We start from the raw sequence: 72089 nt of genomic DNA on the forward strand, positions 1-72089 counted from the left end.
AGCAATGGAAATTTGCATTGATTTTGAGATATAGAATCTGTATTACGTGTTCATCAAGAACAATATGTCATGATGCGCTGCAAAGATTAGCATTAAGAATAACATAGTGAAACCAATGGATTTCTTTTTGAACTTACCTAATAGTGATTCATTGGTCATTGCCCTTCTTGACAACCTTTTGCACTTGTGATGTTCCAGTGGCTTTCTTGGTTATTGCGCCTGTCTTATAAACAGAAGTTCATGAGTTCTAATTCTCAGAGAGTTTTTTCATTTACTTACTAATAAGCTTCCAATAGAGCCAATGGAAATTTGCATTGATTTTGGGCTTGAGATAGTGCAATTGTGAGATATAGAATCTGTATTACGTGTTCATCAAGAACAATACGTCATGATGCGCTGCAAAGATTGGCATTAAGAATAACATAGTGAAACCAATGGATTTCTTTTTGAACTTACCTAATAGTGATTCATTGGTCATTGCCCTTCTTGACAACCTTTTGCACTTGTGATGTTCCAGTGGCTTACTGGGTCAATGCGCTTGTCTTATAAACAGGAGTTCATGAGTTCTAATTCTCAGAGAGTTTTTTCATTTACTTACTAATAAGCTTCCTATAGAGCCAATGGAAATTTGCATTGATTTTGTGCTTGAGATAGTGCAATTGTGAGATATAGAATCTGTATTACGTGTTCATCAAGAACAATACGTCATGATGCGCTGCAAAGATTGGCATTAAGAATAACATAGTGAAACCAATGGATTTCTTTTTGAACTTACCTAATAGTGATTCATTGTTCACTGCCCTTCTTGACATCACTTTACACCTGTGATGTTCCTGTGGCTTACTGGGTTAATGCACCTGTCTTGTAAAAAGGATTTCATGAGTTCTAATCCTTGGAGAGTCTTTTTCATTTATTTACTAATAAGCTTCCTATGGAGCCAATGTAAATTTGCATTGATTTTGGGATTGAGATAGTGCAATTGTGAGATATAGCATCTGTATTACGTGTTCATCAAGAACAATATGTCATGATGCGCTGCAAAGATTAGCATTAAGAAAAACATAGTGAAACCAATGGATTTCTTTTTGAACTTACCTAATAGTGATTCATTGTTCACTGCCCTTCTTGACATGACTTTGCGCTTGTGATGTTCCAATGGCTTAGTGGGTTAATGTCCCTGTCTTATAAAAAGGAGTTCGTGAGTTCTAGTCCTCAGAGAGCTTTTTTTCATTTCCTTACCAATAAGTTTCCTATAGAGCCAATGGAAATTTGCATTAATTTTGGGATTGAGATAGTGCAATTGTGAGATAGAATCTGTACTAAGTGTTCATAAAGAACAATATGTCATTACAAGCTGTTTAGATTGGAATTAAGAATAACATAGTAAAACCAATGGATTTCTTTTTGAACTTACCAAATAGTGATTCATTGTTCACTGCCCTTCTTGACATAAATTTGCTCCTGTGATGTTCCAGTGGCTTACTGGGTTTATGCACCTGTCTTGTAAACAGGAGTTCATGAGTTCTAATCCATGGATAGTCTTTTTCATTTACTTACTAATAAGCTTCCTATAGAGCAATGGAAATTTGCATTGATTTTGAGATATAGAATCTGTATTACGTGTTCATCAAGAACAATATGTCATGATGCGTTGCAAAGATTGGCATTAAGAATAACATAGTGAAACCAATGGATTTCTTTTTGAACTTACCTAATAGTGATTCATTGTTCACTGCCCTTCTTGACATAGCTTTGCACCCGTGATGTTCTAGTGGCTTACAGGGTTAATGCACCTGTCTTGTAAAAAGGATTTCATGAGTTCTAATCCTTGGAGAGCTTTTTTCATTTACTTACTAATAAGCTTCCTATGGAGCCAATTGAAATTTGCATTGATTTTGGGATTGAGATAGTGCAATTGTGAGATAGAATCTGTACTAAGTGTTCATAAAGAACAATATGTCATTACAAGCTGTTTAGATTGGCATTAAGAATAACATAGTAAAACCAATGGATTTCTTTTTGAACTTACCTAATAGTGATTCATTGGTCACTGCCCTTCTTGACATAAATGTGCACCTGTGATGTTGCTGTGGCTTACTTGGTTAATGCACCTGTCTTGTAAAAAGGATTTCATGAGTTCTAATACTTGGAGAATGTTTTTCATTTACTTTCTAATAAGCTTCCTATGGAGCCCATGGAAATTTGCATTGATTTTGGGCTTGAGATAGTGCAATTGTGAGATGTAGAATCTGTATTACGTGTTCATCAAGAACAATACGTCATGATGCGCTGCAAAGATTGGCATTAAGAATAACATAGTGAAACCAATGGATTTCTTTTTGAACTTACCTAATAGTGATTCATTGTTCACTGCCCTTCTTGACATCATTTTGCACTTGTGATGTTCCTGTGGCTTACTGGGTTAATGCACCTGTCTTGTAAAGAGGATTTTATGAGTTCTAATCCTTGGAGAGTCTTTTTCATTTACTTTCTAATAAGCTTCCTATGGAGCCAATGGAAATTTGCATTGATTTTGGGCTTGAGATAGTGCAATTGTGATATATAGAATCTGTATTACGTGTTCATCAAGAACAATACGTTATGATGCGCTGCAAAGATTGGCATTAAGAATAACATAGTGAAACCAATGGATTTCTTTTTGAACTTACCTAATAGTGATTCAAAGTTCACTGCCCTTCTTGACATCACTTTGCACTTGTGATGTTCCAGTGGCTTAGTGGGTTAATGTCCCTGTCTTTTAAACAGGAGTTTGTGAGTTCTAGTCCTCAGAGAGCTTTTTTTTGTTTACTTACCAATAAGTTTCCTATAGATCCAATGGAAATTTGCATTGATTTTGGGACTGAGATAGTGCAATTGTGAGATAGAATCATTACTAAGTGTTCATAAAGAACAATATGTCATTACAAGCTGTTTAGATTGGCATTAAGAATAACATAGTAAAACCAATGGATTTCTTTTTGAACTTACCAAATAGTGATTCATTGTTCACTGCCCTTCTTGACATAAATTTGCACCTGTGATGTTCCAGTGGTTTACTGGGTTTATGCACCTGTCTTGTAAACATGAGTTCTAATCCTTGGAGTGTCATTTTCATTTACTTACTAATAAGCTTCCTATGGAGCAATGGAAATTTGCATTGATTTTGAGATATAGAATCTGTATTACGTGTTCATCAAGAACAATACGTCATGATGCGCTGCAAAGATTGGCATTAAGAATAACATAGTGAAACCAATGGATTTCTTTTTGAACTTACCTAATAGTGATTCATTGGTCATTGCCCTTCTTGACAACCTTTTGCACTTGTGATGTTCCAGTGGCTTACTTGGTTATTGCGCCTGTCTTATAAACAGGAGTTCATAAGTTCTAATTCTCAGAGAGTTTTTTCATTTACTTACTAATAAGCTTCCTATAGAGCCAATGGAAATTTGCATTGATTTTGGGATTGAGATAGTGCAACTGTGAGATATAGAATATGTATTACGTGTTCATCAAGAACAATACGTCATGATGCGTTGCAAAGATTGGCATTAAGAATAACATAGTGAAACCAATGGATTTCTTTTTGAACTTACCTAATAGTGATTCAATGTTCACTGCCCTTCTTGACATGACTTGCACTTGTGATGTTCCAGTGGCTTAGTGGATTAATGTCCCTGTCTTTTAAACAGGAGTTTGTGAGTTCTAGTCCTCAGAGAACTTTTATTTGTTTACTTACCAATTAGTTTCCTATAGAGCCAATGGAAATTTGCATTGATTTTGGGACTGAGATAGTGCAATTGTGAGATAGAATCGGTACTAAGTGTTCATAAAGAACAATATGTCATTACAAGCTGTTTAGATTGGCATTAAGAATAACATAGTAAAACCAATGGATTTCTTTTTGAACTTACCAAATAGTGATTCATTGTTCACTGACCTTCTTGACATAAATTTGCACCTGTGATGTTCCAGTGGCTTACTGGGTTTATGCACCTGACTTGTAAAAAGGATTTCATGAGTTCTAATCCTTGGAGAGTCTTTTTCATTTACTTACTAATAAGCTTCCTATGGAGCAATGGAAATTTGCATTGATTTTGAGATATAGAATCTGTATTACGTGTTCATCAAGAACAATACGTCATGATGCGCTGCAAAGATTGGCATTAAGAATAACATAGTGAAACCAATGGATTTATTTTTGAACTTACCTAATAGTGATTCATTGGTCATTGCCCTTCTTGACAACCTTTTGCATTTGTGATGTTCCAGTGGCTTACTTGGTTAGTGCGCCTGTCTTATAAACAGGAGTTCATGAGTTCTAATTCTCAGAGAGTTTTTTCATTTACTTACTAATAAACTTCCTATAGAGCCAATGTAAATTTGCATTGATTTTGGGATTGAGATAGTGCAATTGTGAGATATAGAATCTGTATTACGTGTTCATCAAGAACAATATGTCATGATGCGCTGCAATTATTAGCATTAGAAATAACATAGTGAAACCAATGGATTTCTTTTTGAACTTACCTAATAGTGATTCATTGTTCACTGCCCTTCTTGACATCACTTTGTACTTGTGATGTTCCAATGGCTTAGTGGGTTAATGTCCCGGTCTTTTAAACAGGAGTTTGTGAGATCTAGTCCTCAGAGAACTTTTTTTCAATTACTTACCATTAAGTTTCCTATAGAGCCAATGGAAATTTGCATTGATTTTGGGATTGAGATAGTGCAATTGTGAGATAGAATCTGTACTAAGTGTTCATAAAGAACAATATGTCATTACAAGCTGTTTAGATTGGCATTAAGAATAACATAGTAAATCCAATGGATTTCTATTTGAACTTACCTAATAGTGATTCATTGGTCACTGCCCTTCTTGACATAAATTTGCATTTGTGATGTTGCTGTGGCTTACTGGGTTAATGCACCTGTCTTGTCAACAGGAGTTCATGAATTCTAATCCTTGGAGAGTCTTTTTCATTTACTTACTAATAAGCTTCCTTAGGAGCAATGGAAATTTGCATTGATTTTGAGATATAGAATCTGTATTACGTGTTCATCAAGAACAATACATCATGATGCGCTGCAAAGATTGGCATTAAGAATAACATAGTGAAACCAATGGATTTCTTTTTGAACTTACCTAATAGTGATTCAATGGTCATTGCCCTTCTTGACAACCTTTTGCACTTGTGATGTTCCAGTGGCTTACTTGGTTATTGCGCCTGTCTTATAAACAAGAGTTCATAAGTTCTAATTCTCAGAGAATTTTTTCATTTACTTACTAATAAGCTTCCTATAGAGCCAATGGAAATTTGCATTGATTTTGGGCTTGAGATAGTGCAATTGTGAGATATAGAATCTGTATTACGTGTTCATCAAGAACAATATGTCATGATGCGCTGCAAATATTAGCATTAAGAATAACATAGTGAAACCAATGGATTTCTTTTTGAACTTACCTAATAGTGATTCATTGGTCATTGCCCTTCTTGACAACCTTTAGCACTTATGATCTTCCTGTGGCTTACTGGGTTAATGTGCTTGTCTTATAAGCAGGAGTTCATGAGTTCTAATTCTCAGAGATTTTTTTCATTTACTTACTAATAAGCTTCCTATAGAGCCAATGGAAATTTGCATTGATTTTGTGCTTGAGATAGTGCAATTGTGAGATATAGAATCTGTATTACGTGTTCATCAAGAACAATACGTCATGATGCGCTGCAAAGATTGGCATTAAGAATAACATAGTGAAACCAATGGATTTCTTTTTGAACTTACCTAATAGTGATTCAATGTTCACTGCCCTTCTTGACATCACTTAGCACTTGTGATGTTCCAATGGCTTAGTGGGTTAATGCCCCTGTCTTTTAAACAGGAGTTCATGAGTTCTAGTCCTCAGAGAGCTCTTTTTCATTTACTTACCAATAAGTTTCCTATAGAGCCAATGGAAATTTGCATTGATTTTGGGATTGAGATAGTGCAATTGTGAGATAGAATCTGTAGTAAGTGTTCATAAAGAACAATATGTCATCACAATCTGTTTAGATTGGCTTTAAGAATAACATAGTAAAACCAATGGATTTCTTTTTGAACTTACCTAATAGTGATTCATTGTTCACTGCCCTTCTTGACATCATTTTGCACCTGTGATGTTCCTGTGGCTTACTGGGTTAATTCATCTGTCTTGTAAAGAGGATTTCATGAGTTCTAATCCTTGGAGAGTCTTTTTCATTTACTTTCTAATAAGCTTCCTATGGAGCCAATGGAAATTTGCATTGATTTTGGGCTTGAGATAGTGCAATTGTGATATATAGAATCTGTATTACGTGTTCATCAAGAACAATACGTTATGATGCGCTGCAAAGATTGGCATTAAGAATAACATAGTGAAACCAATGGATTTCTTTTTGAACTTACCTAATAGTGATTCAATGTTCACTGCCCTTCTTGACATCACTTAGCACTTGTGATGTTCCAATGGCTTAGTGGGTTAATGCCCCTGTCTTTTAAACAGGAGTTCATGAGTTCTAGTCCTCAGAGAGCTCTTTTTCATTTACTTACCAATAAGTTTCCTATAGAGCCAATGGAAATTTGCATTGATTTTGGGATTGAGATAGTGCAATTGTGAGATAGAATCTGTAGTAAGTGTTCATAAAGAACAATATGTCATCACAATCTGTTTAGATTGGCTTTAAGAATAACATAGTAAAACCAATGGATTTCTTTTTGAACTTACCTAATAGTGATTCATTGTTCACTGCCCTTCTTGACATCATTTTGCACCTGTGATGTTCCTGTGGCTTACTGGGTTAATTCATCTGTCTTGTAAAGAGGATTTCATGAGTTCTAATCCTTGGAGAGTCTTTTTCATTTACTTTCTAATAAGCTTCCTATGGAGCCAATGGAAATTTGCATTGATTTTGGGCTTGAGATAGTGCAATTGTGATATATAGAATCTGTATTACGTGTTCATCAAGAACAATACGTTATGATGCGCTGCAAAGATTGGCATTAAGAATAACATAGTGAAACCAATGGATTTCTTTTTGAACTTACCTAATAGTGATTCAATGTTCACTGCCCTTCTTGACATCACTTTGCACTTGTGATGTTCCAATGGCTTAGTGGGTTAATGTCCCTGTCTTTTAAACAGGAGTTCGTGAGTTCTAGTCCTCAGAGAGCTTTTTTTCATTTACTTACCAATAAGTTTCCTATAGAGCCAATGGAAATTTGCATTGATTTTGGGACTGAGATAGTGCAATTGTGAGATAGAATCTGTACTAAGTGTTCATAAAGAACAATATGTCATTAAAAGCTGTTTAGATTGGCATTAAGAATAACATAGTAAAACCAATGGATTTCTTTTTGAATTTACCAAATAGTGATTCATTTTTCACTGCCCTTCTTGACATAAATTTGCACCTGTGATGTTCCAGTGGCTTACTGGGTTTATGCACCTGTCTTGTAAACAGGAGTTCATGAGTTCTAATCCATAGAGAGCCTTTTTCATGTACTTACTAATAAGCTTCCTATGGAGCCAATGGAAATTTGCATTGATTTTGGGCTTGAGATAGTGCAATTGTGAGATATAGAATCTGTATAACGTGGTCATCAAGAACAATATGTCATGATGCGCTGCAAAGATTAGCATTAAGAATAACATAGTCAAACCAATGGATTTCTTTTTGAACTTACCTAATAGTGATTCATTGTTCACTGCCCTTCTTGACGTCACTTTGCACTTGTGATGTTCCCATGGCTTAGTGGGTTAATGTCCCTGTCTATTAATCAGGAGTTCATGAGTTCTAGTCCTCATAGAGCTTTTTTTCATTTACTTATCAATAAGTTTCCTATAGAGACAATGGAAATTTGCATTGATTTTGGGATTGAGATAGTGCTATTGTGAGATAGAATCTGTACTAAGTGTTCATAAAGAACAATATGTCATTACAAGCTGTTTAGATTGGCATTAAGAATAACATAGTAAAACCAATGGATTTCTTTTTGAACTTACCTAATAGTGATTCATTGGTCACTGCCCTTCTTGACATCACTTTGCACTTGTGATGTTCCAATGGATTAGTGGGTTAATGCCAATGTCTTTTAAACAGGAGTTCATGAGTTCTAGTCCTCAGAGAAATTTTTTTCGTTTACTTACCAATAAGTTTCCTATAGAGCCAATGGAAATTTGCATTGATTTTGGTACTGAGATAGTGCAATTGTGAGATAGAATCTGTACTAAGTGTTCATAAAGAACAATATGTCATTACAAGCTGTTTAGATTGGCATTAAGAATAACATAGTAAATCCAATGGATTTCTATTTGAACTTACCTAATAGTGATTCATTGGTCACTGCCCTTCTTGACATAAATTTGCATTTGTGATGTTGCTGTGGCTTACTGGGTTAATGCACCTGTCTTGTCAACAGGAGTTCATGAATTCTAATCCTTGGAGAGTCTTTTTCATTTACTTACTAATAAGCTTCCTTAGGAGCAATGGAAATTTGCATTGATTTTGAGATATAGAATCTGTATTACGTGTTCATCAAGAACAATACATCATGATGCGCTGCAAAGATTGGCATTAAGAATAACATAGTGAAACCAATGGATTTCTTTTTGAACTTACCTAATAGTGATTCAATGGTCATTGCCCTTCTTGACAACCTTTTGCACTTGTGATGTTCCAGTGGCTTACTTGGTTATTGCGCCTGTCTTATAAACAAGAGTTCATAAGTTCTAATTCTCAGAGAATTTTTTCATTTACTTACTAATAAGCTTCCTATAGAGCCAATGGAAATTTGCATTGATTTTGGGCTTGAGATAGTGCAATTGTGAGATATAGAATCTGTATTACGTGTTCATCAAGAACAATATGTCATGATGAGCTGCAAATATTAGCATTAAGAATAACATAGTGAAACCAATGGATTTCTTTTTGAACTTACCTAATAGTGATTCATTGGTCATTGCCCTTCTTGACAACCTTTTGCACTTATGATCTTCCTGTGGCTTACTGGGTTAATGTGCTTGTCTTATAAGCAGGAGTTCATGAGTTCTAATTCTCAGAGATTTTTTTCATTTACTTACTAATAAGCTTCCTATAGAGCCAATGGAAATTTGCATTGATTTTGTGCTTGAGATAGTGCAATTGTGAGATATAGAATCTGTATTACGTGTTCATCAAGAACAATACGTCATGATGCGCTGCAAAGATTGGCATTAAGAATAACATAGTGAAACCAATGGATTTCTTTTTGAACTTACCTAATAGTGATTCAATGTTCACTGCCCTTCTTGACATCACTTAGCACTTGTGATGTTCCAATGGCTTAGTGGGTTAATGCCCCTGTCTTTTAAACAGGAGTTCATGAGTTCTAGTCCTCATAGAGCTCTTTTTCATTTACTTACCAATAAGTTTCCTATAGAGCCAATGGAAATTTGCATTGATTTTGGGATTGAGATAGTGCAATTGTGAGATAGAATCTGTAGTAAGTGTTCATAAAGAACAATATGTCATCACAATCTGTTTAGATTGGCTTTAAGAATAACATAGTAAAACCAATGGATTTCTTTTTGAACTTACCTAATAGTGATTCATTGTTCACTGCCCTTCTTGACATCATTTTGCACCTGTGATGTTCCTGTGGCTTACTGGGTTAATGCATCTGTCTTGTAAAGAGGATTTCATGAGTTCTAATCCTTGGAGAGGCTTTTTCATTTACTTTCTAATAAGCTTCCTATGGAGCCAATGGAAATTTGCATTGATTTTGGGCTTGAGATAGTGCAATTGTGATATATAGAATCTGTATTACGTGTTCATCAAGAACAATACGTTATGATGCGCTGCAAAGATTGGCATTAAGAATAACATAGTGAAACCAATGGATTTCTTTTTGAACTTACCTAATAGTGATTCAATGTTCACTGCCCTTCTTGACATCACTTTGCACTTGTGATGTTCCAATGGCTTAGTGGGTTAATGTCCCTGTCTTTTAAACAGGAGTTCGTGAGTTCTAGTCCTCAGAGAGCTTTTTTTCATTTACTTACCAATAAGTTTCCTATAGAGCCAATGGAAATTTGCATTGATTTTGGGACTGAGATAGTGCAATTGTGAGATAGAATCTGTACTAAGTGTTCATAAAGAACAATATGTCATTAAAAGCTGTTTAGATTGGCATTAAGAATAACATAGTAAAACCAATGGATTTCTTTTTGAATTTACCAAATAGTGATTCATTTTTCACTGCCCTTCTTGACATAAATTTGCACCTGTGATGTTCCAGTGGCTTACTGGGTTTATGCACCTGTCTTGTAAACAGGAGTTCATGAGTTCTAATCCATAGAGAGCCTTTTTCATGTACTTACTAATAAGCTTCCTATGGAGCCAATGGAAATTTGCATTGATTTTGGGCTTGAGATAGTGCAATTGTGAGATATAGAATCTGTATAACGTGGTCATCAAGAACAATATGTCATGATGCGCTGCAAAGATTAGCATTAAGAATAACATAGTCAAACCAATGGATTTCTTTTTGAACTTACCTAATAGTGATTCATTGTTCACTGCCCTTCTTGACATCACTTTGCACTTGTGATGTTCCCATGGCTTAGTGGGTTAATGTCCCTGTCTATTAATCAGGAGTTCATGAGTTCTAGTCCTCATAGAGCTTTTTTTCATTTACTTATCAATAAGTTTCCTATAGAGACAATGGAAATTTGCATTGATTTTGGGATTGAGATAGTGCTATTGTGAGATAGAATCTGTACTAAGTGTTCATAAAGAACAATATGTCATTACAAGCTGTTTAGATTGGCATTAAGAATAACATAGTAAAACCAATGGATTTCTTTTTGAACTTACCTAATAGTGATTCATTGGTCACTGCCCTTCTTGACATCACTTTGCACTTGTGATGTTCCAATGGATTAGTGGGTTAATGCCAATGTCTTTTAAACAGGAGTTCATGAGTTCTAGTCCTCAGAGAAATTTTTTTCGTTTACTTACCAATAAGTTTCCTATAGAGCCAATGGAAATTTGCATTGATTTTGGTACTGAGATAGTGCAATTGTGAGATAGAATCTGTACTAAGTGTTCATAAAGAACAATATGTCATTACAAGCTGTTTAGATTGGCATTAAGAATAACATAGTAAAACCAATGGATTTCTATTTGAACTTACCAAATAGTGATTCATTGGTCACTGCCCTTCTTGACATTAATTTGCACACGTGATGTTGCTGTGGTTTACTGGGTTAATGCACCTGTCTTGTAAAAAGGATTTCATGAGTTCTAATCCTTGGAGAGTCTTTTTCATTTACTTACTAATAGCTTCCTATGGAGCAATGGAAATTTGCATTGATTTTGAGATATAGAATCTGTATTACGTGTTCATCAAGAACAATATGTCATGATGCGCTGCAAAGATTAGCATTAAGAATAACATAGTGAAACCAATGGATTTCTTTTTGAACTTACCTAATAGTGATTCATTGGTCATTGCCCTTCTTGACAACCTTTTGCACTTGTGATGTTCCAGTGGCTTACTTGGTTATTGCGCCTGTCTTATAAACAGAAGTTCATGAGTTCTAATTCTCAAAGAGTTTTTTCATTTACTTACTAATAAGCTTCCAATAGAGCCAATGGAAATTTGCATTGATTTTGGGCTTGAGATAGTGCAATTGTGAGATATAGAATCTGTATTACGTGTTCATCAAGAACAATACGTCATGATGCGCTGCAAAGATTGGCATTAAGAATAACATAGTGAAACCAATGGATTTCTTTTTGAACTTACCTAATAGTGATTCATTGGTCATTGCCCTTCTTGACAACCTTTTGCACTTGTGATGTTCCAGTGGCTTACTGGTCAATGCGCTTGTCTTATAAACAGGAGTTCATGAGTTCTAAATCTCAGAGAGTTTTTTCATTTACTTACTAATAAGCTTCCTATAGAGCCAATGGAAATTTGCATTGATTTTGTGCTTGAGATAGTGCAATTGTGAGATATAGAATCTGTATTACGTGTTCATCAAGAACAATACGTCATGATGCGCTGCAAAGATTGGCATTAAGAATAACATAGTGAATCCAATGGATTTCTTTTTGAACTTACCTAATAGTGATTCAATGTTCACTGCCCTTCTTGACATCACTTTGCACTTGTGATGTTCCAATGGCTTAGTGGGTTAATGCCCCTGTCTTTTAAACAGGAGTTCATGAGTTCTAGTCCTCAGAGAGCTCTTTTTCATTTACTTACTAATAAGTTTCCTATAGAGCCAATGGAAATTTGCATTGATTTTGGGATAGAGATAGTGCAATTGTGAGATAGAATCTGTAGTAAGTGTTCATAAAGAACAATATGTCATTAAAAGCTGTTTAGATTGGCATTAAGAATAACATAGTAAAACCAATGGATTTCTTTTTGAATTTACCAAATAGTGATTCATTTTTCACTGCCCTTCTTGACATAAATTTGCACCTGTGATGTTCCAGTGGCTTACTGGGTTTATTCACCTGTCTTGTAAACAGGAGTTCATGAGTTCTAATCCATAGAGAGCCTTTTTCATGTACTTACTAATAAGCTTCCTATGGAGCCAATGGAAATTTGCATTGATTTTGGGCTTGAGATAGTGCAATTGTGAGATATAGAATCTGTATAACGTGGTCATCAAGAACAATATGTCATGATGCGCTGCAAAGATTAGCATTAAGAATAACATAGTCAAACCAATGGATTTCTTTTTGAACTTACCTAATAGTGATTCATTGTTCACTGCCCTTCTTGACGTCACTTTGCACTTGTGATGTTCCCATGGCTTAGTGGGTTAATGTCCCTGTCTATTAATCAGGAGTTCATGAGTTCTAGTCCTCATAGAGCTTTTTTTCATTTACTTATCAATAAGTTTCCTATAGAGACAATGGAAATTTGCATTGATTTTGGGATTGAGATAGTGCTATTGTGAGATAGAATCTGTACTAAGTGTTCATAAAGAACAATATGTCATTACAAGCTGTTTAGATTGGCATTAAGAATAACATAGTAAAACCAATGGATTTCTTTTTGAACTTACCTAATAGTGATTCATTGGTCACTGCCCTTCTTGACATCACTTTGCACTTGTGATGTTCCAATGGATTAGTGGGTTAATGCCAATGTCTTTTAAACAGGAGTTCATGAGTTCTAGTCCTCAGAGAAATTTTTTTCGTTTACTTACCAATAAGTTTCCTATAGAGCCAATGGAAATTTGCATTGATTTTGGTACTGAGATAGTGCAATTGTGAGATAGAATCTGTACTAAGTGTTCATAAAGAACAATATGTCATTACAAGCTGTTTAGATTGGCATTAAGAATAACATAGTAAATCCAATGGATTTCTATTTGAACTTACCTAATAGTGATTCATTGGTCACTGCCCTTCTTGACATAAATTTGCATTTGTGATGTTGCTGTGGCTTACTGGGTTAATGCACCTGTCTTGTCAACAGGAGTTCATGAATTCTAATCCTTGGAGAGTCTTTTTCATTTACTTACTAATAAGCTTCCTTAGGAGCAATGGAAATTTGCATTGATTTTGAGATATAGAATCTGTATTACGTGTTCATCAAGAACAATACATCATGATGCGCTGCAAAGATTGGCATTAAGAATAACATAGTGAAACCAATGGATTTCTTTTTGAACTTACCTAATAGTGATTCAATGGTCATTGCCCTTCTTGACAACCTTTTGCACTTGTGATGTTCCAGTGGCTTACTTGTTTATTGCGCCTGTCTTATAAACAAGAGTTCATAAGTTCTAATTCTCAGAGAATTTTTTCATTTACTTACTAATAAGCTTCCTATAGAGCCAATGGAAATTTGCATTGATTTTGGGCTTGAGATAGTGCAATTGTGAGATATAGAATCTGTATTACGTGTTCATCAAGAACAATATGTCATGATGAGCTGCAAATATTAGCATTAAGAATAACATAGTGAAACCAATGGATTTCTTTTTGAACTTACCTAATAGTGATTCATTGGTCATTGCCCTTCTTGACAACCTTTTGCACTTATGATCTTCCTGTGGCTTACTGGGTTAATGTGCTTGTCTTATAAGCAGGAGTTCATGAGTTCTAATTCTCAGAGATTTTTTTCATTTACTTACTAATAAGCTTCCTATAGAGCCAATGGAAATTTGCATTGATTTTGTGCTTGAGATAGTGCAATTGTGAGATATAGAATCTGTATTACGTGTTCATCAAGAACAATACGTCATGATGCGCTGCAAAGATTGGCATTAAGAATAACATAGTGAAACCAATGGATTTCTTTTTGAACTTACCTAATAGTGATTCAATGTTCACTGCCCTTCTTGACATCACTTAGCACTTGTGATGTTCCAATGGCTTAGTGGGTTAATGCCCCTGTCTTTTAAACAGGAGTTCATGAGTTCTAGTCCTCATAGAGCTCTTTTTCATTTACTTACCAATAAGTTTCCTATAGAGCCAATGGAAATTTGCATTGATTTTGGGATTGAGATAGTGCAATTGTGAGATAGAATCTGTAGTAAGTGTTCATAAAGAACAATATGTCATCACAATCTGTTTAGATTGGCTTTAAGAATAACATAGTAAAACCAATGGATTTCTTTTTGAACTTACTTAATAGTGATTCATTGTTCACTGCCCTTCTTGACATCATTTTGCACCTGTGATGTTCCTGTGGCTTACTGGGTTAATGCATCTGTCTTGTAAAGAGGATTTCATGAGTTCTAATCCTTGGAGAGGCTTTTTCATTTACTTTCTAATAAGCTTCCTATGGAGCCAATGGAAATTTGCATTGATTTTGGGCTTGAGATAGTGCAATTGTGATATATAGAATCTGTATTACGTGTTCATCAAGAACAATACGTTATGATGCGCTGCAAAGATTGGCATTAAGAATAACATAGTGAAACCAATGGATTTCTTTTTGAACTTACCTAATAGTGATTCAATGTTCACTGCCCTTCTTGACATCACTTTGCACTTGTGATGTTCCAATGGCTTAGTGGGTTAATGTCCCTGTCTTTTAAACAGGAGTTCGTGAGTTCTAGTCCTCAGAGAGCTTTTTTTCATTTACTTACCAATAAGTTTCCTATAGAGCCAATGGAAATTTGCATTGATTTTGGGACTGAGATAGTGCAATTGTGAGATAGAATCTGTACTAAGTGTTCATAAAGAACAATATGTCATTAAAAGCTGTTTAGATTGGCATTAAGAATAACATAGTAAAACCAATGGATTTCTTTTTGAATTTACCAAATAGTGATTCATTTTTCACTGCCCTTCTTGACATAAATTTGCACCTGTGATGTTCCAGTGGCTTACTGGGTTTATGCACCTGTCTTGTAAACAGGAGTTCATGAGTTCTAATCCATAGAGAGCCTTTTTCATGTACTTACTAATAAGCTTCCTATGGAGCCAATGGAAATTTGCATTGATTTTGGGCTTGAGATAGTGCAATTGTGAGATATAGAATCTGTATAACGTGGTCATCAAGAACAATATGTCATGATGCGCTGCAAAGATTAGCATTAAGAATAACATAGTCAAACCAATGGATTTCTTTTTGAACTTACCTAATAGTGATTCATTGTTCACTGCCCTTCTTGACATCACTTTGCACTTGTGATGTTCCCATGGCTTAGTGGGTTAATGTCCCTGTCTATTAATCAGGAGTTCATGAGTTCTAGTCCTCATAGAGCTTTTTTTCATTTACTTATCAATAAGTTTCCTATAGAGACAATGGAAATTTGCATTGATTTTGGGATTGAGATAGTGCTATTGTGAGATAGAATCTGTACTAAGTGTTCATAAAGAACAATATGTCATTACAAGCTGTTTAGATTGGCATTAAGAATAACATAGTAAAACCAATGGATTTCTTTTTGAACTTACCTAATAGTGATTCATTGGTCACTGCCCTTCTTGACATCACTTTGCACTTGTGATGTTCCAATGGATTAGTGGGTTAATGCCAATGTCTTTTAAACAGGAGTTCATGAGTTCTAGTCCTCAGAGAAATTTTTTTCGTTTACTTACCAATAAGTTTCCTATAGAGCCAATGGAAATTTGCATTGATTTTGGTACTGAGATAGTGCAATTGTGAGATAGAATCTGTACTAAGTGTTCATAAAGAACAATATGTCATTACAAGCTGTTTAGATTGGCATTAAGAATAACATAGTAAAACCAATGGATTTCTATTTGAACTTACCAAATAGTGATTCATTGGTCACTGCCCTTCTTGACATTAATTTGCACACGTGATGTTGCTGTGGTTTACTGGGTTAATGCACCTGTCTTGTAAAAAGGATTTCATGAGTTCTAATCCTTGGAGAGTCTTTTTCATTTACTTACTAATAGCTTCCTATGGAGCAATGGAAATTTGCATTGATTTTGAGATATAGAATCTGTATTACGTGTTCATCAAGAACAATATGTCATGATGCGCTGCAAAGATTAGCATTAAGAATAACATAGTGAAACCAATGGATTTCTTTTTGAACTTACCTAATAGTGATTCATTGGTCATTGCCCTTCTTGACAACCTTTTGCACTTGTGATGTTCCAGTGGCTTACTTGGTTATTGCGCCTGTCTTATAAACAGAAGTTCATGAGTTCTAATTCTCAAAGAGTTTTTTCATTTACTTACTAATAAGCTTCCAATAGAGCCAATGGAAATTTGCATTGATTTTGGGCTTGAGATAGTGCAATTGTGAGATATAGAATCTGTATTACGTGTTCATCAAGAACAATACGTCATGATGCGCTGCAAAGATTGGCATTAAGAATAACATAGTGAAACCAATGGATTTCTTTTTGAACTTACCTAATAGTGATTCATTGGTCATTGCCCTTCTTGACAACCTTTTGCACTTGTGATGTTCCAGTGGCTTACTGGTCAATGCGCTTGTCTTATAAACAGGAGTTCATGAGTTCTAAATCTCAGAGAGTTTTTTCATTTACTTACTAATAAGCTTCCTATAGAGCCAATGGAAATTTGCATTGATTTTGTGCTTGAGATAGTGCAATTGTGAGATATAGAATCTGTATTACGTGTTCATCAAGAACAATACGTCATGATGCGCTGCAAAGATTGGCATTAAGAATAACATAGTGAATCCAATGGATTTCTTTTTGAACTTACCTAATAGTGATTCAATGTTCACTGCCCTTCTTGACATCACTTTGCACTTGTGATGTTCCAATGGCTTAGTGGGTTAATGCCCCTGTCTTTTAAACAGGAGTTCATGAGTTCTAGTCCTCAGAGAGCTCTTTTTCATTTACTTACTAATAAGTTTCCTATAGAGCCAATGGAAATTTGCATTGATTTTGGGATAGAGATAGTGCAATTGTGAGATAGAATCTGTAGTAAGTGTTCATAAAGAACAATATGTCATCACAATCTGTTTAGATTGGCATTAAGAATAACATAGTAAAACCAATGGATTTCTTTTTGAACTTACCAAATAGTGATTCATTGTTCACTGCCCTTCTTGACACAAATTTTCACCTGTGATGTTCCAGTGGCTTACTGGGTTTATGCACCTGTCTTGTCAACAGAAGTTCATGAGTTCTATCCATGGAGAGTTTTTTTCATTTACTTACTAATAAGCTTCCTATGGAGCAATGGAAATTTGCATTGATTTTGAGATATAGAATCTGTATTACGTGTTCATGAAGAACAATACGTCATGATGAGCTGCAAAGATTGGCATTAAGAATAACATAGTGAAACCAATGGATTTCTTTTTGAACTTACCTAATAGTGATTCATTGTTCACTGCCCTTCTTGACATCACTTTGCACCTGTGATGTTCCTGTGGCTTACTGGGTTAATGCACCTGTCTTGTAAAAAGGATTTCATGAGTTCTAATCCTTGGAGAGTCTTTTTCATTTATTTACTAATAAGCTTCCTATGGAGCCAATGTAAATTTGCATTGATTTTGGGATTGAGATAGTGCTATTGTGAGATATAGCATCTGTATTAAGTGTTCATCAAGAACAATATGTCATGATGCGCTGCAAAGATTAGCATTAAGAAAAACATAGTGAAACCAATGGATTTCTTTTTGAACTTACCTAATAGTGATTCATTGTTCACTGCCCTTCTTGACATCACTTTGCACTTGTGATGTTCCCATGGCTTAGTGGGTTAATGTCCCTGTCTATTAATCAGGAGTTCATGAATTCTAGTCCTCATAGAGCTTTTTTTCATTTACTTATCAATAAGTTTCCTATAGAGACAATGGAAATTTGCATTGATTTTGGGATTGAGATAGTGCTATTGTGAGATAGAATCTGTACTAAGTGTTCATAAAGAACAATATGTCATTACAAGCTGTTTAGATTGGCATTAAGAATAACATAGTAAAACCAATGGATTTCTTTTTGAACTTACCTAATAGTGATTCATTGGTCACTGCCCTTCTTGACATCACTTTGCACTTGTGATGTTCCAATGGATTAGTGGGTTAATGCCAATGTCTTTTAAACAGGAGTTCATGAGTTCTAGTCCTCAGAGAAATTTTTTTCGTTTACTTACCAATAAGTTTCCTATAGAGCCAATGGAAATTTGCATTGATTTTGGTACTGAGATAGTGCAATTGTGAGATAGAATCTGTACTAAGTGTTTATAAAGAACAATATGTCATTACAAGCTGTTTAGATTGGCATTAAGAATAACATAGTAAAACCAATGGATTTCTATTTGAACTTACCAAATAGTGATTCATTGGTCACTGCCCTTCTTGACATTAATTTGCACACGTGATGTTGCTGTGGTTTACTGGGTTAATGCACCTGTCTTGTAAAAAGGATTTCATGAGTTCTAATCCTTGGAGAGTCTTTTTCATTTACTTACTAATAGCTTCCTATGGAGCAATGGAAATTTGCATTGATTTTGAGATATAGAATCTGTATTACGTGTTCATCAAGAACAATATGTCATGATGCGCTGCAAAGATTAGCATTAAGAATAACATAGTGAAACCAATGGATTTCTTTTTGAACTTACCTAATAGTGATTCATTGGTCATTGCCCTTCTTGACAACCTTTTGCACTTGTGATGTTCCAGTGGCTTACTGGGTCAATGCGCTTGTCTTATAAACAGGAGTTCATGAGTTCTAATTCTCAGAGAGTTTTTTCATTTACTTACTAATAAGCTTCCTATAGAGCCAATGGAAATTTGCATTGATTTTGTGCTTGAGATAGTGCAATTGTGAGATATAGAATCTGTATTACGTGTTCATCAAGAACAATACGTCATGATGCGCTGCAAAGATTGGCATTAAGAATAACATAGTGAAACCAATGGATTTCTTTTTGAACTTACCTAATAGTGATTCATTGTTCACTGCCCTTCTTGACATCACTTTACACCTGTGATGTTCCTGTGGCTTACTGGGTTAATGCACCTGTCTTGTAAAAAGGATTTCATGAGTTCTAATCCTTGGAGAGTCTTTTTCATTTATTTACTAATAAGCTTCCTATGGAGCCAATGTAAATTTGCATTGATTTTGGGATTGAGATAGTGCAATTGTGAGATATAGCATCTGTATTACGTGTTCATCAAGAACAATATGTCATGATGCGCTGCAAAGATTAGCATTAAGAAAAACATAGTGAAACCAATGGATTTCTTTTTGAACTTACCTAATAGTGATTCATTGTTCACTGCCCTTCTTGACATGACTTTGCGCTTGTGATGTTCCAATGGCTTAGTGGGTTAATGTCCCTGTCTTATAAAAAGGAGTCCGTGAGTTCTAGTCCTCAGAGAGCTTTTTTTCATTTCCTTACCAATAAGTTTCCTATAGAGCCAATGGAAATTTGCATTGATTTTGGGATTGAGATAGTGCAATTGTGAGATAGAATCTGTACTAAGTGTTCATAAAGAACAATATGTCATTACAAGCTGTTTAGATTGGAATTAAGAATAACATAGTAAAACCAATGGATTTCTTTTTGAACTTACCAAATAGTGATTCATTGTTCACTGCCCTTCTTGACATAAATTTGCTCCTGTGATGTTCCAGTGGCTTACTGGGTTTATGCACCTGTCTTGTAAACAGGAGTTCATGAGTTCTAATCCATGGATAGTCTTTTTCATTTACTTACTAATAAGCTTCCTATAGAGCAATGGAAATTTGCATTGATTTTGAGATATAGAATCTGTATTACGTGTTCATCAAGAACAATATGTCATGATGCGTTGCAAAGATTGGCATTAAGAATAACATAGTGAAACCAATGGATTTCTTTTTGAACTTACCTAATAGTGATTCATTGTTCACTGCCCTTCTTGACATAACTTTGCACCCGTGATGTTCTAGTGGCTTACAGGGTTAATGCACCTGTCTTGTAAAAAGGATTTCATGAGTTCTAATCCTTGGAGAGCTTTTTTCATTTACTTACTAATAAGCTTCCTATGGAGCCAATTGAAATTTGCATTGATTTTGGGATTGAGATAGTGCAATTGTGAGATAGAATCTGTACTAAGTGTTCATAAAGAACAATATGTCATTACAAGCTGTTTAGATTGGCATTAAGAATAACATAGTAAAACCAATGGATTTCTTTTTGAACTTACCTAATAGTGATTCATTGGTCACTGCCCTTCTTGACATAAATGTGCACCTGTGATGTTGCTGTGGCTTACTTGGTTAATGCACCTGTCTTGTAAAAAGGATTTCATGAGTTCTAATACTTGGAGAATGTTTTTCATTTACTTTCTAATAAGCTTCCTATGGAGCCCATGGAAATTTGCATTGATTTTGGGCTTGAGATAGTGCAATTGTGAGATGTAGAATCTGTATTACGTGTTCATCAAGAACAATACGTCATGATGCGCTGCAAAGATTGGCATTAAGAATAACATAGTGAAACCAATGGATTTCTTTTTGAACTTACCTAATAGTGATTCATTGTTCACTGCCCTTCTTGACATCATTTTGCACTTGTGATGTTCCTGTGGCTTACTGGGTTAATGCACCTGTCTTGTAAAGAGGATTTTATGAGTTCTAATCCTTGGAGAGTCTTTTTCATTTACTTTCTAATAAGCTTCCTATGGAGCCAATGGAAATTTGCATTGATTTTGGGCTTGAGATAGTGCAATTGTGAGATATAGAATCTGTATTACGTGTTCATCAAGAACAATACGTTATGATGCGCTGCAAAGATTGGCATTAAGAATAACATAGTGAAACCAATGGATTTCTTTTTGAACTTACCTAATAGTGATTCAAAGTTCACTGCCCTTCTTGACATCACTTTGCACTTGTGATGTTCCAGTGGCTTAGTGGGTTAATGTCCCTGTCTTTTAAACAGGAGTTTGTGAGTTCTAGTCCTCAGAGAGCTTTTTTTTGTTTACTTACCAATAAGTTTCCTATAGAGCCAATGGAAATTTGCATTGATTTTGGGACTGAGATAGTGCAATTGTGAGATAGAATCGGTACTAAGTGTTCATAAAGAACAATATGTCATTACAAGCTGTTTAGATTGGCATTAAGAATAACATAGTAAAACCAATGGATTTCTTTTTGAACTTACCAAATAGTGATTCATTGTTCACTGACCTTCTTGACATAAATTTGCACCTGTGATGTTCCAGTGGCTTACTGGGTTTATGCACCTGACTTGTAAAAAGGATTTCATGAGTTCTAATCCTTGGAGAGTCTTTTTCATTTACTTACTAATAAGCTTCCTATGGAGCAATGGAAATTTGCATTGATTTTGAGATATAGAATCTGTATTACGTGTTCATCAAGAACAATACGTCATGATGCGCTGCAAAGATTGGCATTAAGAATAACATAGTGAAACCAATGGATTTATTTTTGAACTTACCTAATAGTGATTCATTGGTCATTGCCCTTCTTGACAACCTTTTGCATTTGTGATGTTCCAGTGGCTTACTTGGTTAGTGCGCCTGTCTTATAAACAGGAGTTCATGAGTTCTAATTCTCAGAGAGTTTTTTCATTTACTTACTAATAAACTTCCTATAGAGCCAATGTAAATTTGCATTGATTTTGGGATTGAGATAGTGCAATTGTGAGATATAGAATCTGTATTACGTGTTCATCAAGAACAATATGTCATGATGCGCTGCAATTATTAGCATTAGAAATAACATAGTGAAACCAATGGATTTCTTTTTGAACTTACCTAATAGTGATTCATTGTTCACTGCCCTTCTTGACATCACTTTGTACTTGTGATGTTCCAATGGCTTAGTGGGTTAATGTCCCGGTCTTTTAAACAGGAGTTTGTGAGATCTAGTCCTCAGAGAACTTTTTTTCAATTACTTACCATTAAGTTTCCTATAGAGCCAATGGAAATTTGCATTGATTTTGGGATTGAGATAGTGCAATTGTGAGATAGAATCTGTACTAAGTGTTCATAAAGAACAATATGTCATTACAAGCTGTTTAGATTGGCATTAAGAATAACATAGTAAATCCAATGGATTTCTATTTGAACTTACCTAATAGTGATTCATTGGTCACTGCCCTTCTTGACATAAATTTGCATTTGTGATGTTGCTGTGGCTTACTGGGTTAATGCACCTGTCTTGTCAACAGGAGTTCATGAATTCTAATCCTTGGAGAGTCTTTTTCATTTACTTACTAATAAGCTTCCTTAGGAGCAATGGAAATTTGCATTGATTTTGAGATATAGAATCTGTATTACGTGTTCATCAAGAACAATACATCATGATGCGCTGCAAAGATTGGCATTAAGAATAACATAGTGAAACCAATGGATTTCTTTTTGAACTTACCTAATAGTGATTCAATGGTCATTGCCCTTCTTGACAACCTTTTGCACTTGTGATGTTCCAGTGGCTTACTTGGTTATTGCGCCTGTCTTATAAACAAGAGTTCATAAGTTATAATTCTCAGAGAATTTTTTCATTTACTTACTAATAAGCTTCCTATAGAGCCAATGGAAATTTGCATTGATTTTGGGCTTGAGATAGTGCAATTGTGAGATATAGAATCTGTATTACGTGTTCATCAAGAACAATATGTCATGATGCGCTGCAAATATTAGCATTAAGAATAACATAGTGAAACCAATGGATTTCTTTTTGAACTTACCTAATAGTGATTCATTGGTCATTGCCCTTCTTGACAACCTTTTGCACTTATGATCTTCCTGTGGCTTACTGGGTTAATGTGCTTGTCTTATAAGCAGGAGTTCATGAGTTCTAATTCTCAGAGATTTTTTTCATTTACTTACTAATAAGCTTCCTATAGAGCCAATGGAAATTTGCATTGATTTTGTGCTTGAGATAGTGCAATTGTGAGATATAGAATCTGTATTACGTGTTCATCAAGAACAATACGTCATGATGCGCTGCAAAGATTGGCATTAAGAATAACATAGTAAAACCAATGGATTTCTTTTTGAACTTACCTAATAGTGATTCATTGTTCACTGCCCTTCTTGACATCATTTTGCACCTGTGATGTTCCTGTGGCTTACTGGGTTAATTCATCTGTCTTGTAAAGAGGATTTCATGAGTTCTAATCCTTGGAGAGTCTTTTTCATTTACTTTCTAATAAGCTTCCTATGGAGCCAATGGAAATTTGCATTGATTTTGGGCTTGAGATAGTGCAATTGTGATATATAGAATCTGTATTACGTGTTCATCAAGAACAATACGTTATGATGCGCTGCAAAGATTGGCATTAAGAATAACATAGTGAAACCAATGGATTTCTTTTTGAACTTACCTAATAGTGATTCAATGTTCACTGCCCTTCTTGACATCACTTTGCACTTGTGATGTTCCAATGGCTTAGTGGGTTAATGTCCCTGTCTTTTAAACAGGAGTTCGTGAGTTCTAGTCCTCAGAGAGCTTTTTTTCATTTACTTACCAATAAGTTTCCTATAGAGCCAATGGAAATTTGCATTGATTTTGGGACTGAGATAGTGCAATTGTGAGATAGAATCTGTACTAAGTGTTCATAAAGAACAATATGTCATTAAAAGCTGTTTAGATTGGCATTAAGAATAACATAGTAAAACCAATGGATTTCTTTTTGAATTTACCAAATAGTGATTCATTTTTCACTGCCCTTCTTGACATAAATTTGCACCTGTGATGTTCCAGTGGCTTACTGGGTTTATGCACCTGTCTTGTAAACAGGAGTTCATGAGTTCTAATCCATAGAGAGCCTTTTTCATGTACTTACTAATAAGCTTCCTATGGAGCCATTGGAAATTTGCATTGATTTTGGGCTTGAGATAGTGCAATTGTGAGATATAGAATCTGTATAACGTGGTCATCAAGAACAATATGTCATGATGCGCTGCAAAGATTAGCATTAAGAATAACATAGTCAAACCAATGGATTTCTTTTTGAACTTACCTAATAGTGATTCATTGTTCACTGCCCTTCTTGACATCACTTTGCACTTGTGATGTTCCCATGGCTTAGTGGGTTAATGTCCCTGTCTATTAATCAGGAGTTCATGAGTTCTAGTCCTCATAGAGCTTTTTTTCATTTACTTATCAATAAGTTTCCTATAGAGACAATGGAAATTTGCATTGATTTTGGGATTGAGATAGTGCTATTGTGAGATAGAATCTGTACTAAGTGTTCATAAAGAACAATATGTCATTACAAGCTGTTTAGATTGGCATTAAGAATAACATAGTAAAACCAATGGATTTCTTTTTGAACTTACCTAATAGTGATTCATTGGTCACTGCCCTTCTTGACATCACTTTGCACTTGTGATGTTCCAATGGATTAGTGGGTTAATGCCAATGTCTTTTAAACAGGAGTTCATGAGTTCTAGTCCTCAGAGAAATTTTTTTCGTTTACTTACCAATAAGTTTCCTATAGAGCCAATGGAAATTTGCATTGATTTTGGTACTGAGATAGTGCAATTGTGAGATAGAATCTGTACTAAGTGTTCATAAAGAACAATATGTCATTACAAGCTGTTTAGATTGGCATTAAGAATAACATAGTAAATCCAATGGATTTCTATTTGAACTTACCTAATAGTGATTCATTGGTCACTGCCCTTCTTGACATAAATTTGCATTTGTGATGTTGCTGTGGCTTACTGGGTTAATGCACCTGTCTTGTCAACAGGAGTTCATGAATTCTAATCCTTGGAGAGTCTTTTTCATTTACTTACTAATAAGCTTCCTTAGGAGCAATGGAAATTTGCATTGATTTTGAGATATAGAATCTGTATTACGTGTTCATCAAGAACAATACATCATGATGCGCTGCAAAGATTGGCATTAAGAATAACATAGTGAAACCAATGGATTTCTTTTTGAACTTACCTAATAGTGATTCAATGGTCATTGCCCTTCTTGACAACCTTTTGCACTTGTGATGTTCCAGTGGCTTACTTGGTTATTGCGCCTGTCTTATAAACAAGAGTTCATAAGTTCTAATTCTCAGAGAATTTTTTCATTTACTTACTAATAAGCTTCCTATAGAGCCAATGGAAATTTGCATTGATTTTGGGCTTGAGATAGTGCAATTGTGAGATATAGAATCTGTATTACGTGTTCATCAAGAACAATATGTCATGATGAGCTGCAAATATTAGCATTAAGAATAACATAGTGAAACCAATGGATTTCTTTTTGAACTTACCTAATAGTGATTCATTGGTCATTGCCCTTCTTGACAACCTTTTGCACTTATGATCTTCCTGTGGCTTACTGGGTTAATGTGCTTGTCTTATAAGCAGGAGTTCATGAGTTCTAATTCTCAGAGATTTTTTTCATTTACTTACTAATAAGCTTCCTATAGAGCCAATGGAAATTTGCATTGATTTTGTGCTTGAGATAGTGCAATTGTGAGATATAGAATCTGTATTACGTGTTCATCAAGAACAATACGTAATGATGCGCTGCAAAGATTGGCATTAAGAATAACATAGTGAAACCAATGGATTTCTTTTTGAACTTACCTAATAGTGATTCAATGTTCACTGCCCTTCTTGACATCACTTAGCACTTGTGATGTTCCAATGGCTTAGTGGGTTAATGCCCCTGTCTTTTAAACAGGAGTTCATGAGTTCTAGTCCTCATAGAGCTCTTTTTCATTTACTTACCAATAAGTTTCCTATAGAGCCAATGGAAATTTGCATTGATTTTGGGATTGAGATAGTGCAATTGTGAGATAGAATCTGTAGTAAGTGTTCATAAAGAACAATATGTCATCACAATCTGTTTAGATTGGCTTTAAGAATAACATAGTAAAACCAATGGATTTCTTTTTGAACTTACCTAATAGTGATTCATTGTTCACTGCCCTTCTTGACATCATTTTGCACCTGTGATGTTCCTGTGGCTTACTGGGTTAATGCATCTGTCTTGTAAAGAGGATTTCATGAGTTCTAATCCTTGGAGAGTCTTTTTCATTTACTTTCTAATAAGCTTCCTATGGAGCCAATGGAAATTTGCATTGATTTTGGGCTTGAGATAGTGCAATTGTGATATATAGAATCTGTATTACGTGTTCATCAAGAACAATACGTTATGATGCGCTGCAAAGATTGGCATTAAGAATAACATAGTGAAACCAATGGATTTCTTTTTGAACTTACCTAATAGTGATTCAATGTTCACTGCCCTTCTTGACATCACTTTGCACTTGTGATGTTCCAATGGCTTAGTGGGTTAATGTCCCTGTCTTTTAAACAGGAGTTCGTGAGTTCTAGTCCTCAGAGAGCTTTTTTTCATTTACTTACCAATAAGTTTCCTATAGAGCCAATGGAAATTTGCATTGATTTTGGGACTGAGATAGTGCAATTGTGAGATAGAATCTGTACTAAGTGTTCATAAAGAACAATATGTCATTAAAAGCTGTTTAGATTGGCATTAAGAATAACATAGTAAAACCAATGGATTTCTTTTTGAATTTACCAAATAGTGATTCATTTTTCACTGCCCTTCTTGACATAAATTTGCACCTGTGATGTTCCAGTGGCTTACTGGGTTTATGCACCTGTCTTGTAAACAGGAGTTCATGAGTTCTAATCCATAGAGAGCCTTTTTCATGTACTTACTAATAAGCTTCCTATGGAGCCAATGGAAATTTGCATTGATTTTGGGCTTGAGATAGTGCAATTGTGAGATATAGAATCTGTATAACGTGGTCATCAAGAACAATATGTCATGATGCGCTGCAAAGATTAGCATTAAGAATAACATAGTCAAACCAATGGATTTCTTTTTGAACTTACCTAATAGTGATTCATTGTTCACTGCCCTTCTTGACATCACTTTGCACTTGTGATGTTCCCATGGCTTAGTGGGTTAATGTCCCTGTCTATTAATCAGGAGTTCATGAGTTCTAGTCCTCATAGAGCTTTTTTTCATTTACTTATCAATAAGTTTCCTATAGAGACAATGGAAATTTGCATTGATTTTGGGATTGAGATAGTGCTATTGTGAGATAGAATCTGTACTAAGTGTTCATAAAGAACAATATGTCATTACAAGCTGTTTAGATTGGCATTAAGAATAACATAGTAAAACCAATGGATTTCTTTTTGAACTTACCTAATAGTGATTCATTGGTCACTGCCCTTCTTGACATCACTTTGCACTTGTGATGTTCCAATGGATTAGTGGGTTAATGCCAATGTCTTTTAAACAGGAGTTCATGAGTTCTAGTCCTCAGAGAAATTTTTTTCGTTTACTTACCAATAAGTTTCCTATAGAGCCAATGGAAATTTGCATTGATTTTGGTACTGAGATAGTGCAATTGTGAGATAGAATCTGTACTAAGTGTTCATAAAGAACAATATGTCATTACAAGCTGTTTAGATTGGCATTAAGAATAACATAGTAAAACCAATGGATTTCTATTTGAACTTACCAAATAGTGATTCATTGGTCACTGCCCTTCTTGACATTAATTTGCACACGTGATGTTGCTGTGGTTTACTGGGTTAATGCACCTGTCTTGTAAAAAGGATTTCATGAGTTCTAATCCTTGGAGAGTCTTTTTCATTTACTTACTAATAGCTTCCTATGGAGCAATGGAAATTTGCATTGATTTTGAGATATAGAATCTGTATTACGTGTTCATCAAGAACAATATGTCATGATGCGCTGCAAAGATTAGCATTAAGAATAACATAGTGAAACCAATGGATTTCTTTTTGAACTTACCTAATAGTGATTCATTGGTCATTGCCCTTCTTGACAACCTTTTGCACTTGTGATGTTCCAGTGGCTTACTTGGTTATTGCGCCTGTCTTATAAACAGAAGTTCATGAGTTCTAATTCTCAAAGAGTTTTTTCATTTACTTACTAATAAGCTTCCAATAGAGCCAATGGAAATTTGCATTGATTTTGGGCTTGAGATAGTGCAATTGTGAGATATAGAATCTGTATTACGTGTTCATCAAGAACAATACGTCATGATGCGCTGCAAAGATTGGCATTAAGAATAACATAGTGAAACCAATGGATTTCTTTTTGAACTTACCTAATAGTGATTCATTGGTCATTGCCCTTCTTGACAACCTTTTGCACTTGTGATGTTCCAGTGGCTTACTGGTCAATGCGCTTGTCTTATAAACAGGAGTTCATGAGTTCTAAATCTCAGAGAGTTTTTTCATTTACTTACTAATAAGCTTCCTATAGAGCCAATGGAAATTTGCATTGATTTTGTGCTTGAGATAGTGCAATTGTGAGATATAGAATCTGTATTACGTGTTCATCAAGAACAATACGTCATGATGCGCTGCAAAGATTGGCATTAAGAATAACATAGTGAATCCAATGGATTTCTTTTTGAACTTACCTAATAGTGATTCAATGTTCACTGCCCTTCTTGACATCACTTTGCACTTGTGATGTTCCAATGGCTTAGTGGGTTAATGCCCCTGTCTTTTAAACAGGAGTTCATGAGTTCTAGTCCTCAGAGAGCTCTTTTTCATTTACTTACTAATAAGTTTCCTATAGAGCCAATGGAAATTTGCATTGATTTTGGGATAGAGATAGTGCAATTGTGAGATAGAATCTGTAGTAAGTGTTCATAAAGAACAATATGTCATCACAATCTGTTTAGATTGGCATTAAGAATAACATAGTAAAACCAATGGATTTCTTTTTGAACTTACCAAATAGTGATTCATTGTTCACTGCCCTTCTTGACACAAATTTTCACCTGTGATGTTCCAGTGGCTTACTGGGTTTATGCACCTGTCTTGTCAACAGAAGTTCATGAGTTCTATCCATGGAGAGTTTTTTTCATTTACTTACTAATAAGCTTCCTATGGAGCAATGGAAATTTGCATTGATTTTGAGATATAGAATCTGTATTACGTGTTCATGAAGAACAATACGTCATGATGAGCTGCAAAGATTGGCATTAAGAATAACATAGTGAAACCAATGGATTTCTTTTTGAACTTACCTAATAGTGATTCATTGTTCACTGCCCTTCTTGACATCACTTTGCACCTGTGATGTTCCTGTGGCTTACTGGGTTAATGCACCTGTCTTGTAAAAAGGATTTCATGAGTTCTAATCCTTGGAGAGTCTTTTTCATTTATTTACTAATAAGCTTCCTATGGAGCCAATGTAAATTTGCATTGATTTTGGGATTGAGATAGTGCAATTGTGAGATATAGCATCTGTATTAAGTGTTCATCAAGAACAATATGTCATGATGCGCTGCAAAGATTAGCATTAAGAAAAACATAGTGAAACCAATGGATTTCTTTTTGAACTTACCTAATAGTGATTCATTGTTCACTGCCCTTCTTGACATCACTTTGCACTTGTGATGTTCCCATGGCTTAGTGGGTTAATGTCCCTGTCTATTAATCAGGAGTTCATGAATTCTAGTCCTCATAGAGCTTTTTTTCATTTACTTATCAATAAGTTTCCTATAGAGACAATGGAAATTTGCATTGATTTTGGGATTGAGATAGTGCTATTGTGAGATAGAATCTGTACTAAGTGTTCATAAAGAACAATATGTCATTACAAGCTGTTTAGATTGGCATTAAGAATAACATAGTAAAACCAATGGATTTCTTTTTGAACTTACCTAATAGTGATTCATTGGTCACTGCCCTTCTTGACATCACTTTGCACTTGTGATGTTCCAATGGATTAGTGGGTTAATGCCAATGTCTTTTAAACAGGAGTTCATGAGTTCTAGTCCTCAGAGAAATTTTTTTCGTTTACTTACCAATAAGTTTCCTATAGAGCCAATGGAAATTTGCATTGATTTTGGTACTGAGATAGTGCAATTGTGAGATAGAATCTGTACTAAGTGTTTATAAAGAACAATATGTCATTACAAGCTGTTTAGATTGGCATTAAGAATAACATAGTAAAACCAATGGATTTCTATTTGAACTTACCAAATAGTGATTCATTGGTCACTGCCCTTCTTGACATTAATTTGCACACGTGATGTTGCTGTGGTTTACTGGGTTAATGCACCTGTCTTGTAAAAAGGATTTCATGAGTTCTAATCCTTGGAGAGTCTTTTTCATTTACTTACTAATAGCTTCCTATGGAGCAATGGAAATTTGCATTGATTTTGAGATATAGAATCTGTATTACGTGTTCATCAAGAACAATATGTCATGATGCGCTGCAAAGATTAGCATTAAGAATAACATAGTGAAACCAATGGATTTCTTTTTGAACTTACCTAATAGTGATTCATTGGTCATTGCCCTTCTTGACAACCTTTTGCACTTGTGATGTTCCATTGGCTTACTTGGTTATTGCGCCTGTCTTATAAACAGAAGTTCATGAGTTCTAATTCTCAAAGAGTTTTTTCATTTACTTACTAATAAGCTTCCAATAGAGCCAATGGAAATTTGCATTGATTTTGGGCTTGAGATAGTGCAATTGTGAGATATAGAATCTGTATTACGTGTTCATCAAGAACAATACGTTATGATGCGCTGCAAAGATTGGCATTAAGAATAACATAGTGAAACCAATGGATTTCTTTTTGAACTTACCTAATAGTGATTCATTGGTCATTGCCCTTCTTGACAACCTTTTGCACTTGTGATGTTCCAGTGGCTTACTGGGTCAATGCGCTTGTCTTATAAACAGGAGTTCATGAGTTCTAAATCTCAGAGAGTTTTTTCATTTACTTACTAATAAGCTTCCTATAGAGCCAATGGAAATTTGCATTGATTTTGTGCTTGAGATAGTGCAATTGTGAGATATAGAATCTGTATTACGTGTTCATCAAGAACAATACGTCATGATGCGCTGCAAAGATTGGCATTAAGAATAACATAGTGAATCCAATGGATTTCTTTTTGAACTTACCTAATAGTGATTCAATGTTCACTGCCCTTCTTGACATCACTTTGCACTTGTGATGTTCCAATGGCTTAGTGGGTTAATGCCCCTGTCTTTTAAACAGGAGTTCATGAGTTCTAGTCCTCAGAGAGCTCTTTTTCATTTACTTACTAATAAGTTTCCTATAGAGCCAATGGAAATTTGCATTGATTTTGGGATAGAGATAGTGCAATTGTGAGATAGAATCTGTAGTAAGTGTTCATAAAGAACAATATGTCATCACAATCTGTTTAGATTGGCATTAAGAATAACATAGTAAAACCAATGGATTTCTTTTTGAACTTACCAAATAGTGATTCATTGTTCACTGCCCTTCTTGACACAAATTTTCACCTGTGATGTTCCAGTGGCTTACTGGGTTTATGCACCTGTCTTGTCAACAGAAGTTCATGAGTTCTATCCATGGAGAGTTTTTTTCATTTACTTACTAATAAGCTTCCTATGGAGCAATGGAAATTTGCATTGATTTTGAGATATAGAATCTGTATTACGTGTTCATGAAGAACAATACGTCATGATGAGCTGCAAAGATTGGCATTAAGAATAACATAGTGAAACCAATGGATTTCTTTTTGAACTTACCTAATAGTGATTCATTGTTCACTGCCCTTCTTGACATCACTTTGCACCTGTGATGTTCCTGTGGCTTACTGGGTTAATGCACCTGTCTTGTAAAAAGGATTTCATGAGTTCTAATCCTTGGAGAGTCTTTTTCATTTATTTACTAATAAGCTTCCTATGGAGCCAATGTAAATTTGCATTGATTTTGGGATTGAGATAGTGCAATTGTGAGATATAGCATCTGTATTAAGTGTTCATCAAGAACAATATGTCATGATGCGCTGCAAAGATTATCATTAAGAAAAACATAGTGAAACCAATGGATTTCTTTTTGAACTTACCTAATAGTGATTCATTGTTCACTGCCCTTCTTGACATCACTTTGCACTTGTGATGTTCCCATGGCTTAGTGGGTTAATGTCCCTGTCTATTAATCAGGAGTTCATGAATTCTAGTCCTCATAGAGCTTTTTTTCATTTACTTATCAATAAGTTTCCTATAGAGACAATGGAAATTTGCATTGATTTTGGGATTGAGATAGTGCTATTGTGAGATAGAATCTGTACTAAGTGTTCATAAAGAACAATATGTCATTACAAGCTGTTTAGATTGGCATTAAGAATAACAGAGTAAAACCAATGGATTTCTTTTTGAACTTACCTAATAGTGATTCATTGGTCACTGCCCTTCTTGACATCACTTTGCACTTGTGATGTTCCAATGGATTAGTGGGTTAATGCCAATGTCTTTTAAACAGGAGTTCATGAGTTCTAGTCCTCAGAGAAATTTTTTTCGTTTACTTACCAATAAGTTTCCTATAGAGCCAATGGAAATTTGCATTGATTTTGGTACTGAGATAGTGCAATTGTGAGATAGAATCTGTACTAAGTGTTCATAAAGAACAATATGTCATTACAAGCTGTTTAGATTGGCATTAAGAATAACATAGTAAAACCAATGGATTTCTATTTGAACTTACCAAATAGTGATTCATTGGTCACTGCCCTTCTTGACATTAATTTGCACACGTGATGTTGCTGTGGTTTACTGGGTTAATGCACCTGTCTTGTAAAAAGGATTTCATGAGTTCTAATCCTTGGAGAGTCTTTTTCATTTACTTACTAATAGCTTCCTATGGAGCAATGGAAATTTGCATTGATTTTGAGATATAGAATCTGTATTACGTGTTCATCAAGAACAATATGTCATGATGCGCTGCAAAGATTAGCATTAAGAATAACATAGTGAAACCAATGGATTTCTTTTTGAACTTACCTAATAGTGATTCATTGGTCATTGCCCTTCTTGACAACCTTTTGCACATGTGATGTTCCAGTGGCTTACTTGGTTATTGCGCCTGTCTTATAAACAGAAGTTCATGAGTTCTAATTCTCAAAGAGTTTTTTCATTTACTTACTAATAAGCTTCCAATAGAGCCAATGGAAATTTGCATTGATTTTGGGCTTGAGATAGTGCAATTGTGAGATATAGAATCTGTATTACGTGTTCATCAAGAACAATACGTCATGATGCGCTGCAAAGATTGGCATTAAGAATAACATAGTGAAACCAATGGATTTCTTTTTGAACTTACCTAATAGTGATTCATTGGTCATTGCCCTTCTTGACAACCTTTTGCACTTGTGATGTTCCAGTGGCTTACTGGGTCAATGCGCTTGTCTTATAAACAGGAGTTCATGAGTTCTAAATCTCAGAGAGTTTTTTCATTTACTTACTAATAAGCTTCCTATAGAGCCAATGGAAATTTGCATTGATTTTGTGCTTGAGATAGTGCAATTGTGAGATATAGAATCTGTATTACGTGTTCATCAAGAACAATACGTCATGATGCGCTGCAAAGATTGGCATTAAGAATAACATAGTGAATCCAATGGATTTCTTTTTGAACTTACCTAATAGTGATTCAATGTTCACTGCCCTTCTTGACATCACTTTGCACTTGTGATGTTCCAATGGCTTAGTGGGTTAATGCCCCTGTCTTTTAAACAGGAGTTCATGAGTTCTAGTCCTCAGAGAGCTCTTTTTCATTTACTTACTAATAAGTTTCCTATAGAGCCAATGGAAATTTGCATTGATTTTGGGATAGAGATAGTGCAATTGTGAGATAGAATCTGTAGTAAGTGTTCATAAAGAACAATATGTCATCACAATCTGTTTAGATTGGCATTAAGAATAACATAGTAAAACCAATGGATTTTTTTTTGAACTTACCAAATAGTGATTCATTGTTCACTGCCCTTCTTGACACAAATTTTCACCTGTGATGTTCCAGTGGCTTACTGGGTTTATGCACCTGTCTTGTCAACAGAAGTTCATGAGTTCTATCCATGGAGAGTTTTTTTTCATTTACTTACTAATAAGCTTCCTATGGAGCAATGGAAATTTGCATTGATTTTGAGATATAGAATCTGTATTACGTGTTCATGAAGAACAATACGTCATGATGAGCTGCAAAGATTGGCATTAAGAATAACATAGTGAAACCAATGGATTTCTTTTTGAACTTACCTAATAGTGATTCATTGTTCACTGCCCTTCTTGACATCACTTTGCACCTGTGATGTTCCTGTGGCTTACTGGGTTAATGCACCTGTCTTGTAAAAAGGATTTCATGAGTTCTAATCCTTGGAGAGTCTTTTTCATTTATTTACTAATAAGCTTCCTATGGAGCCAATGTAAATTTGCATTGATTTTGGGATTGAGATAGTGCAATTGTGAGATATAGCATCTGTATTAAGTGTTCATCAAGAACAATATGTCATGATGCGCTGCAAAGATTAGCATTAAGAAAAACATAGTGAAACCAATGGATTTCTTTTTGAACTTACCTAACAGTGATTCATTGTTCACTGCCCTTCTTGACATCACTTTGCGCTTGTGATGTTCCAATGGCTTAGTGGGTTAATGTTCCTGTCTTTTAAAAAGGAGTTCGTGAGTTCTAGTCCTCAGAGAGCTTTTTTTCATTTCCTTACCAATAAGTTTCCTATAGAGCCAATGGAAATTTGCATTGATTTTGGGATTGAGATAGTGCAATTGTGAGATAGAATCTGTACTAAGTGTTCATAAAGAACAATATGTCATTACAAGCTGTTTAGATTGGCATTAAGAATAACTTAGTAAAACCAATGGATTTCTTTTTGAACTTACCAAATAGTGATTCATTGTTCACTGCCCTTCTTGACATAAATTTGCTCCTGTGATGTTCCAGTGGCTTACTGGGTTTATGCACCTGTCTTGTAAACAGGAGTTCATGAGTTCTAATCCATGGAGAGTCTTTTTCATTTACTTACTAATAAGCTTCCTATGGAGCAATGGAAATTTGCATTGATTTTGAGATATAGAATCTGTATTACGTGTTCATCAAGAACAATATGTCATGATGCGTTGCAAAGATTGGCATTAAGAATAACATAGTGAAACCAATAGATTTCTTTTTGAACTTACCTAATAGTGATTCATTGTTCACTGCCCTTCTTGACATAACTTTGCACCCGTGATGTTCCAGTGGCTTACAGGGTTAATGCACCTGTCTTGTAAAAAGGATTTCATGAGTTCTAATCCTTGGAGAGCTTTTTTCATTTATTTACTAATAAGCTTCCTATGGAGCCAATTGAAATTTGCATTGATTTTGGGATTGAGATAGTGCAATTGTGAGATAGAATCTGTACTAAGTGTTCATAAAGAACAATATGTCATTACAAGCTGTTTAGATTGGCATTAAGAATAACATAGTAAAACCAATGGATTTCTTTTTGAACTTACCAAATAGTGATTCATTGTTCACTGACCTTCTTGACATAAATTTGCACCTGTGATGTTCCAGTGGCTTACTGGGTTTATGCACCTGACTTGTAAAAAGGATTTCATGAGTTCTAATCCTTGGAGAGTCTTTTTCATTTACTTACTAATAAGCTTCCTATGGAGCAATGGAAATTTGCATTGATTTTGAGATATAGAATCTGTATTACGTGTTCATCAAGAACAATACGTCATGATCCGCTGCAAAGATTGGCATTAAGAATAACATAGTGAAACCAATGGATTTCTTTTTGAACTTACCTAATAATGATTCATTGGTCATTGCCCTTCTTGACAACCTTTTGCATTTGTGATGTTCCAGTGGCTTACTTGGTTAGTGCGCTTGTCTTATAAACAGGAGTTCATGAGTTCTAATTCTCAGAGAGTTTTTTCATTTACTTACTAATAAGCTTCCTATAGAGCCAATGTAAATTTGCATTGATTTTGGGATTGAGATAGTGCAATTGGGAGATATAGAATCTGTATTACGTGTTCATCAAGAACAATATGTCATGATGCGCTGCAATTATTAGCATTAGGAATAACATAGTGAAACCAATGGATTTCTTTTTGAACTTACCTAATAGTGATTCATTGTTCACTGCCCTTCTTGACATCACTTTGTACTTGTGATGTTCCAATGGCTTAGTGGGTTAATGTCCCGGTCTTTTAAACAGGAGTTTGTGAGATCTAGTCCTCAGAGAACTTTTTTTCAATTACTTACCATTAAGTTTCCTATAGAGCCAATGGAAATTTGCATTGATTTTGGGATTGAGATAGTGCAATTGTGAGATAGAATCTGTACTAAGTGTTCATAAAGAACAATATGTCATTACAAGCTGTTTAGATTGGCATTAAGAATAACATAGTAAATCCAATGGATTTCTATGTGAACTTACCTAATAGTGATTCATTGGTCACTGCCCTTCTTGACATAAATTTGCATTTGTGATGTTGCTGTGGCTTACTGGGTTAATGCACCTGTCTTGTAAACAGGAGTTCATGAATTCTAATCCTTGGAGAGTCTTTTTCATTTACTTACTAATAAGCTTCCTTAGGAGCAATGGAAATTTGCATTGATTTTGAGGTATAGAATCTGTATTACGTGTTCATCAAGAACAATACATCATGATGCGCTGCAAAGATTGGCATTAAGAATAACATAGTGAAACCAATGGATTTCTTTTTGAACTTACCTAATAGTGATTCATTGGTCATTGCCCTTCTTGACAACCTTTTGCACTTGTGATGTTCCAGTGGCTTACTTGGTTATTGCGCCTGTCTTATAAACAAGAGTTCATAAGTTCTAATTCTCAGAGAATTTTTTCATTTACTTACTAATAAGCTTCCTATAGAGCCAATGGAAATTTGCATTGATTTTGGGCTTGAGATAGTGCAATTGTGAGATATAGAATCTGTATTACGTGTTCATCAAGAACAATATGTCATGATGCGCTGCAAATATTAGCATTAAGAATAACATAGTGAAACCAATGGATTTCTTTTTGAACTTACCTAATAGTGATTCATTGGTCATTGCCCTTCTTGACAACCTTTTGCACTTATGATCTTCCTGTGGCTTACTGGGTTATTGTGCTTGTCTTACAAACAGGAGTTCATGAGTTCTAATTCTCAGAGATTTTTTTCATTTACTTACTAATAAGCTTCCTATAGAGCCAATGGAAATTTGCATTGATTTTGTGCTTGAGATAGTGCAATTGTGAGATATAGAATCTGTATTACGTGTTCATCAGGAACAATACGTCATGATGCGCTGCAAAGATTGGCATTAAGAATAACATAGTGAAACCAATGGATTTCTTTTTGAACTTACCTAATAGTGATTCAATGTTCACTGCCCTTCTTGACATCACTTAGCACTTGTGATGTTCCAATGGCTTAGTGGGTTAATGCCCCTGTCTTTTAAACAGGAGTTTATGAGTTCTAGTCCTCAGAGAGCTCTTTTTCATTTACTTACCAATTAGTTTCCTATAGAGCCAATGGAAATTTGCATTGATTTTGGGATTGAGATAGTGCAATTGTGAGATAGAATCTGTAGTAAGTGTTCATAAAGAACAATATGTCATCACAATCTGTTTAGATTGGCTTTAAGAATAACATAGTAAAACCAATGGATTTCTTTTTGAACTTACCTAATAGTGATTCATTGTTCACTGCCCTTCTTGACATCATTTTGCACCTGTGATGTTCCTGTGGCTTACTGGGTTAATGCACCTGTCTTGTAAAGAGGATTTCATGAGTTCTAATCCTTGGAGAGTCTTTTTCATTTACTTTCTAATAAGCTTCCTATGGAGCCAATGGAAATTTGCATTGATTTTGAGCTTGAGATAGTGCAATTGTGATATATAGAATCTGTATTACGTGTTCATCAAGAACAATACGTTATGATGCGCTGCAAAGATTGGCATTAAGAATAACATAGTGAAACCAATGGATTTCTTTTTGAACTTACCTAATAGTGATTCAATGTTCACTGCCCTTCTTGACATCACTTTGCACTTGTGATGTTCCAATGGCTTAGTGGGTTAATGTCCCTGTCTTTTAAACAGGAGTTCGTGAGTTCTAGTCCTCAGAGAGTTTTTTTTCATTTACTTACCAATAAGTTTCCTATAGAGCCAATGGAAATTTGCATTGATTTTGGGACTGAGATAGTGCAATTGTGAGATAGAATCTGTACTAAGTGTTCATAAAGAACAATATGTCATTAAAAGCTGTTTAGATTGGCATTAAGAATAACATAGTAAAACCAATGGATTTCTTTTTGAATTTACCAAATAGTGATTCATTTTTCACTGCCCTTCTTGACACAAATTTGCACCTGTGATGTTCCAGTGGCTTACTGGGTTTATGCACCTGTCTTGTAAACAGGAGTTCATGAGTTCTAATCCATAGAGAGCCTTTTTCATGTACTTACTAATAAGCTTCCTATGGAGCCAATGGAAATTTGCATTGATTTTGGGCTTGAGATAGTGCAATTGTGAGATATAGAATCTGTATAACGTGGTCATCAAGAACAATATGTCATGATGCGCTGCAAAGATTAGTATTAAGAATAACATAGTCAAACCAATGGATTTCTTTTTGAACTTACCTAATAGTGATTCATTGTTCACTGCCCTTCTTGACATCACTTTGCACTTGTGATGTTCCCATGGCTTAGTGGGTTAATGTCCCTGTCTATTAATCAGGAGTTCATGAGTTCTAGTCCTCAGAGAGCTTTTTTTCATTTACTTACCAATAAGTTTCCTATAGAGACAATGGAAATTTGCATTGATTTTGGGATTGAGATAGTGCTATTGTGAGATAGAATCTGTACTAAGTGTTCATAAAGAACAATATGTCATTACAAGCTGTTTAGATTGGCATTAAGAATAACATAGTAAAACCAATGGATTTCTTTTTGAACTTACCTAATAGTGATTCACTGGTCACTGCCCTTCTTGACATCACTTTGCACTTGTGATGTTCCAATGGATTAGTGGGTTAATGCCAATGTCTTTTAAACAGGAGTTCATGAGTTCTAGTCCTCAGAGAGATTTTTTTCGTTTACTTACCAATAAGTTTCCTATAGAGCCAATGGAAATTTGCATTGATTTTGGTACTGAGATAGTGCAATTGTGAGATAGAATCTGTACTAAGTGTTCATAAAGAACAATATGTCATTACAAGCTGTTTAGATTGGCATTAAGAATAACATAGTAAAACCAATGGATTTCTATTTGAACTTACCAAATAGTGATTCATTGGTCACTGCCCTTCTTGACATTAATTTGCACACGTGATGTTGCTGTGGTTTACTGGGTTAATGCACCTGTCTTGTAAAAAGGATTTCATGAGTTCTAATCCTTGGAGAGTCTTTTTCATTTACTTACTAATAGCTTCCTATGGAGCAATGGAAATTTGCATTGATTTTGAGATATAGAATCTGTATTACGTGTTCATCAAGAACAATATGTCATGATGCGCTGCAAAGATTAGCATTAAGAATAACATAGTGAAACCAATGGATTTCTTTTTGAACTTACCTAATAGTGATTCATTGGTCATTGCCCTTCTTGACAACCTTTTGCACTTGTGATGTTCCAGTGGCTTACTGGGTCAATGCGCTTGTCTTATAAACAGGAGTTCATGAGTTCTAAATCTCAGAGAGTTTTTTCATTTACTTACTAATAAGCTTCCTATAGAGCCAATGGAAATTTGCATTGATTTTGTGCTTGAGATAGTGCAATTGTGAGATATAGAATCTGTATTACGTGTTCATCAAGAACAATACGTCATGATGCGCTGCAAAGATTGGCATTAAGAATAACATAGTGAAACCAATGGATTTCTTTTTGAACTTACCTAATAGTGATTCAATGTTCACTGCCCTTCTTGACATCACTTTGCACTTGTGATGTTCCAATGGCTTAGTGGGTTAATGCCCCTGTCTTTTAAACAGGAGTTCATGAGTTCTAGTCCTCAGAGAGCTCTTTTTCATTTACTTACCAATAAGTTTCCTATAGAGCCAATGGAAATTTGCATTGATTTTGGGATAGAGATAGTGCAATTGTGAGATAGAATCTGTAGTAAGTGTTCATAAAGAACAATATGTCATCACAATCTGTTTAGATTGGCATTAAGAATAACATAGTAAAACCAATGGATTTCTTTTTGAACTTACCAAATAGTGATTCATTGTTCACTGCCCTTCTTGACACAAATTTTCACCTGTGATGTTCCAGTGGCTTACTGGGTTTATGCACCTGTCTTGTCAACAGAAGTTCATGAGTTCTATCCATAGAGAGTTTTTTTCATTTACTTACTAATAAGCTTCCTATGGAGCAATGGAAATTTGCATTGATTTTGAGATATAGAATCTGTATTACGTGTTCATGAAGAACAATACGTCATGATGAGCTGCAAAGATTGGCATTAAGAATAACATAGTGAAACCAATGGATTTCTTTTTGAACTTACCTAATAGTGATTCATTGTTCACTGCCCTTCTTGACATCACTTTGCACCTGTGATGTTCCTGTGGCTTACTGGGTTAATGCACCTGTCTTGTAAAAAGGATTTCATGAGTTCTAATCCTTGGAGAGTCTTTTTCATTTATTTACTAATAAGCTTCCTATGGAGCCAATGTAAATTTGCATTGATTTTGGGATTGAGATAGTGCAATTGTGAGATATAGCATCTGTATTAAGTGTTCATCAAGAACAATATGTCATGATGCGCTGCAAAGATTAGCATTAAGAAAAACATAGTGAAACCAATGGATTTCTTTTTTAACTTACCTAATAGTGACTCATTGTTCACTGCCCTTCTTGACATCACTTTGCGCTTGTGATGTTCCAATGGCTTAGTGGGTTAATGTTCCTGTCTTTTAAAAAGGAGTTCGTGAGTTCTAGTCCTCAGAGAGCTTTTTTTCATTTCCTTACCAATAAGTTTCCTATAGAGCCAATGGAAATTTGCATTGATTTTGGGATTGAGATAGTGCAATTGTGAGATAGAATCTGTACTAAGTGTTCATAAAGAACAATATGTCATTACAAGCTGTTTAGATTGGCATTAAGAATAACTTAGTAAAACCAATGGATTTCTTTTTGAACTTACCAAATAGTGATTCATTGTTCACTGCCCTTCTTGACATAAACTTGCTCCTGTGATGTTCCAGTGGCTTACTGGGTTTATGCACCTGTCTTGTAAACAGGAGTTCATGAGTTCTAATCCATGGAGAGTCTTTTTCATTTACTTACTAATAAGCTTCCTATGGAGCAATGGAAATTTGCATTGATTTTGAGATATAGAATCTGTATTACGTGTTCATCAAGAACAATATGTCATGATGCGTTGCAAAGATTGGCATTAAGAATAACATAGTGAAACCAATAGATTTCTTTTTGAACTTACCTAATAGTGATTCATTGTTCACTGCCCTTCTTGACATAACTTTGCACCCGTGATGTTCCAGTGGCTTACAGGGTTAATGCACCTGTCTTGTAAAAAGGATTTCATGAGTTCTAATCCTTGGAGAGCTTTTTTCAATTATTTACTAATAAGCTTCCTATGGAGCCAATTGAAATTTGCATTGATTTTGGGATTGAGATAGTGCAATTGTGAGATAGAATCTGTACTAAGTGTTCATAAAGAACAATATGTCATTACAAGCTGTTTAGATTGGCATTAAGAATAACATAGTAAAACCAATGGATTTCTTTTTGAACTTACCTAATAGTGATTCATTGGTCACTGCCCTTCTTGACATAAATGTGCACCTGTGATGTTGCTGTGGCTTACTTGGTTAATGCACCTGTCTTGTAAAAAGGCTTTCATGAGTTCTAATCCTTGGAGAGTGTTTTTCATTTACTTTCTAATAAGCTTCCTATGGAGCAATGGAAATTTGCATTGATTTTGAGATATAGAATCTGTATTACGTGTTCATCAAGAACAATACGTCATGATGCGCTGCAAAGATTGGCATTAAGAATAACATAGTGAAACCAATGGATTTCTTTTTGAACTTACCTAATAGTGATTCATTGGTCATTGCCCTTCTTGACAACCTTTTGCACTTGTAATGTTCCAGTGGTTTACTTGGTTATTGCGCCTGTCCTATAAACAGGAGTTCATGAGTTCTAATTCTCAGAGAGTTTTTTCATTTACTTACTAATAAGCTTCCTATAGAGCCAACGGAAATTTGCATTGATTTTGGGCTTGAGATAGTGCAATTGTGAGATATAGAATCTGTATTACGTGTTCATCAAGAACAATACGTCATGATGCGCTGCAAAGATTGGCATTAAGAATAACATAGTGAAACCAATGGATTTCTTTTTGAACTTACCTAATAGTGATTCAATGTTCACTGCCCTTCTTGACATCGCTTTGCACTTGTGATGTTCCAATGGGTTAGTGGGTTAATGCCCTTGTCTTTTAAACAGGAGTTCATGAGTTCTAGTACTCAGAGAGCTCTTTTTCATTTACTTACCAATAAGTTTCCTATAGAGCCAATGGAAATTTGCATTGATTTTGGGATTGAGATAGTGCAATTGTGAGATAGAATCTGTACTAAGTGTTCATAAAGAACAATATGTCATTACAAGCTGTTTAGATTGGCTTTAAGAATAACATAGTAAAACCAATGGATTTCTTTTTGAACTTACCTAATAGTGATTCATTGGTCACTGCCCTTCTTGAAATAAATTTGCACCTGTGATGTTGCTGTGGCTTACTGGGTTAATGCACCTGTCTTGTAAAAAGGATTTCATGAGTTCTAATCCTTGGAGAGTCTTTTTCATTTACTTACTAATAAGCTTCCTATGGAGCCAATGTAAATTTGCATTGATTTTGGGATTGAGATAGTGCAATTGTGAGATATAGAATCTGTATTACGTGTTCATCAAGAACAATACGTCATGATGCGCTGCAAAGATTGGCATTAAGAATAACATAGTGAAACCAATGGATTTCTTTTTGAACTTACCTAATAGTGATTCAATTTTCACTGCCCTTCTTGACATCACTTTGCACTTGTGATGTTCCAATGGCTTAGTGGGTTAATGCCCCTGTCTTTTAAACAGGAGTTCATGAATTCTAGTCCTCAAAGAGCTCTTTTTCATTTACTTACCAATAAGTTTCCTATAGAGCCAATGGAAATTTGCATTGATTTTGGGACTGAGATAGTGCAATTGTGAGATAGAATCTGTACTAAGTGTTCATAAAGAACAATATGTCATTACAAGCTGTTTAGATTGGCATTAAGAATAACATAGTAAAACCAATGGATTTCTATTTGAACTTACCTAATAGTGATTCATTATTCACTGCCCTTCTTGACATAAATTTGCAGCTGTGATGTTGCTGTGGCTTACTGGGTTAATGCACCTGTCTTGTAAAAAGGATTTCATGAGTTCTAATCCTTGGAGAGTCTTTTTCATTTAGTTACTAATAAGCTTCCTATGGAGCAATGGAAATATGCATTGATTTTGAGATATAGAATCTGTATTACGTGTTCATCAAGAACAATACGTCATGATGCGCTGCAAAGATTGGCATTAAGAATAACATAGTGAAACCAATGGATTTCTATTTGAACTTACCTAATAGTGATTCATTGGTCACTGCCCTTCTTGACATAAATTTGCACCTGTGATGTTGCTGTGGCTTATTGGGTTAATGCACCTGTCTTGTAAAAAGGATTTCATGAGTTCTAATCCTTGGAGAGTCTTTTTCATTTACTTACAAATAATCTTCCTATGGAGCCAATGTAAATTTGCATTGATTTTGGGATTGAGATAGTGCAATTGTGAGATATAGAATCTGTATTACGTGTTCATCAAGAAAAATACGTCATGATGCGCTGCAAAGATTGGCATTAAGAATAATATAGTGAAACCAATGGATTTCTTTTTGAACTTACCTAATAGTGATTCATTGGTCATTGCCCTTCTTGACAACATTTTGCACTTGTGATGTTCCAGTGGCTTACTTGGTTATTGCGCCTGTCTTATAAACAGGAGTTTATGAGTTCTAATTCTCAGAGAGTTTTTTCATTTACTTACTAATAAGCTTCCTATAGAGGCAATGGAAATTTGCATTGATTTTGGGCTTGAGATAGTGCAATTGTGAGATATATAATCTGTATTACGTGTTCATCAAGAACAATACGTCATGATGCGCTGCAAAGATTGGCATTAAGAATAACATAGTAAAACCAATGGATTTCTTTTTGAACTTACCTAATAGTGATTCAATGTTCACTGCCCTTCTTGACATCACTTTGCACTTGTGATGTTCCAATGGGTTAGTGGGTTAATGCCCCTGTCTTTTAAACAGGAGTTCATGAGTTCTAGTCCTCAGAGAGCTCTTTTTCATTTACTTACCAATAAGTTTGCTATAGAGCCAATAGAAATTTGCATTGATTTTGGGATTGAGATAGTGCAATTGTGAGATAGAATCTGTAGTAAGTGTTCATAAAGAACAATATGTCATCACAATCTGTTTAGATTGGCTTTAAGAATAACATAGTAAAACCAATGGATTTCTTTTTGAACTTACCTAAAGGTGATTCATTGTTCACTGCCCTTCTTGACATCACATTGCAACTGTGATGTTCCTGTGGCTTACTGGGTTAATGCACATGTCTTGTAAAAAGGATTTCATGAGTTCTAATCCTTGGAGAGTCTTTTTCATTTACTTACTAATAAGCTTCCTATGGAGCCAATGTAAATTTGCATTGATTTTGGGATTGAGATAGAGCAATTGTGAGATATAGAATCTGTATTACGTGTTCATCAAGAAAAATACGTCATGATGCGCTGCAAAGATTGGCATTAAGAATAACATAGTGAAACCAATGGATTTCTTTTTGAACTTACCTAATAGTGATTCAATGTTCACTGCCCTTCTTGACATCTCTTTGCACTTGTGATGTTCCAATGGCTTAGTGGGTTAATGCCCCTGTCTTTTAAACAGGAGTTCATGAATTTAAGTCCTCAAAGAGCTGTTTTACATTTACTTACCAATAAGTTTCCTATAGAGCCAATGGAAATTTGCATTGATTTTGGGATATAGAATCTGCATTACGTGTTCATCAAGAACAATACGTCATGACGCGCTGCAAAGATTGGCATTAAGAAAAACATAGTGAAACCAATGGATTTCTTTTTGAACTTACCTAATGGTGAATCAATGTTCACTGCCTTTCTTGACATCACTTTGCACTTGTGATGTTCCAATGGCTTAGTGGGTTAATGCCCCTGTCTTTTAAACAGGAGTCCATGAGTTCTAGTCCTCAGAGAGCTCTTTTTCATTTACTTACCAATAAGTTTCCTATAGAGCCAATGGAAATTTGCATTGATTTTGGGATATAGAATCTGCATTACGTGTTCATCAAGAACAATATGTCATAATGCGCTGCAAAGATTAGCATTAAGAATAACATAGTGAAACCAATGGATTTCTTTTTGAACTTACCTAATAGTGATTCAATGTTCACTGCCCTTCTTGACATCACTTTGCACTTGTGATGTTCCAATGGCTTAGTGGTTAATTCCCCTGTCTTTTAAACAGGAGTTCATGAGTTCTAGTCCTCAGAGAGCTCTTTTTCATTTACTTACCAATAAGTGTCCTATAGAGCCAATAGAAATTTGCATTGATTTTGGGATTGAGATAGTGCAATTGTGAGATAGAATTTGTAGTATGTGTTCATAAAGAACAATATGTCATCACAATCTGTTTAGATTGGCTTTAAGAATAACATAGTAAAACCAATGGATTTCTTTTTGAACTTACCTAAAGGTGATTCATTGTTCACTGCCCTTCTTGACATCACATTGCAACTGTGATGTTCCTGTGGCTTACTGGGTTAATGCACATGTCTTGTAAAAAGGATTTCATGAGTTCTAATCCTTGGAGAGTCTTTTTCATTTACTTACTAATAAGCTTCCTATGGAGCCAATGTAAATTTGCATTGATTTTGGGATTGAGATAGAGCAATTGTGAGATATAGAATCTGTATTACATGTTCATCAAGAACAATACGTCATGATGCGCTGCAAAGATTGGCATTAAGAATAACATAGTGAAACCAATGGATTTCTTTTTGAACTTACCTAATAGTGATTCAATGTTCACTGCCCTTCTTGACATCACTTTGCACTTGTGATGTTCCAATGGCTTAGTGGGTTAATGCCCCTGTCTTTTAAACAGGAGTTCATGAATTTAAGTCCTCAAAGAGCTGTTTTACATTTACTTACCAATAAGTTTCCTATAGAGCCAATGGAAATTTGCATTGATTTTGGGATATAGAATCTGCATTACGTGTTCATCAAGAACAATACGTCATGACGCGCTGCAAAGATTGGCATTAACAAAAACATAGTGAAACCAATGGATTTCTTTTTGAACTTACCCAATAGTGAATCAATGTTCACTGCCTTTCTTGACATCACTTAGCACTTGTGATGTTCCAATGGCTTAGTGGGTTAATGCCCCTGTCTTTTAAACAGGAGTCCATGAGTTCTAGTCCTCAGAGAGCTCTTTTTCATTTACTTACCAATAAGTTTCCTATAGAGCCAATGGAAATTTGCATTGATTTTGGGATATAGAATCTGCATTACGTGTTCATCAAGAACAATATGTCATAATGCGCTGCAAAGATTAGCATTAAGAATAACATAGTGAAACCAATGGATTTATTTTTGAACTTACCTAATAGTGATTCATTGTTCACTGCCCTTCTTGACATCACTTTGCACTTGTGATGTTCCAATGGCTTAGTGGGTTAATGTCCCTGTCTTTTAAACAGGAGTTCGTGAGTTCTAGTCCTCAGAGAGTTTTTTTTCGTTTACTTACCAATAAGTTTCCTATAGAGCCAATGGAAATTTGCATTGATTTTGGGACTGAGATAGTGCAATTGTGAGATAGAATCTGTACTAAGTGTTCATAAAGAACAATATGTCATTACAAGCTGTTTAGATTGGCATTAAGAATAACATAGTAAAACCAATGGATTTCTATTTGAACTTACCTAATAGTGATTCATTAGTCACTGCCCTTCTTGACATAAATATGCACCTGTGATGTTGCTGTGGCTTACTGGGTTAATGCACCTGTCTTGTAAAAAGGATTTCATGAGTTCTAATCCTTGGAGAGTCTTTTTCATTTAGTTACTAATAAGCTTCCTATGGAGCAATGGAAATTTGCATTGATTTTGAGATATAGAATCTGTATTACGTGTTCATCAAGAACAATACGTCATGATGCGCTGCAAAGATTGGCATTAAGAATAACATAGTGAAACCAATGGAAATCTTTTTGAACTTACCTAATAGTGATTCATTGGTCATTGCCCTTCTTGACAACCTTTTGCACTTGTGATGTTCCAGTGTCTTACGTGGTTATTGCGCCTGTCTTATAAACAGGAGTTCATGAGTTCTAATTCTCAGAGAGTTTTTTCATTTACTTACTAATAAGCTTCCTATAGAGCCAATGGAAATTTGCATTGATTTTGGGCTTGAGATAGTGCAATTGTGAGATATAGAATCTGTATTACGTGTTCATCAAGAACAATACGTCATGATGCGCTGCAAAGATTGGCATTAAGAATAACATAGTGAAACCAATGGATTTCTTTTTGAACTTACCTAATAGTGATTCAATGTTCACTGCCCTTCTTGACATCACTTTGCACTCGTGATATTCCAATGGCTTAGTGGGTTAATGCCCCTGTCTTTTAAACAGGAGTTCATGAGTTCTAGTCCTCAGAGAGTTTTTTTTCGTTTACTTACCAATAAGTTTCCTATAGAGCCAATGGAAATTTGCATTGATTTTGGGATTGAGATAGTGCAATTGTGAGATAGAATCTGTACTAATTGTTCATAAAGAACAATATGTCATTACAAGCTGTTTAGATTGGCTTTAAGAATAACATAGTAAAACCAATGGATTTCTTTTTGAACTTACCTAATAGTGATTCATTGGTCACTGCCCTTCTTGACATAAATTTGCACCTGTGATGTTGCTGTGGCTTACTGGGTTAATGTACCTGTCTTGTAAAAAGGATTTCATGAGTTCTAATCCTTGGAGAGTCTTATTCATTTACTTACTAATAAGCTTCCTATGGAGCAATGGAAATTTGCATTGATTTTGAGATATAGAATCTGTATTACGTGTTCATCAAGAAAAATACGTCATGATGCCCTGCAAAAATTGGCATTAAGAATAACATAGTGAAACCAATAGATTTCTTATTGAACTTACCTAAAAATGATTCATTGGTCATTGCCCTTCTTGACAACCTTTTGCACTTGTGATGTTCCAGTGGCTTACTTGGTTATTGCGCCTGTCCTATAAATATGAGTTCTAATTCTCAGAGAGTTTTTTCATTTACTTACTAATAAGCTTCCTATAGAGCCAATGGAAATTTGCATTGATTTTGGGCTTGAGATAGTGCAATTGTGAGATATAGAATCTGTATTACGTGTTCATCAAGAACAATACGTCATGATGCGCTGCAAAGATTGGCATTAAGAATAGTGTTGAGCCACCCACGTAGTGTTCGAGTTCGGTTCGGTTCGTCGAACACCCGTGTGTTCGTCGAACACCCGTGTGTTCGTCGAACACCTTCGATCACCGTTAAAACCAATGGCAGGCAAACAAAAACACATAGAAACACATAGAAAACACCTTCAAAGGTGTCCAAAAGCTGACAAACTGCTCAGAAGACATAACTAACACATGGAAAAGTGACAAGTACATATAGTCATGCGAAAATAAAAGAGGCGGAGGAGTAAAAGGAGGGGGAGACACAGATATAGGCATGTCATGCCCTTCTAAAATCCAAAAAGTGAGAAGCCGACACGGCCAGTCCGCTCCTGCCCGTGCCACCTCCGTGTCGCCGGGTTTGTGCCAGAGCCGCGGTGAACCCTGACGGCCAGCCCCCCTCTCCCAATACTGGTGCCTGTCCGCTGGTGGGTCGAGCGAGCCCCCTTGTGGTGGAGGCAGCTCTAAGCTTTTTAATTTAAATTGTCTCTCTAATTTGAATGAATACACTTTAAATCCATTTACAAGGATCTATTGGAGGGCAAGTCTCATGCCAGCAGCCGCGGTAATTCCAGCTCCAGTAGCGTCCACTAAAGCTGCTGCAGTTAAAAAGCTTTTATAAGGATCGAGCTCGGCTGTCCAGCGCAAGGCATCCTACTGCCAGTCCCAGCTCCTATGCCTTGGGGTGCCTCCTGATGCTCTTCACTAAGTATCCCATGGTCCCGAAGCATTTCCTTTGAAAAAATTAAGTGTCTAAACTACAGGTGGTGTAGCTTGCTTAACAGCCGGGATAATCCGCTGACTAGCAGACACTGCTACTAGGCACAAAGTATTTCCTGGGCTAGATGCAGTTAAAAATTTGTAATTAGATACTCTCGTTGGATGCTGAGAAAGCATTCCATAGAGTCTCCTGGCACGCCATATATGATTCTCTTAAAAAGCTTGGGCTAGGGGTCTAGGGGACCCTTTTATAGCCAAAATCACGGCCCTGTATCGCAATACGTCACCTAGGCTGAAGATAAATGGAACTGTAGCACCCTGAGGGCTCGGTTGCTACAGACGTATTGCACCTCACCCAGAGGTGTGATATCTCACTCTCAGGTAAGGATGGAGTGTGGATCAGGACCCGACACCTGCATGCAGTACACCACATTGCCGTGGGGCAGAGCGACCAATATGCCCCTGAGATGGGCACGACAGTCCCTGTCCCTGGCTGGAGTGGGGGGAGGGAACACTGAGGAAGGGGAACCCTGTAGTGCAGGAGCAGGGAGGAAGCAGTTCCTGGGTGCATTGAGAAGGGAGTATAAAAGGTGGGCACCATCTTAGTTCAGTGCAGAGAAGTCTGAGCAGAAGTGGCAGGGAGCAGGGGCTCTGCATGAGGTCTGCTCCGGAGGTGGGCCTAGTAACAGAGGCCCAGGCCTGGAAGAGGGAGAAGGAAGGAAGAGGAGCGGAGAAGGCTCCAGGAACGAGGAATGAAGGGATCCCAGGGGTGCGGACGGGCGAGTCGCCACCGCACGCCCGAATCCACCTGCGTGGAGGGGTCAGGCCAAAGGGGGAGACCGGTCCCCGAACTAGTGGAGGCAGGAAACGACCCTCAGCTAGAAACCGGAGGCTCTGACATTTTATGTGGCGCAGCCCCTCGCTACACCCGCTAGGAAGGCACCACATAGGGTCAGGGAAACTGGCGCCAAGTTTACCAAGAGGAGGCCCGAGGCAGCCGGACAGAAGTGTTGGTAAGAAAGGCCAGACAAAGGACACACAAAGGGGGTCCTGTGAAGTGCTCCAAAGTTATCTGGGAGTTGTCTGAGCCCCTCACCTGGTGAGCACAGTACGACGTGGGCAGCCGTTACCTGCAGACGTGGTCTGGATAATAAGAACTGTGAGTAAAGGCCCTGGACTGCATCACTGACTCCGTGTCGTTACTGCTGCTGCCCTGCACCATCACCCCCATCCTCCGCATACACTGCCCTGAGGCTATACTCCTCCCGTGGGGAGTTATGCTACGCTCTGCTGCACCCACAACACCAGCCTCAGCGGTCTGCCCTGTAGCGGCGGTTCACTCTGACCGCAATCCACGGGTGGCGTAGTCGGACATTTAAACATCAAAACCACATAAATAGTTCCGCCACTGGTTTGACCGCCCTGAGCCACGGAACCGGGTCGCCGCCACGAAGACTACAACCACCAGCATCCACCAAAAAGGGTCCGGCTCCGGGTGTCCCAAGGCCCAGGGGGTGCGTCAGAACATTTTCATCACCTTTCACAATCACCAATGGGACAAGGCAGGGATGTCCTCTGTCCCCTCTCTTATACATCCTAGTGACGGAGCACCTGCTCTCATCAATTCGCCATAACCCCAATATTAGGTGGATTGAGGTGGGAGGCACCGAGTACAAGTGCTCTCTATTTGCTGATGATGTCCTAGTATATATCACTCAATCACATATATCCATCCCTGCTGTTATGGCTGAAATAGATCACTTTGTTACATGGTAAAATTTTAAAATCTATGCAGCGAAGTCTGAGGCCCTCGATGTCTCCCTCCCCAAATCCATATAGGATTCCATCCAGTCCAACTTTCCCTTTGCCTGGCCCTCACAGGGTATCAAATACTTAGGAATTCCGATTCATAGAGACCTCTCCCATCTATGTTATCTTAATTTTGGGCCCTTTATTGAACAATTCCATACAGACCACGGTTGGCAAGTTAGAACTGTAAGATTCACTACGTGAACCACTGGTGTTTTGTGGAAAAGCACATGTACACTGCGTTCCAAATTATTATGCAAAAAGTGTTTAGGAGTGATAAGGGAAGAATTTGTTTGTTTGTCAGTTGAACTCATTGATGGTGATGTGTGTCAGGGCTCTTTATATCACTGTAAGCAATTGCAGACACCTGTGCTAATTAGTTTGGCAGGTGTGTCCAATGAAAGGCAAGACTACTTAAGAAGGCTCTCTCACATTATTAAGCAGCCTACATTTTCTGCCAAAATGGGAAAGAAAAAGGATGTGTCGGCTGCTGAGAAGCAACAAATTGTGGAGTGTTTAGGTCAAGGCATGACTACAATCAACATTGTGCGATGATCAGGATGAAGTGTCTTGGCAATCAAGAAGTATGTAGCTGATTCACAGTACACACGTGTGCGTGCTGATAAGGGCAAATTGAGGACTCTTTCCTACAGGCAATTACGTCAGGTTGAAAGAGCAGCGGCAAAAAAGCCTTGTCATAGCAGCAGACAAGTTTTTGAAGCTGCTTGTGCCTCCAACGTCCCCCGAACAACAAGATGCAGGGTCCTTCAGAGGTTTGCAGCTGTGCATACGCCATCCTGTCGACCTCCTCTATCCACTTCACACAAGCAGAAACGGCTCCAGTGGGCCAAACATTACATGAAGACTGATTTCAAAACTGTTTTGTTCACGGATGAGTGCCGTGCAGCGCTCGATGGTCCAGATGGATGGAGTGGAGGATGGCTGGTTGATGGACACCGCACGCAAACACGGCTACAGCGCCAACAAGGAGGAGGTGGAGTAATGTTTTGGGCTGGAATCATGGGGAGAGAGATTGTCGGCCCCTTTAGGATCCCTGAAGGCGCTAAAGATGAACTCCATAATGTATGTGGATTTTCTCAAACAGCACTTCCTGCCATGGTTCAAGAAGAAGAACCGTGTATTTCACAGCAAGATCATTTTTCTGCATGATAATGCACCATCTCATGCTGCACATAAAACATCTGCATCTCTGGCTGATATGGGCATAAAAGGGGACAAACTTATGGTGTGACCCCCATGCTCCCCTGACCTCTACCCCATTCAGAACCTTTGGAGCATCATTAAAAGGAGTGTCTATGATGGCGGGAGGCAGTTCACATCTAAGCAACAGCTCTGGGAGGGTATTCTGTCCTCATGCAAAACAATTGAAGCAGAAACCATCCAAAACCTGACAAATTCAATGGACGAGAGAGTTCAGAAGCTCCTTTCGAACAAGGGGTCCTATGTGAAAATGTAACATCACCTAGAATAAAGTTTTGAGTTGAAAACTGTTTGATTTCAGTTTCTAACAACCTGCTAATGCTTATAATTTCAAAAATGACCATTTTTTTGGTCTTTATTAAAATGAAAAGGTTGATCGAAAAGTTTGGGGGATCTAAGAGTGTGGCAACCCAGTAGTCATGATTACTTCGAATTCTGACAATATGAGGGTCATGCTGCAGGTAGTGCAGCAAGAAGGCACTTATGTGTCTTGCGCATCTCGGAGCCCCAAAATTATTTTCCGGGCTAGATGCAGCTAAAAATTATTTTTAATTTTAAATCTGGTGGAGCTTATTATAGATGGCCTAATAGGATCAGTGCTGCACACTGCTACAAAGCCCAAATTATTTTCCAGTCAAGATACAGATAAACATGATTAGTAATTTGAAAGCTTAAAACGGTTGGTAGGGTGATTTTAACCAATCATCAAGCTTTTACTCTCCCCAGGATGACACAGGGGTAGAAAAGTCGTTTCGGATCCATGATTTGTTCATCTTTATGAACGTGAGTCTGTCTACATTATCAGTGGAGAGCCGCGTGCGCTTATCTGTCAGCACACCACCAGCAGCGCTGAACACACGTTCAGACAGAACGCTGGCTGCGGGGCATAACAAGATCTCCAAGGCGTAAGTGGCTAGCTCCGGCCATTTATCCAGATTGGATGCCCAAAAAGAGCAAGGGTCCAGTGACACAGTCGTGGCTTCAATGTTTACTTGGAGATACTCCTGTACCATCGTCTCTAGGCGTTTACTATGTGTCAGACTTCTTGTCTCCTGTGGCCTTGCAAAGGATGGGCTAAAAAAGTGGTGAAATGATTCCGCAAAATTGATGTTACCAGCAGATACTGTGGTTCTGTTACGGTTTGAGTGCTGAACACTTGACGGTCCCACGGTTGGCAAGTTGGAACTGTGAGATTCACTACGTGCACCACTGGTATTTTGTGGAAAAGCACATGTAAGATTCTGCAACAGTCTCTGCTGATACTCCTGCATGCGTGCATCCCTTTCTATGGCAGGAATAATTTCTGCAAATTTACTTTTGTACCGGGGATCTAACAGTGTGGCAACCCACAATTCGAGGGTCATGTTGCAGGTAGTGCAGCAAGAAGGCACTCATGTGTGTTGCGCATCCAGGAGCACCAAGTCCCTGTTGTGTTGGTGGCGAGGTAACAATCATGCTTCCTTCCTCTGTCCTCTCCCCCCAACCTCGCACAACAGAAATGTGATCAAGGTCTCCCTCATCTAATGAGTCTTCCATCAGTTCGTCCTCCACTTCTTCCTGGGCTCCTGCACCTTCCTCACTAGTTTGGCTGCTACCATGCGCCCTGGTAAAACCATCTCCCCCACCCTCACATGCCTGCCGCCTTGGTGCTGCCGACCTTCTGGACCTTGCAGATGTTAGCCCTTCCGCATACAACTCCTCCTCCTCTACTTCCTCCACCTCCTCTTGTGCCACCACCTGACTCCGAATTCTGTTTAACATGTGCTCCAGCATGTAAATCACCGGAGTAGTCATGCTGATAATGGCATCGTCAGCACTAAACATCTTCGTCGCCATTTCAAAACTGTGCAGAAGGGTGCATAGGTCCCTGATCTGAGACCACTCCTCCAGCGTGATTTGCCCCACCTCTGAATCTCGTTGGCCCAGGCTATACGTCAGAATGTATTGCACCAGGGCTTGTCGGTGCTGCCACAGTCGCTGCAACATGTGCAGAGTTGAATTCCACCGGGTAGGCACATCGCATTTTAGCCGGTGAAGTGGCAGGCCCAACGACTTCTGTAGAGATGTAAGTCGCTGAGCTGCGGGATGCGAACGGCGGAAGTGAGCACACAGCAACCGTGCCCTCTGCAGAAGGCCATCTAGTCTGGGATAGTGGGCTAAAAATTGCTGGACAACCAGGTTCAACACGTGAGCCATACAAGGCACGTGTGTGACATTGCCCCGGCGAAGGGCCGCACCCAGGTTTGCAGCATTGTCGCACACGGCCTTCCCTGATTTCAGGTCCAGTGGAGACAACCATTCATGAAATTGGTTCTCCAGAGCTGACCACAACTCCTCAGCTGTGTGACTCACATTTCCCAGACATTTCAATGTAAAAACCGCCTGATGACGTTGAGCCCTACTGCCAGCATAGTAAGGAGGTGTGCAGGATCCCTTCTGCGCAGTTAGAAAGCTTGTGGCATGACCAGACAGGCTTTAGGTGCAGGTGGAAGACCGAGAGGAGGTTGAGGAGGCAGAAGCAGTGGAGGAACTTTGACATAAAGAGGATTGACGCACAACTCGTGGGGACGGCAAGACTTGGACAGCAGCCCCTTGTCCTGCTGTCACCATAGTTACCCAGTGCCCAGTCAGCGACATGTAACGCCCCTGTCCATGCCTACTCGTCCAAGTGTCTGTGGTGAAATGCACCCTGTCACACACAGAGTTTCTCAAAGAAGCGGTGATTTTGTGTGCGACATGCTGGTGGAGCGCAGGCACACCTTTCTTTGAGAAGTAGTGCCGACTGGGCATCTGGTACTGGGGCACTGCGACGGACATAAGGTATCGAAAATCCTCTGTGTCCACCAGGCGGAAAGGCAGCATTTCTGTAGGCAAGAGCTTGCAGATGGTGAAATTCAACCTCTTAGCTTTCTCATGGCTAGGAGGAAATGGTCTTTTACTTGTCCACATCTGAGGGACCGAGGGCTGGCTATTGTGCTTAGACGGGGTTGATAAGGGTGTCCCCGGCAAACTGCCGGTCTGTGAGGAAGATGCAGGCGGACATGTTAGGTTGCCTTGATCCAAAGGTGGTGCTATCGATGTCGGACAGCGCTCAACACCAGCTGGTGTTACCACCTCCAAAGAAAATGATGACCTGCCAATCACGCTGGCTGTTGCGGGTAAAGAGGTGGCAGGTCTGCGCCCCAAAACAGGTGTGACTGCTGTCCCCCCAGTCACAGAGGATGAAGAGGCCGCGGATGCACAAGATATGGCAGACGGTGGTTGGCCCGGCCGGCTAGGCCGCATTGTAGCACACTGAGCTTCCCACTGCAACTTATGCCTCATGTCCATGTGCCGGTTCATGCATGAAGTACTCAAACTATGTATTTTTTGGCCTCTACTTAGCTTTTGCTGACAAATGTTACAGATAACACGAGTTGGGTCATCTTTATCGATCTGAAAAAATGCCCAGGCTATGCAAGGCTTAGCACCCATGCGACCTGAAGAGCCACCACGACTTGTGGTGAGAGGCAGAGTTGTGTTTGAGGATGCAGTTGTTGACATGCTTCCAGTACTACGTCTCTGTCCAGGAAGGCGCAACCTGACCTCGTCGTCACTAGCATCTTCCTCCACCTCCTCTGCTGACCTCATCTCTTGGCTGACTGTGGGTTGACAGTAAGTGGGATCTCCAACCTCATCATCATCACCCTGTGTGTTATCACACCCGTCGTCCTCAGAGCCAACCTGTTCCTGCCCTGACAAAAAACTAAAGTTGTCGCTCCAATCAGGTATTTGAGTCTTATCATCGTCTTCCTCATTGTCTCCACCAACAGGAGTTACAGTTTGGGAATGAGGGTCTACATTATGGTCAGAACCTTCTGCGTCTGGTCCTGGATCCGACTCATAAAGATTCTGGGCATCAGTGCAGATCATTTCCTCGTCTGGATTCACAGAAGCGCTGGAGTCGACCTCTGATTCCCAGGCTATAGTATGAGCAAACATCTCTGCAGACTCAACCATCTGTTCTACCTCATACTCAGACGGGCAGCTGGAGATTTGGGAGCTGTGAGGAAGCAAGTGCGATTTGGGTGACACCTTTGAGGACTGGAGTATTTGTGATGTTGAAGTTGATGTGGAGGAGAGCCCACTTAAAGGAGCACTTGATATCCGTTGAAGCACCTGCTGTTTTTGTGCCTCATCTGGAATTTGTAGCGATTGGCGTGGCCGTAAGAAAGGGATCTTATCACATTGTCCGCTAAAAGAAGTAGACATTTTAGTTTGGCTGGAAGATGGTCTTTCTTCTGCAGATGTTACTGTTGCTTTAACACCTACCCCACGGACACAACCTTTTTTCCCCTTCCCAACACGCCTATTCCCCTTTCCACCAGCAGCAGGCCTTTTTCCACTCATTTTGGTGGTTAACTAATTCACAACTCTGGAGTTGTTTGCACAAAAAAACAATGGATGGTAACCGAGCAGAGCTGAGTGGCAAAACTGTGGTATTAGGCCAAAATTATTGGCTGGGTTAGATGCAGAAAAAAATTATATTCAATTTGCAACCTGATGGAGGTCAGTATAGATGGACTAATACAACAAGTCCCACACACAGCTAGAAGCCCAATATTTTTTCAGAGGTAGATGCAGAAAAAAATATATTCAGTTTGCAACCTGATGGAGGTCAGTATAGATGGACTAATACAACAAGTCCCACACACAGCTAGAAGCCCAATATTTTTTCAGAGGTAGATGCAGAAAAAAATATATTCAGTTTGCAACCTGATGGAGGTCTGTATAGATGGATTAATAGAACAAGTCCCACACACAGCTAGAAGCCCAATATTTTTTCAGAGGTAGATGCAGAAAAAAATATATTCAGTTTGCAACCTGATGGAGGTCTGTATAGATGGACTAATACAACAAGTCCCACACACAGCTAGAAGCCCAATATTTTTTCAGAGGAAGATGCAGAAAAAAATTATATTCAGTTTGCAACCTGATGGAGGTCTGTATAGATGGATTTATAGAACAAGACCCACACACAGCTAGAAGCCCAATATTTTTTCAGAGGTAGATGCAGAAAAAAATATATTCAGTTTGCAACCTGATGGAGGTCAGTATAGATGGACTAATACAACAAGTCCCACACACAGCTAGAAGCCCAAATATTTTTTCAGAGGTACTGTAGATGCAGATAAAAATTATTTTTAATTTGCAACCTGATGGAGGTCAGTATAGATGGACTAATAGAGAAAGTCCGACACACTGCTAGAAGGCCAAATATTTTTTCAGAGCTAGATGCAGAAAAAAATTAGATTCAGTTTGCAACCTGATGGAGGTCAGTATAGATGGACTAATAGAGAAAGTCCCACACACTGCTAGAAGGCCAAATATTTTTTCAGAGCTAGATGCATACAAAAAATTATTTTGAATTTGCAACCTGATGGAGGTCAGTATAGATGGACTAATACAACAAGTCCCACACACAGCTAGAAGCCCAATATTTTTTCATAGGTAGATGCAGAAAAAAATATATTCAGTTTGCAACCTGATGGAGGTCAGTATAGATGGACTAATACAACAAGTCACACACACAGCTTGAAGCCCAATATTTTTTCAGAGGTAGATGCAGAAAAAAATATATTCAGTTTGCAACCTGATGGAGGTCTGTATAGATGGATTATGAGAACAAGTCCCACACACAGCTAGAAGCCCAATATTTTTTCAGAGGTAGATGCAGAAAAAAATATATTCAGTTTGCAACCTGATGGAGGTCAGTATAGAAGGACTAATACAACAAGTCCCACACACAGCTAGAAGCCCAATATTTTTTCAGAGGTAGATGCAGAAAAAAATTATATTCAGTTTGCAACCTGATGGAGGTCTGTATAGTTGGATTAATAGAACAAGACCCACACACAGCTAGAAGCCCAATATTTTTTCAGAGGTAGATGCAGAAAAAAATATATTCAGTTTGCAACCTGATGGAGGTCAGTATAGATGGACTAATACAACAAGTCCCACACACAGCTAGAAGCCCAATATTTTTTCAGAGGTAGATGCAGAAAAAAATATATTCAGTTTGAAACCTGATGGAGGTCAGTATAGATGGACTAATACAACAAGTCCCACACACAGCTAGAAGCCCAAATATTTTTTCAGAGGTACTGTAGATGCAGATAAAAATTATTTTTAATTTGCAACCTGATGGAGGTCAGTATAGATGGACTAATAGAGAAAGTCCGACACACTGCTAGAAGACCAAATATTTTTTCAGAGCTAGATGCAGAAAAAAATTAGATTCAGTTTGCAACCTGATGGAGGTCAGTATAGATGGACTAATAGAGAAAGTCCCACACACTGCTAGAAGGCCAAATATTTTTTCAGAGCTAGATGCATACAAAAAATTATTTTGAATTTGCAACCTGATGGAGGTCAGTATAGGTGGACTAATACAACAAGTCCCACACACAGCTAGAAGCCCAATATTTTTTCAGAGGTAGATGCAGAAAAAAATATATTCAGTTTGCAACCTGATTGAGGTCAGTATAGATGGACTAATACAACAAGTCCCACACACAGCTAGAAGCAAAATATTTTTTCAGAGGTAGATGCAGAAAAAAATATAATCAGTTTGCAACCTGATGGAGGTCTGTATAGATGGATTAATAGAACAAGTCCCACACACAGCTAGAAGCCCAATATTTTTTCAGAGGTAGATGCAGAAAAAAATATATTCAGTTTGCAACCTGATGGAGGTCAGTATAGATGGACTAATACAACAAGTCCCACACACAGCTAGAAGCCCAATATTTTTTCAGAGGTAGATGCAGAAAAAAATTATATTCAGTTTGCAACCTGATGGAGGTCTGTATAGATGGATTAATAGAACAAGACCCACACACAGCTAGAAGCCCAATATTTTTTCAGAGGTCGATGCAGAAAAAAATATATTCAGTTTGCAACCTTATGGAGGTCAGTATAGATGGACTAATACAACAAGTCCCACACACAGCTAGAAGCCCAAATATTTTTTCAGAGGTACTGTAGATGCAGATAAAAATTATTTTTAATTTGCAACCTGATGGAGGTCAGTATAGATGGACTAATAGAGAAAGTCCGACACACTGCTAGAAGGCCAAATATTTTTTCAGAGCTAGATGCAGAAAAAAATTAGATTCAGTTTGCAACCTGATGGAGGTCAGTATAGAAGGACTAATAGAGAAAGTCCGACACACTACTAGAAGCCCAAATATTTTTTCAGAGCTAGATGCAGAAAAAAATTATATTCAGTTTGCAACCTGATGGAGGTCAGTATAGATGGATTAATAGAACAAGACCCACACACAGCTAGAAGCCCAATATTTTTTCAGAGGTAGATGCAGAAAAAAATATATTCAGTTTGCAACCTGATGGAGGTCAGTATAGATGGACTAACAGAGAAAGTCCCACACACTACTAGAAGGCCAAATATTTTTTCAGAGCTAGATGCAGAAAAAAATTATATTCAGTTTGCAACCTGATGGAGGTCTGTATAGATGGATTAATAGAACAAGACCCACACACAGCTAGAAGCCCAATATTTTTTCAGAGGTAGATGCAGAAAAAAATATATTCAGTTTGCAACCTGATGGAGGTCAGTATAGATGGACTAATACAACAAGTCCCACACACAGCTAGAAGCCCAAATATTTTTTCAGAGGTACTGTAGATGCAGATAAAAATTATTTTGAATTTGCAACCTGATGGAGGTCAGTATAGATGGACTAATAGAGAAAGTCCGACACACTGCTAGAAGGCCAAATATTTTTTCAGAGCTAGATGCAGAAAAAATTATATTCAGTTTGCAACCTGATGGAGGTCAGTATAGATGGATAAATAGAATGATGCTATGCCCAAAAGATTTTACTTCACTAGGTGCAGTAAAAAAATTGGTATTCTATACACAGGTGGTATATCTTGCAACACAGATAGGCTACTCCACTGACTAACACACTCTGCAATAGGCCAAAAAGGATTAGCTTTGCTAGATTCAGCCAAATGCTGTGAAAAAAACTTGCACAGCACTGGCACAGACCTCCCTGGCAAAAACTGATAGGAACTGATGTAACCTAGTCCTGAAAAGGACTCCAATTACAATTAGTCTTTACTCCCACAACCTATCTATTTAAGAGCACAGACCTGCCTGATAAAAGTCGTAGGAAATGCTGTAACCTAGTCCTTAAAAGGACTGCAATCACAACTATTCCCTACTCCCAAGCTATCTGTATATTTGTGCGAAAATTGGCTTGAAATTAACAAGGTATAGCGCACACAGCAACAGCGGTGCCGTCTAACACGCAGCTGCAGCAGTGAGAAAATGATGGCGACGGGGAAAATGGCTTGGTCTTATAGGGCAAGGACATGTGACATACACTGCCAATGACACATGCCCTTGCTTGTGTGAAAAAAAGCACTTCGCTCCGTGTGTGCGCTGCTGATAGGCTGACAGATTGCACCTCCCCACTGTAAATGCGGGAAAGAGAAAAAAAAATAGAGATCTTCATTGTTCCTGCAGAGATCCATCCCATGCCCCTCCCCCCACCCCGCTGTACACTCAAACTGCGTATTAACATTAATTTTCATCATTACTGAGAAAAAATCCAGTTATGATTTTGGTGCACGAACAGTTATCGAACATAACCTCGAACAGCCGAATTTTTCTCAAATTGTTCGTGTTCGCCGAACGGCTCGAACACCTCCCAAAACCGCTCAAATTTGAGATTGGCGAACAGTTCGAGTAGAACAACGCTAATCTCTAATTAAGAATAACATAGTGAAACCAATGGATTTCTTTTTGAATTTACCAATAGTGATTCAATGTTCACTGCCCTTCTTGACATCACTTTGCACTTGTGATGTTCCAATGGCTTAGTGGGTTAATGCCCCTGTCTTTTAAACAGGAGTTCATGAATTCTAGTCCTCAGAGAGCTTTTTCATTTATTTACCAATAAGTTTCCTATAGAGCCAATGGAAATTTGCATTGATTTTGGGATTGAGATAGTGTAATTGTGAGATAGAATCTGTAGTAGGTGTTCATAAAGAACAATATGTCATCACAATTTGTTTAGATTGGCTTTAAGAATAACATAGTAAAACCAATGGATTTCTTTTTGAACTTACCTAATAGTGATTCATTGGTCACTGCCCTTCTTGACATAAATTTGCACCTGTGATGTTGCTGTGGCTTACTGGGTTAATGCACCTGTCTTGTCAAAAGGATTTCATGAGTTCTAATCCTTGGAGAGTCTTTTTCATTTACTTACTAATAAGCTTCCTATGGAGCCAATGTAAATTTGCATTGATTTTGGGATTGAGATAGTGCAATTGTGAGATAGAATCTGTACTAAGTGTTCATAAAGAACAATATGTCATTACAAGCTGTTTAGATTGGCATTAAGAATAGCATAGTAAAACCAATGGATTTCTTTTTGAACTTACCTAATAGTGATTCATTGGTCACTGCCCTTCTTGACATAAATTTGCACCTGTGATGTTGCTGTGGCTTACTGGGTTAATGCACCTGTCTTGTAAAAAGGATTTCATGAGTTCTAATCCTTGGAGAGTCTTTTTCATTTACTTACTAATAAGCTTCCTATGGAGCAATGGAAATTTGCATTGATTTTGAGATATAGAATCTGTATTACGTGTTCATCAAGAACAATACGTCATGATGCGCTGCAAAGATTGGCATTAAGAATAACATAGTGAAACCAATGGATTTCTTTTTGAACTTACCTAATAGTGATTCATTGGTCATTGCCCTTCTTGACAACCTTTTGCACTTGTGATGTTCCAGTGGCTTACTTGGTTATTGCGCCTGTCTTATAAACAGGAGTTCATGAGTTCTAATTCTCAGAGAGTTCTTTCATTTACTTACTAATAAGATTCCTATAGAGCCAATGGAAATTTGCATTGATTTTGGGATTGAGATAGTGCAATTGTGAGATAGAATCTGTACTAAGTGTTCATAAAGAACAATATGTCATTACAAGCTGTTTAGATTGGCATTAAGAATAGCATAGTAAAACCAATGGATTTCTTTTTGAACTTACCAATAGTGATTCAATGTTTACTGCCCTTCTTGACATCACTTTGCACTTGTGATGTTCCAATGGCTTAGTGGGTTAATGCCCCTGTCTTTTAAACAGGAGTTCATGAATTCTAGTCTTCAGAGAGCTCTTTTTCATTTACTTACCAATAAGTTTCCTATAGAGCCAATGGAAATTTGCATTGATTTTGGGATTGAGATAGTGCAATTGTGAGATAGAATCTGTACTAAGTGTTCATAAAGAACAATATGTCATTACAAGCTGCTTAGATTGGCATTAAGAATAGCATAGTAAAACCAATGGATTTCTTTTTGAACTTACATAATAGTGATTCATTGGTCACTGCCCTTCTTGACATAAATTTGCACCTGTCATGTTGCTGTGGCTTACTGGGTTAATGCACCTGTCTTGTAAAAAGGATTTCATGAGTTCTAATCCTTGAAGAGTCTTTTTCATTTACTTACTGATAAGCTTCCTATGGAGCCAATGTAAATTTGCATTGATTTTGGGATTGAGATAGTGCAATTGTGAGATATAGAATCTGTATTACGTGTTCATCAAGATCAATACGTCATGATGCGCTGCAAAGATTGGCATTAAGAATAACATAGTGAAACCAATGGATTTCTTTTTGAACTTACCAATAGTGATTCAATGTTCACTGCCCTTCTTGACATCACTTTGCACTTGTGATGTTCCAATGGCTTAGTGGGTTAATGCCCCTGTCTTTTAAACAGGAGTTCATGAATTCTAGTCCTCAGAGAGCTCTTTTTCATTTACTTACCAATAAGTTTCCTATAGAGCCAATGGAAATTTGCATTGATTTTTGGATTGAGATATTGCAATTGTGAGATAGAATCTGTACTAAGTGTTCATAAAGAACAATATGTCATTACAAGCTGTTTAGATTGGCATTAAGAATAGCATAGTAAAACCAATGGATTTCTTTTTGAACTTACCTAATAGTGATTCATTGGTCACTGCCCTTCTTGACATAGATTTGCACCTGTGATGTTGCTGTGGCTTACTGGGTTAATGCACTTGTCTTGTAAAAAGGATTTCATGAGTTCTAATCCTTGAAGAGTCTTTTTCATTTACTTACTAATAAGCTTCCTATGGAGCAATGGAAATTTGCATTGATTTTGAGATATAGAATCTGTATTACGTGTTCATCAAGAACAATCCGTCATGATGCGCTGCAAAGATTGGCATTAAGAATAACATAGTGAAACCAATGGATTTCTTTTTGAACTTACCTAATAGTGATTCATTGGTCACTGCACTTCTTGACATAAATTTGCACCTGTGATGTTGCTGTGGCTTACTGGGTTAATTCTCCTGTCTTGTAAAAAGGATTTCATGAGTTCTAATCCTTGGAGAGTCTTTTTCATTTACTTACTAATAAGCTTCCTATGGAGCAATGGAAATTTGCATTGATTTTGAGATATAGAATCTGCATTACGTGTTCATCAAGAACAATACGTCATGATGCGCTGCAAAGATTGGCATTAAGAATAACATAGTGAAACCAATGGATTTCTTTTTGAACTTACCTAATAGTGATTCATTGGTCATTGCCCTTCTTGAGAACATTTTGCACTTGTGATGTTCTAGTGGCTTACTTGGTTATTGCGCCTGTCTTATAAACAGGAGTTCATGAGTTCTAATTCTCAGAGAGTTTTTTCATTTACTTACTAATAAGCTTCCTATAGAGCCAATGGAAATTTGCATTGATTTTGGGCTTGAGATAGTGCAATTGTGAGATATAGAATCTGTATTACGTGTTCATCCAGAAAAAAAAACGTCATGATGCGCTGCAAAGATTTGCATTAAGAATAACATAGTGAAACCAATGGATTTCTTTTTGAACTTACCAATAGTGATTCAATGTTCACTGCCCTTCTTGACATCACTTTGCACTTGTAATGTTCCAATGGCTTAGTGGGTTAATGCCCCTGTCTTTTAAACAGGGGTTCATGAGTTCTAGTCCTCAGAGAGCTCTTTTTCATTTACTTACCAATAAGTTTCCTATAGAGCCAATGGAAATTTCCATTGATTTTGGGATTGAGATAGTGCAATTGTGAGATAGAATCTGTACTAAGTGTTCATAAAGAACAATATGTCATTACAAGCTGTTTAGATTGGCATTAAGAATAGCATAGTAAAACCAATGGATTTCTTTTTGAACTTACCTAATAGTGATTCATTGGTCACTGCCCTTCTTGACATAAATTTGCACCTGTGATGTTGCTGTGGCTTACTGGGTTAATGCACCTGTCTTGTAAAAAGGATTTCATGAGTTCTAATCCTTGGAGAGTCTTTTTCATTTACTTACTGATAAGCTTCCTATGGAGCCAATGTAAATTTGCATTGATTTTGGGATTGAGATAGTGCAATTGTGAGATATAGAATCTGTATTACGTGTTCATCAAGAACAATACGTCATGATGCGCTGCAAAGATTGGCATTAAGAATAACATAGTGAAACCAATGGATTTCTTTTTGAACTTATCTAATAGTGATTCAATGTTCGCTGCCTTCTTGACATCACTTTGCACTTGTGATGTTCCAATGGCTTAGTGGGTTAATGCCCCTGTCTTTTAAACAGGAGTTCATGAATTCTAGTCCTCAGAGAGCTCTTTTTCATTTACTTATCAATAAGTTTCCTATAGAGCCAATGGAAATTTGCATTGATTTTTGGATTGAGATATTGCAATTGTGAGATAGAATCTGTACTAAGTGTTCATAAAGAACAATATGTCATTACAAGCTGTTTAGATTGTCATTAAGAATAACATAGTAAAACCAATGGATTTCTATTTGAACTTACCTAATAGTGATTCATTGGTCACTGCACTTCTTGACATAAATTTGCACCTGTGATGTTGCTGTGGCTTACTGGGTTAATGCTCCTGTCTTGTAAAAAGGATTTCATGAGTTCTAATCCTTGGAGAGTTTTTTTCATTTACTTACTAATAAGCTTCCTATGGAGCAATGGAAATTTGCATTGATTTTGAGATATAGAATCTGTATTACGTGTTCATCAAGAACAATACGTCATGATGCGCTGCAAAGATTGGACTTAAGAATAACATGGTGAAACCAATGGATTTCTTTTTGAACTTACCAATAGTGATTCAATGTTCACTGCCCTTCTTGACATCACTTTTCACTTGTGATATTCCAATGGCTTAGTGGGTTAATCCCCCTGTCTTTTAAACAGGAGTTCATGAGTTCTAGACCTCAGAGAGCTCTTTTTCATTTACTTACCAATAAGTTTCCTATAGAGCCAATGGAAATTTCCATTGATTTTGGGCTTGAGATAGTGCAATTGTGAGATAGAATCTGTACTAAGTGTTCATAAAGAACAATATGTCATTACAAGCTGTTTAGATTGGCATTAAGAATAGCATAGTAAAACCAATGGATTTCTTTTTGAACTTACCTAATAGTGATTCATTGGTCACTGCCCTTCTTGACATAAATTTGCACCTGTGATGTTGCTGTGGCTTACTGGGTTAATGCACCTGTCTTGTAAAAAGGATTTCATGAGTTCTAATCCTTGGAGAGTCTTTTTCATTTACTTACTGATAAGATTCCTATGGAGCCAATGTAAATTTGCATTGATTTTGGCATTGAGATAGTGCAATTGTGAGATATAGAATCTGTATTACGTGTTCATCAAGAACAAAACGTCATGATGCGCTGCAAAGATTTGCATTAAGAATAACATAGTGAAACCAATGGATTTCTTTTTGAACTTACCAATAGTGATTCAATGTTCACTGCCCTTCTTGACATCACTTTGCACTTGTAATGTTCCAATGGCTTAGTGGGTTAATGCCCCTGTCTTTTAAACAGGAGTTCATGGGTTCTAGTCCTCAGAGAGCTCTTTTTCATTTACTTACCAATAAGTTTCCTATAGAGCCAATGGAAATTTCCATTGATTTTGGGATTGAGATAGTGCAATTGTGAGATAGAATCTGTACTAAGTGTTCATAAAGAACAATATGTCATTACAAGCTGTTTAGTTTGGCATTAAGAATAGCATAGTAAAACCAATGGATTTCTTTTTGAACTTACCTAATAGTGATTCATTGGTCACTGCCCTTCTTGACATAAATTTGCACCTGTGATGTTGCTGTGGCTTACTGGGTTAATGCACCTGTCTTGTAAAAAGGATTTCATGAGTTCTAATCCTTGGAGAGTCTTTTTCATTTACTTACTGATAAGCTTCCTATGGAGCCAATGTAAATTTGCATTGCTTTTGGGATTGAGATAGTGCAATTGTGAGATATAGAATCTGTATTACGTGTTCATCAAGAACAATACGTCATGATGCGCTGCAAAGATTGGCATTAAGAATAACATAGTGAAACCAATGGATTTCTTTTTGAACTTATCTAATAGTGATTCAATGTTCGCTGCCTTCTTGACATCACTTTGCACTTGTGATGTTCCAATGGCTTAGTGGGTTAATGCCCCTGTCTTTTAAACAGGAGTTCATGAATTCTAGTCCTCAGAGAGCTCTTTTTCATTTACTTATCAATAAGTTTCCTATAGAGCCAATGGAAATTTGCATTGATTTTTGGATTGAGATATTGCAATTGTGAGATAGAATCTGTACTAAGTGTTCATAAAGAACAATATGTCATTACAAGCTGTTTAGATTGTCATTAAGAATAACATAGTAAAACCAATGGATTTCTATTTGAACTTACCTAATAGTGATTCATTGGTCACTGCACTTCTTGACATAAATTTGCACCTGTGATGTTGCTGTGGCTTACTGGGTTAATGCTCCTGTCTTGTAAAAAGGATTTCATGAGTTCTAATCCTTGGAGAGTTTTTTTCATTTACTTACGAATAAGCTTCCTATGGAGCAATGGAAATTTGCATTGATTTTGAGATATAGAATCTGTATTACGTGTTCATCAAGAACAATACGTCATGATGCGTTGCAAAGATTGGCATTAAGAATAACATAGTGAAACCAATGGATTTCTTTTTGAACTTACCAATAGTGAATCAATGTTCACTGCCCTTCTTGACATCACTTTGCACTTGTGATGTTCCAATGGCTTAGTGGGTTAATGCCCCTGTCTTTTAAACAGGAGTTCATGAGTTCTAGTCCTCAAAGAGCTCTATTTCATTTACTTACCAATAAGTTTCCTATAGAGCCAATGGAAATATCCATTGATTTTGGGATTGAGATAGTGCAATTGTGAGATAGAATCTGTACTAAGTGTTCATAAAGAAAAATATGTCATTACAAGCTGTTTAGATTGGCATTAAGAATAGCATAGTAAAACCAATGGATTTCTTTTTGACCTTACCTAATAGTGATTCATTCGTCACTGCCCTTCTTGACATAAATTTGCACCTGTGATGTTGCTGTGGCTTACTGGGTTAATGCACCTGTCTTGTAAAAAGGATTTCATGAGTTCTAATCCTTGGAGAGACTTTTTCATTTACTTACTAATAAGCTTCCTATGGAGCCAATGTAAATTTGCATTGATTTTGGGATTGAGATAGTGCAATTGTGAGATATAGAATCTGTATTACGTGTTCATCAAGAACAATACGTCATGATGCGCTGCAAAGATTGGACTTAAGAATAACATGGTGAAACCAATGGATTTCTTTTTGAACTTACCAATAGTGATTCAATGTTCACTGCCCTTCTTGACATCACTTTTCACTTGTGATATTCCAATGGCTTAGTGGGTTAATCCCCCTGTCTTTTAAACAGGAGTTCATGAGTTCTAGTCCTCAGAGAGCTCTATTTCATTTACTTACCAATAAGTTTCCTATAGAGCCAATGGAAATTTCCATTGATTTTGGGCTTGAGATATTGCAATTGTGAGATAGAATCTGTACTAAGTGTTCATAAAGAACAATATGTCATTACAAGCTGTTTAGATTGGCATTAAGAATAGCATAGTAAAACCAATGGATTTCTTTTTGAACTTACCTAATAGTGATTCATTGGTCACTGCCCTTCTTGACATATATTTGCACCTGTGATGTTGCTGTGGCTTACTGGGTTAATGCACCTGTGTTGTAAAAAGTATTTCTTGAGTTCTAATCCTTGGAGAGACTTTTTCATTTACTTACTAATAAGCTTCCTATGGAGCCAATGTAAATTTGCATTGATTTTGGGATTGAGATAGTGCAATTGTGAGATATAGAATCTATATTACGTGTTCATCAAGAACAACACGTCATGATGCGCTGCAAAGATTGGCATTAAGAATAACATAGTGAAACCAATGGATTTCTTTTTGAACTTACCAATAGTGATTCAATGTTCACTGCCCTTCTTGAGAACCTTTTGCACTTGTGATGTTCCAGTGGCTTACTTGGTTATTGCGCCTGTCTTATAAACAGGAGTTCATGAGTTCTAAATCTCAGAGAGTTTTTTCATTTACTTACTAATAAGCTTCCTATAGAGCCAATGGAAATTTGCATTGATTTTGGGCTTGAGATAGTGCAATTGTGAGATATAGAATCAGTATTACGTGTTCATCAAGAACAATACGTCATGATGCGCTGCAAAGATTGGCATTAAGAATAACATAGTGAAACTAATGGATTTCTTTTTGAACTTACCTAATAGTGATTCATTGGTCATTGCCCTTCTTGACAACCTTTTGCACTTGTGATGTTCCAGTGGCTTACTTGGTTATTGCGCCTGTCTTATCAACAGGAGTTCATGAGTTCTAATTCTCAGAGAGTTTTTTCATTTACTTACTAATAAGCTTCCTATAGAGCCAATGGAAATTTGCATTGATTTTGGGCTTGAGATAGTGCAATTGTGAGATATAGAATCTGTATTACGTGTTCATCAAGATCAATACGTCATGATGCGCTGCAAAGATTGGCATTAAGAATAACATAGTGAAACCAATGGATTTCTTTTTGAACTTACCAATAGTGATTCAATGTTCACTGCCCTTCTTGACATCACTTTGCACTTGTGATGTTCCAATGGCTTAGTGGGTTAATGCCCCTGTCTTTTAAACAGGAGTTCATGAATTCTAGTCCTCAGAGAGCTCTTTTTCATTTACTTACCAATAAGTTTCCTATAGAGCCAATGGAAATTTGCATTGATTTTTGGATTGAGATATTGCAATTGTGAGATAGAATCTGTACTAAGTGTTCATAAAGAACAATATGTCATTACAAGTTGTTTAGATTGGCATTAAGAATAGCATAGTAAAACCAATGGATTTCTTTTTGAACTTACCTAATAGTGATTCATTGGTCACTGCCCTTCTTGACATAAATTTGCACCTGTGATGTTGCTGTGGCTTACTGGGTTAATGCACCTGTCTTGTAAAAAGGATTTCATGAGTTCTAATCCTTGGAGAGTCTTTTTCATTTACTTACTAATAAGCTTCCTATGGAGCAATGGAAATTTGCATTGATTTTGAGATATAGAATCTGTATTACGTGTTCATCAAGAACAATCCGTCATGATGCGCTGCAAAGATTGGCATTAAGAATAACATAGTGAAACCAATGGATTTCTTTTTGAACTTACCTAATAGTGATTCATTGGTCACTGCACTTCTTGACATAAATTTGCACCTGTGATGTTGCTGTGGCTTACTGAGTTAATGCTCCTGTCTTGTAAAAAGGATTTCATGAGTTCTAATCCTTGGAGAGTCTTTTTCATTTACTTACTAATAAGCTTCCTATGGAGCAATGGAAATTTGCATTGATTTTGAGATATAGAATCTGCATTACGTGTTCATCAAGAACAATACGTCATGATGCGCTGCAAAGATTGGCATTAAGAATAACATAGTGAAACCAATGGATTTCTTTTTGAACTTACCTAATAGTGATTCATTGGTCATTGCCCTTCTTGAGAACGTTTTGCACTTGTGATGTTCTAGTGGCTTACTTGGTTATTGCGCCTGTCTTTTTAAACAGGAGTTCATGAGTTCTAATTCTCAGAGAGTTTTTTCATTTACTTACTAATAAGCTTCCTATAGAGCCAATGGAAATTTGCATTGATTTTGGGCTTGAGATAGTGCAATTGTGAGATATAGAATCTGTATTACGTGTTCATCAAGAACAAAACGTCATGATGCGCTGCAAAGATTTGCATTAAGAATAACATAGTGAAACCAATGGATTTCTTTTTGAACTTAACAATAGTGATTCAATGTTCACTGCCCTTCTTGACATCACTTTGCACTTGTAATGTTCCAATGGCTTAGTGGGTTAATGCCCCTGTCTTTTAAACAGGAGTTCATGAGTTCTAGTCCTCAGAGAGCTCTTTTTCATTTACTTACCAATAAGTTTCCTATAGAGCCAATGGAAATTTCCATTGATTTTGGGATTGAGATAGTGCAATTGTGAGATAGAATCTGTACTAAGTGTTCATAAAGAACAATATGTCATTACAAGCTGTTTAGATTGGCATTAAGAATAGCATAGTAAAACCAATGGATTTCTTTTTGAACTTACCTAATAGTGATTCATTGGTCACTGCCCTTCTTGACATAAATTTGCACCTGTGATGTTGCTGTGGCTTACTGGGTTAATGCACCTGTCTTGTAAAAAGGATTTCATGATTTCTAATCCTTGGAGAGTCTTTTTCATTTACTTACTGATAAGCTTCCTATGGAGCCAATGTAAATTTGCATTGCTTTTGGGATTGAGATAGTGCAATTGTGAGATATAGAATCTGTATTACGTGTTCATCAAGAACAATACGTCATGATGCGCTGCAAAGATTGGCATTAAGAATAACATAGTGAAACCAATGGATTTCTTTTTGAACTTATCTAATAGTGATTCAATGTTCGCTGCCTTCTTGACATCACTTTGCACTTGTGATGTTCCAATGGCTTAGTGGGTTAATTCCCCTGTCTTTTAAACAGGAGTTCATGAATTCTAGTCCTCAGAGAGCTCTTTTTCATTTACTTATCAATAAGTTTCCTATAGAGCCAATGGAAATTTGCATTGATTTTTGGATTGAGATATTGCAATTGTGAGATAGAATCTGTACTAAGTGTTCATAAAGAACAATATGTCATTACAAGCTGTTTAGATTGGCATTAAGAATAACATAGTAAAACCAATGGATTTCTATTTGAACTTACCTAATAGTGATTCATTGGTCACTGCACTTCTTGACATAAATTTGCACCTGTGATGTTGCTGTGGCTTACTGGGTTAATGCTCCTGTCTTGTAAAAAGGATTTCATGAGTTCTAATCCTTGGAGAGTTTTTTTCATTTACTTACTAATAAGCTTCCTATGGAGCAATGGAAATTTGCATTGATTTTGAGATATAGAATCTGTATTACGTGTTCATCAAGAACAATACGTCATGATGCGCTGCAAAGATTGGCATTAAGAATAACATAGTGAAACCAATGGATTTCTTTTTGAACTTACCAATAGTGATTCAATGTTCACTGCCCTTCTTGACATCACTTTGCACTTGT

The sequence above is a fragment of the Phyllobates terribilis genome, unplaced genomic scaffold (genome assembly GCF_046119375.1).
Source record: "Phyllobates terribilis strain yellow unplaced genomic scaffold, ASM4611937v1 Scaffold_4__5_contigs__length_816908805, whole genome shotgun sequence".
NCBI classification, from domain to species: Eukaryota; Metazoa; Chordata; class Amphibia; order Anura; family Dendrobatidae; genus Phyllobates; species Phyllobates terribilis.